General features: G+C 41.4%; 3 protein-coding genes across 6 annotated transcripts; 1 reads left to right on the top strand and 2 right to left on the bottom strand.

The window, feature by feature from the left end:
• Window positions 1–12,205: 12,205 nt before the first annotated feature.
• Window positions 12,206–24,764, bottom strand: LOC139759884 (uncharacterized). Of its 3 annotated transcripts, none has more exons than XM_071682428.1 (4): window positions 24,625–24,764; window positions 18,769–18,880; window positions 17,414–17,561; window positions 12,206–13,775 (listed from the first exon to the last, which is right to left on the bottom strand). In XM_071682428.1, exons 1-4 carry the CDS (start codon window positions 24,631–24,633, stop codon window positions 13,403–13,405), a joined length of 642 nt encoding a protein of 213 aa, XP_071538529.1. In that variant the 5' UTR covers window positions 24,634–24,764; the 3' UTR covers window positions 12,206–13,402. The 3 variants fall into 3 exon arrangements, with proteins under 3 accessions (XP_071538529.1, XP_071538527.1, XP_071538528.1); XM_071682426.1 differs by lacking the exon at window positions 24,625–24,764 and adding an exon at window positions 20,169–21,040; XM_071682427.1 differs by lacking the exon at window positions 24,625–24,764 and adding an exon at window positions 19,795–21,006.
• On the top strand, window positions 23,327–27,213 carry LOC139759883 (uncharacterized). Of its 2 annotated transcripts, none has more exons than XM_071682424.1 (3): window positions 23,327–23,809; window positions 24,642–24,756; window positions 26,107–27,213. In XM_071682424.1, exons 1-3 carry the CDS (start codon window positions 23,774–23,776, stop codon window positions 26,700–26,702), a joined length of 747 nt encoding a protein of 248 aa, XP_071538525.1. In that variant the 5' UTR covers window positions 23,327–23,773; the 3' UTR covers window positions 26,703–27,213. The 2 variants fall into 2 exon arrangements, with proteins under 2 accessions (XP_071538525.1, XP_071538526.1); XM_071682425.1 differs by having other exon boundaries at window positions 23,335–23,809; window positions 24,645–24,756.
• A 1,378-nt stretch (window positions 27,214–28,591) lies between these two features.
• LOC139759880 (uncharacterized) lies at window positions 28,592–61,778 on the bottom strand. The gene is given in 18 exon segments (XM_071682417.1): window positions 28,592–29,558; window positions 29,561–29,762; window positions 32,549–32,757; window positions 34,533–34,680; window positions 36,379–36,521; window positions 39,505–39,658; window positions 40,429–40,575; window positions 42,620–42,723; window positions 44,319–44,454; window positions 47,169–47,318; window positions 48,888–48,982; window positions 49,130–49,259; window positions 50,526–50,662; window positions 50,844–51,600; window positions 52,298–52,414; window positions 57,550–57,741; window positions 58,595–58,668; window positions 61,518–61,778. Coding segments are annotated over 18 exon segments (3,834 nt in total). The 5' UTR covers window positions 61,534–61,778; the 3' UTR covers window positions 28,592–28,635.
• Window positions 61,779–72,089: the final 10,311 nt, after the last annotated feature.

Genomic DNA, 72,089 nt, shown 5'->3' with positions numbered 1-72,089 from the left:
AAAAGGGGGTGACTGTATTGTTGACTGGTTGGTAAGGTTATTTAATGTATGTATGACTCATGGTGAGGTGCCTGAGGATTGGCGGAATGCATGCATAGTGCCATTGTACAAAGGCAAAGGGGATAAGAGTGAGTGCTCAAATTACAGAGGTATAAGTTTGTTGAGTATTCCTGGTAAATTATATGGGAGGGTATTGATTGAGAGGGTGAAGGCATGTACAGAGCATCAGATTGGGGAAGAGCAGTGTGGTTTCAGAAGTGGTAGAGGATGTGTGGATCAGGTGTTTGCTTTGAAGAATGTATGTGAGAAATACTTAGAAAAGCAAATGGATTTGTATGTAGCATTTATGGATCTGGAGAGGGCATATGATAGAGTTGATATAGATGCTGTGTGGAAGGTATTAAGAATATATGGTGTGGGAGGCAAGTTGTTAGAAGCACTGAAAAGTTTTTATCGAGGATGTAAGGCATGTGTATGTGTAGGAAGAGAGGAAAGTGATTGGTTCTCAGTGAATGTAGGTTTGCGGCAGGGATGTGTGATGTCTCCATGGTTGTTTAATTTTTTTTTGGATGGGGTTGTTAGAGGTGAATGCAAGAGTTTTGGAAAGAGGGGCAAGTATGAAGTCTGTTGTGGATGAGAGAGCTTGGGAAGTGAGTCAGTTGCTGTTCGCTGATGATACAGCACTGGTGGCTGATTCATGTGAGAAACTGCAGAAGCAGGTGACTGAGTTTGGTAAAGTGTGTGAAAGAAGAAAGTTAAGAGTAAATGTGAATAAGAGCAAGGTTACTAGGTACAGTAGGGTTGAGGGTCAAGTCAATTGGGAGGTAAGTTTGAATGGAGAAAAACTGGAGGAAGTAAAGTGTTTTAGATATCTGGGAGTGGATCTGGCAGCGGATGGAACCATGGAAGCGGAAGTGGATCATAGGGTGGGGGAAGGGGCGAAAATCCTGGGAGCCTTGAAGAATGTGTGGAAGTCGAGAACATTATCTCGGAAAGCAAAAATGGGTATGTTTGAAGGAATAGTGGTTCCAACAATGTTGTATGGTTGCGAGGCGTGGGCTATGGATAGAGTTGTGCGCAGGAGGGTGGATGTGCTGGAAATGAGATGTTTGAGGACAATGTGTGGTGTGAGGTGGTTTGATCGAGTAAGTAACGTAAGGGTAAGAGAGATGTGTGGAAATAAAAAGAGCGTGGTTGAGAGAGCAGAAGAGGGTGTTTTGAAATGGTTTGGGCACATGGAGAGAATGATTGAGGAAAGATTGACCAAAAGGATATATGTGTCGGAGGTGGAGGGAACGAGGAGAAGTGGGAGACCAAATTGGAGGTGGAAAGATGGAGTGAAAATGGAGTGTGATCGGGGCCTGAACATGCAGGAGGGTGAAAGGAGGGCAAGGAATAGAGTGAATTGGATCGATGTGGTATACCGGGGTTGACGTGCTGTCAATGGATTGAATCAGGGCATGTGAAGCGCCTGGGGTAAACCATGGAAAGCTGTGTAGGTATGTATATTTGCGTGTGTGGACGTGTATGTATATACATGTGTATGGGGGTGGGTTGGGCCATTTCTTTCGTCTGTTTCCTTGCGCTACCTCGCAAACGCGGGAGACAGCGACAAAGCAAAAATATATATATATATATATTATATATATATATATATATATATATATATATATATATATATATATATATATAGCCTGAGCCAGGTACCCATTTTATTGACCAACCCGTGAAGTACAACCTGGGATGAGTCATCTTAGATGACATGAGGTGGTAGTGTTGGATGAGGTCCAGATGATGGTTAAAAGACTTTGGTTGGCCTGTACATTAAGATACTCCTGTTGAGTTATGTAAGAGGGACTGATGATCATCATTTAAACTTTTTTTCAATGCTGATTTGTCGTAAATACAGAAGACCTGATGGGAGAGTCAGAGGTAGGTGTGGAAATAATGAAAATTGTGTATTATGTTTTTGAGTTCAGGTACATGGAGTATGTCACTGAATGAGGAGACAGTAGCTGGAAGATTTGAAGATGGCACTGATTTGTTCTTACCAGCTTAGTTTGTTATCCAGAATGACACAAAGAAGCTTCATAGACTGCACAAAGTGGAGAGTACAGGAGCCTAGTTAGATATTACGAGGTTGGACTTCGTTCACTGCTACAAGGAGAGAGGCAAGTAGTTGCTCATGTGCCATCAGCTTGCCTGAAATGGTATTAACAAGAGCATTTATTCACTCACCCATAGTTTAGAAATGCATCCATAAGCTAAGTGCCAGAATCATAAGTTAAATGAATTTCCCGAGATTCATATGTCAAGACTCTACTTTCTGCATATTTAAAAATCTTTGTAATGTCATTTGTGTATTTAAGAATCTTTGTAATGTTGTTTGTTCTTTAATGACTTGTTTTTCCTATTTTACTCTGCTCTCTTGAACAGACTTTGCTTGCCAGAATAATTGTTCAAGTGAACTGTAAGTTTCTCTTCTTCAGTCTGCTAATGTTAAGCACTGAAGTTGGAGGCTAGGGTGATTGCTTGTGTGTGCTTGCATGCTATACTGTATGAGTTTAATGACCATATATATATATATATATATATATATATATATATATATATATATATATATACATGTTTATTTACATATTCTGCTTGTTCCTAAAAAAAAGTTACTTGATGAAGAACTTACAACTGCAATGTTCACATTATTTCAGTAATTGTAATTTATCATTGTTACATGAAGAACTCCATATTTCTGGGTACAACATAGTGGAGTTAATAATTATTGTAACATGTTATGAATTCACCATTATTTTTTGGTCTGATGATTATGAAATGCAGTAGTTTCCCTAACAACTTCAGAGGACTTATATGAAGGCAAACTATTCTTAGAACTTAAGATACTTTACTCTTTTCCACCTTCAGGATGTGAAAAAAAGAGCAATGTATAAACTTGTATTGTACTCTACATTTTTCAGTGTACTTCTTCATGGTACACTGGAAGGATTGTTGGTCTTTTATGTAATGTTTGGAATGCCAAAGTATCCTTTAGATTTCTTTCATAGACTTGGAATATATATATACTGAGTTTTTCCACAATGATTTTTCTTTCAGATCAATATAAGTGTTAATATATGGTTTCATCAGGAAGTAATAAAATGTAAATGCTGATTTCTTTGATATGTGATAAAAGGAAATCAATAAAGGAAATGATCAAATCTTTGTCTTTTTTCCTATTTTCTGTTTTAACTTTTGGTAATATTTCCGATTATAAAGCAGGTTGGCAGACACTATTTTTTTTTTCTTTTAAACCAACTCATCACATGCCTTCCTTGTTGTGTAGTTATCTTTCTAGTATTAGTTGCTGTGGTAGAGAATTCACAGGATAAACACTGTCAGAAATTGCACTCATCAGTAATGCTGTAGTCATTCACTAAGCCATTATCTATCTTCTTGCTAAAAACATCATAGCAATCGTTGCTGCTGATGCTGTTCCCTGTCAAGCTAATGTCTGGTTTTAGTCATCTTCAGCTTAACTCTCATCTCATGGAGTAGGCAACCATATTCATAAGTTCAGCTATTAACTGGAGTTCTCAATGATTCTGCCAAAACAAGTATTCCAGCCTTCTGATAGGTATTCAGGTTGTGACTGAGTTTTGAAAGGAATGTACAAGTGGAAATCCAGCAAAGGAGGAGGGAAGAATATGAGATGTGTAAGCAGCATGTTAAGAGGCTGACAGAGGAAAACAAAGAAAGAGCAGAAGATGATTTTGGAGGAGAGTTGAGTGAAAAGTTTACGGAAAATAGGAAATTGTACTGAAAGGAATATATGGGCAGTATTATCTCTCCCCTATCCCCATACATTTTTTTTTTTCAAACTATTCGCCATTTCCCGCGTTAGCAAGGTAGCGTTAAGAACAGAGGACTGGACCTTTGAGGGAATATCGTCACCTGGCCCCCTTCTCTGTTCCTTCTTTTGGAAAATTAAAAAAAAACGAGAGGGGAGGATTTCCAGCCCCCCACTCCCTCCCCTTTAAGTCGCCTTCTACGACACACAGGGAATACGTGGGAAGTATTCTTTCTCCCCTATCCCCAGGAATAATCCCCATATATATTTTTTTTTTCTTGCTTTGTCGCTGTCTCCCGCGTTTGCGAGGTAGCGCAAGGAAACAGATGAAAGAAATGGCCCAACCCACCCCCATACACATGTATATACATACGTCCACACACGCAAATATACATACCTACACAGCTTTCCATGGTTTACCCCAGACGCTTCACATGCCCTGATTCAATCCACTGACAGCACATCAACCCCGGTATACCACATCGATCCAATTCACTCTATTCCTTGCCCTCCTTTCACCCTCCTGCATGTTCAGGCCCCGATCACACAAAATCTTTTTCACTCCATCTTTCCACCTCCAATTTGGTCTCCCACTTCTCCTCGTTCCCTCCACCTCCGACACATATATCCTCTTGGTCAATCTTTCCTCACTCATTCTCTCCATGTGCCCAAACCATTTCAAAACACCCTCTTCTGCTCTCTCGACCAGGCTCTTTTTATTTCCACACATCTCTCTTACCATTACGTTACTTACTCGATCGAACCACCTCACACCACACATTGTCCTCAAACATCTCATTTCCAGCACATCCATCCTCCTGCGCACAACTCTATCCATAGCCCACGCCTCGCAACCATACAACATTGTTGGAACCACTATTCCTTCAAACATACCCATTTTTGCTTTCCGAGATAATGTTCTCGACTTCCACACATTCTTCAAGGCTCCCAGGATTTTTGCCCCCTCACCCACCCTATGATCCACTTCCGCTTCCATGGTTCCATCCGCTGCCAGATCCACTCCCAGATATCTAAAACACTTTACTTCCTCCAGTTTTTCTCCATTCAGACTTACCTCCCAATTGACTTGACCCTCAAACCTACTGTACCTAATTACCTTGCTCTTATTCACATTTACTCTTAACTTTCTTCTTTCACACACTTTACCAAACTCAGTCACCAGCTTCTGCAGTTTCTCACATGAATCAGCCACCAGCGCTGTATCATCAGCGAACAACAACTGACTCACTTCCCAAGCTCTCTCATCCCCAACACACTTCATACTTGCCCCTCTTTCCAAAACTCTTGCATTCACCTCCCTAACAACCCCATCAATAAACAAATTAAACAACCATGGAGACATCACACACCCCTGCCACAAACCTACATTCACTGAGAACCAATCACTTTCCTCTCTTCCTACACGTACACATGCCTTACATCCTCGATCAAAACTTTTCACTGCTTCTAACAACTTGCCTCCCACACCATATATTCTTAATACCTTCCAAAAGAGCATCTCTATCAACTCTATCATATGCCTTCTCCAGATCCATAAATGCTACATACAAATCCATTTGCTTTTCTAAGTATTTCTCACATACATTCTTCAAAGCAAACACCTGATCCACACATCCTCTACCACTTCTGAAACCACACTGCTCTTCCCCAATCTGATGCTCTGTACATGCCTTCACCCTCTCAATCAATACCCTCCCATATAATTTACCAGGAATACTCAACAAACTTATACCTCTGTAATTTGAGCACTCACTCTTATCCCCTTTGCCTTTGTACAATGGCACTATGCACGCATTCCGCCAATCCTCAGGCACCTCACCATAAGTCATACATACATTAAATAACCTTACCAACCAGTCAATAATACAGTCACCCCTTTTTTTAATAAATTCCACTGCAATACCATCCAAACCTGCTGCCTTGCCGGCTTTCATCTTCCGCAAAGCTTTTACTACCTCTTCTCTGTTTACCAAATCATTTACCCTAACCCTCTCACTTTGCACACCACCTCGACCAAAACACCCTATATCTGCCACTCTATCATCAAACACATTCAACAAACCTTCAAAATACTCACTCCATCTCCTTCTCACATCACCACTACTTGTTATCACCTCCCCATTTGCACCCTTCACTGAAGTTCCCATTTGCTCCCTTGTCTTACGCACTTTATTTACCTCCTTCCAGAACATCTTTTTATTCTCCCTAAAATTTAATGATACTCTCTCACCCAAACTCTCATTTGCCTCTTTTTTCACCTCTTGCACCTTTCTCTGACCTCCTGTCTCTTTCTTTTATACGTCTCCCACTCAATTTCATTTTTTCCCTGCAAAAATCGTCCAAATGCCTCTCTCTTCTCTTTCACTAATACTCTTACTTCTTCATCCCACCACTCACTAGCCTTTCTAATAAACCCACCTCCCACTCTTCTCATGCCACAAGCATCTTTTGCGCAATCCATCACTGATTCCCTAAATACATCCCATTCCTCCCCCACTCCCCTTACTTCCATTTTTCTCACCATTTTCCATTCTGTACTCAGTCTCTCCTGGTACTTCCTCACACAAGTCTCCTTCCCAAGCTCACTTACTCTCACCACCCTCTTCACCCCAACATTCACTCTTCTTTTCTGAAAACCCATACAAATCTTCACCTTAGCCTCCACAAGATAATGATCAGACATCCCTCCAGTTGCACCTCTCAGCACATTAACATCCAAAAGTCTCTCTTTTGCGCGCCTGTCAATTAACACGTAACCCAATAACGCTCTCTGGCCATCTCTCCTACTTACATACGTATACTTGTGTATATCTCGCTTTTTAAACCAGGTATTCCCAATCACCAGTCCTTTTTCAGCACATAAATCTACAAGCTCTTCACCATTTCCATTTACAACACTGAACACCCCATGTATACCAATTATTCCCTCAACTGCCACATTACTCACCTTTGCATATATATATATTTATATTATATTTTGCTTTGTCACTGTCTCCCGCGTTAGCGAGGTTGTGCAAGGAAACAGACGAAAGAATAGCCCAACCCACCCACATACACATGTATATACATATACGTCCACACACGCAAATATACATACCTATACATCTCAATGTACACATATATATACACATACAGACATATACATACATACACATGTACATAATTCATACTTTCTGATCCCTGGGGATAGGGGAGAAAGAATACTTCCCACGCATTCCTCACGTGTCGTAGAAGGCGACTAAAGGGGACGGGAGCGGGGGGGCCAGAAACCCTCCCCTCCTTGTATTTTAACTTTCTAAAAGAGGAAACATATATATATATATATATATATATATATATATATATATTTTTTTTTTTTTATACTTTGTCGCTGTCTCCCGCGTTTGCGAGGTAGCGCAAGGAAACAGACGAAAGAAATGGCCCAACCCCCCCCCCCATACACATGTACATACACACGTCCACACACGCAAATATACATACCTACACAGCTTTCCATGGTTTACCCCAGACGCTTCACATGCCTTGATTCAATCCACTGACAGCACGTCAACCCCTGTATACCACATCGCTCCAATTCACTCTATTCCTTGCCCTCCTTTCACCCTCCTGCATGTTCAGGCCCCGATCACACAAAATCTTTTTCACTCCATCTTTCCACCTCCAATTTGGTCTCCCTCTTCTCCTCGTTCCCTCCACCTCCGACACATATATCCTCTTGGTCAATCTTTCCTCACTCATTCTCTCCATGTGCCCAAACCATTTCAAAACACCCTCTTCTGCTCTCTCAACCACGCTCTTTTTATTTCCACACATCTCTCTTACCCTTACGTTACTTGCTCGATCAAACCACCTCACACCACACATTGTCCTCAAACATCTCATTTCCAGCACATCCATCCTCCTGCGCACATCTCTATCCATAGCCCACGCCTCGCAACCATACAACATTGTTGGAACCACTATTCCTTCAAACATACCCATTTTTGCTTTCCGAGATAATGTTCTCGACTTCCACACATTCTTCAAGGCTCCCAAAATTTTCGCCCCCTCCCCCACCCTATGATCCACTTCCGCTTCCATGGTTCCATCCGCTGCCAGATCCACTCCCAGATATCTAAAACACTTCACTTCCTCCAGTTTTTCTCCATTCAAACTCACCTCCCAATTGACTTGACCCTCACCCCTACTGTACCTAATAACCTTGCTCTTATTCACATTTACTCTTAACTTTCTTCTTCCACACACTTTACCAAACTCAGTCACCAGCTTCTGCAGTTTCTCACATGAATCAGCCACCAGCGCTGTATCATCAGCGAACAACAACTGACTCACTTCCCAAGCTCTCTCATCCCCAACAGACTTCATATATATATATATATATATATTTTTTTTTTTTTTTCATACTATTCGCTATTTCCCGCGATAGCGAGGTAGCGTTAAGAACAGAGGACTGGGCCTTTGAGGGAATATCCTCACCTGGACCTCACCTGTATATATATATATATACATATATATATATATATATATATATATATATATATATATATATATATATATATATATATATATATATATATATATTCTTTCTTTTTCGTTCAAACTATTCGCCATTTCCCGCATTAGCGAGGTAGCGTTAAGAACAGAGGACTGGGCCTTTGAGGGACTACCGTCACCTGGCCCAATTCTCTGTTCCTTCTTTTGGAAAATTAAAAAAAAAAAAGAGAGGGGAGGATTTCCAGCCCCCCGCTCCCTCCCCTTTTAGTCGCCTTCTACGACACGCAGGGAATACGTGGGAAGTATTCTTGCTCCCCTATCCCCAGGGATATATATATATATATATATATATATATATATATATATATATATATATATATATATATATATATATATCTTTTTTTTTTTTCGCTGTCTCCCGCGTTTGTGAGGTAGCGCAAGGAAACAGACGAAAGAAATGGCCCAACCCACCCCCATACACATGTATATACATACGTCCACACATGCAAATATACATACCTACACAGCTTTCCATGGTTTACCCCAGATGCTTCACATGCTCTGATTCAATCCACTGACAGCACGTCAACCCTGGTATACCACATCGATCCAATTCACTCTATTCCTTGCCCTCCTTTCACCCTCCTGCATGTTCAGGCCCCGATCACACAAAACATAAAAACAAGGATATTATGTTTAGCAGGGTTGAGGGACAGGTTAGATGGGGACAAGTCTGAATGGAGAAAGATTGGGGGAAATGAAATGTTTCAGATACCTGGCAGTGGACACAGCAGGGAGTGGAACCACTGAAGTGGATATGAGGCATATGGTGGGGGAGGGGGCAAACGTTCTGCAAAAGTTGAATAACGTGTGGAAGGGCATAAATAGGTATATTTGAAAGAATAGTAGTTCCCACAATATTATAAAGATATGAGGCATGGGTTATAGATACGGCTGTGTGGAGGAGGGTGAATGTGATGGACATCAAATATTTCAGGAGAATAAGTGGTGTGAGGTGGTTTGATCAAGTAAGTAATGAAAGGGTAAGAGACATGTGGGAATAAAAAGAGTGGTTGAGAGAGCTGAAGAGGGTGCGCTGAAATGGTTTGGACATCTGGAGGAAATGAATGAGGAAAGGTTGACAAAGAATATATGCCTGAGAAGTTGACGAAACAAGGAGAATGGGAAGACCAAATTGGAGATGAAAGGATGGAGTGAAAAAGATTTTGAGTGATTGGGCCTGAACATGCTGGAGGGTGAAAGACATGCATGGGACAGAGTGAACTGGGATGGAGTGGTATACTGGGGTCCATGTGCTATCAATGGACTGAACCAGGGCATGTGAAGCATCCGGTGTTAACCATGGAAAGGTCTGTGGTTCATCTGTGACAGTATATTGCCTCCTGCATACCACAAATTCAATTTCACTCTTTTTCAAGCATCTCTTACATCCTTCTGCATGGTTAGACCCTAAAGGCTTTTTCACCATCCCTCCACATCCACCTTGGCTTCCAGAAGCTTTATCCTTGTCACGTATGTCACTTTGGTCTGTCTGTCATATGAGCAGGTCCATGGGGGTGTTATGGGCATGTGCCGAGTATCTTGGCCTTGTGTCCTGTAAAGTGCAGAGTTATTCTGGAGTTCAGGTGTAGGAAGGTTTTGATGCCAAGAGGCAGGGTTGCTCTGGAGCCAAAGAGGATTGTTTTGGGGCTGTAGAAGGTTAATCTGGAGAGGAGAGGAGGTGCAGGATTTGTCTGGGGCTGAAACAAATGTGGGTTTTGGAAATCAACTGGAGGACTGATGTTAAGGGAGACACTGCTGGATGGTAAGGCTGGATTAGTGGCTGCACAAAACACATTTGAAGTATCAATTTGAGCAGAGAATGGAGACAGTGCTGGATGGCAAGAGAAGTGATTGATGGAGGTTAATGTATATACTTATTTTGGTTGAAGATGATCAGAATCTTGTTAATTCCAGCCTCCAACACATCAAATATACTTTAGAGAGCCTAAATTTCCATATCTTGTGTTACGTCATGCAGAGAAGCTGAGTCAGACAGTTGAAATGATGATAGAGGAAATGGGGTGGTCGGTCTAAATATGGACCAACCAGCTCATTTGGCACATCCATGCCAAATGTACACTCTTTTCCTTTTGGCATCTATAGTACTACCAGGAATCAGTCATCATAGGTCTTGGGGTTGGGTCTGGCAAAGCTTGGATGAGTTCAAGCCTGTGTTGACTGGTGCATGAGTCATGCTGACTTGCACACTATGCATATTTCTCTAGTGCTAAGCAATACCTTGAAACATTAAACCAGTGCCTTAGCAACTGTAGCAGGATGGGGGAAGGAGTCATTCATCCTTTCCTGGGTGAACAGAATGAACAAATGAAGAGAAACCTCTCGGGTAGGGGGTCCATAGCACTCCAAACCTTCGCTAGCCTATGAATTAGAACATCATTATATTTAAATCTCCTGTTGGTGTGTTCTCCTGGTAGCTGCTGTTTGATCCTTCAGGGTCTTGTAACAAATGGTATCATGTGACAAGGCAGAGGGGGTATTTCTTAGTCCGCTGACCACTATGAATGTATTCCGAAGGCTGGGAAAGAATTCCATATTGGAGATGCTATTAATGATATCTTGAAAGCCCCACAATAATAATAATAATAATAATAATAATAATAATAATAATAATAATATAAAACTGCCTGATGAGGACCATCTTCATTTGTCTCAGAGCAGGGTCAAGATGATACACCTTGGTAACCGTGCTAAGCCAGCGAATTTAGGTGTCAACTAACAGGCTGCCATGGAATGTAGGCTTTGCATATTCCTTCCAAGGAGCAAATACAGGACCAATGACTGGAGGTTTCGAAAGTAGGGCACTATGTATAAATATGAGTGAATCCTGGCACTGCTGTTCCCCAAGGAGTGGTCCTTCTGATGAGGTGGATCAAGGGGTGTGGGATACCCAGAGGGAGCAACACTGATTCCTACAGCCAAAATAGGGCTTTATTGCTAGTTCAACGTCGAGCAGTCCACCCGAGACCCCATACCTGTCTGCGATAAGGACTGACTGATCATTTGTAAAGCCCTGACTCTGACTGACCTTTCTCAGATAAAATCATGTCTTTCTGGATACTTTCGCCTTTAGTGAAACTTGTGCATCGCTAAAACACTCTCTTCCGGTCGAGTCATTTTCCAAGACACGTTTGGTCGACCGACTTGAACCCTCGGCATTAGCATCCCTGGCACTGGCACTCAAGGTATGGGTATCACTGTCAACCCCCGATGATGGTAATAATTGCCCTGGCACCGTTGGTGCTGGCATCACTCATATCCGTGATACAGAAAGCAGCGGCAATGATACCGCCCCAACCCTCACACATACATGGCAAGCCCACTAACAACGTGAAAAATGACGTCAGTCATCCAAGGGTTACCCAGTTACCCTGAGGGTACATTACTGTCTCTCACTTACAAAATATGGCTAAGTCCAAAAGTGCCACGAACCCGTAATAGTTCCCAGGTAATCTAGGGGTACTCACACCTTCTCAGCTCAGTCACTTACCTTGTTATTAGGCTCCAAGACACGGAAAACAGGTTAAAACCGAGGTACTTCAGTCAGTCTTGTTTTTGTTTTGATTCCCGTTTTCTGTTGCCTGATAAATTCTTAATCACAATAATAATAATGATAACAATAATGATAATAAATTATACTATGATAATAATAATGATAATTTTTCCATGCATATTTCTCCTTCCCACGTGAATAAGGTAGCATAATTAACAAATGACTAAGTCCTGAAAGAAAGAATTCTTGTTTGATTTTATCAATAAAACAAGATATCTTTTTAAAAATATATATATTATACAAAATTTCATTCAAGATTCGGATACGAAATCTGAAAATTTATATCCTAATAATACGTTTTTTTTTTTTTTAAATATGGTCTCAGTGGCATTCATTCGTGAAAGAAAAATAAAATCTAATGTTAGTTTAATACTAATCTAATGTTAGTTTAATACTATCAAATAAGAGCTGCAGTGTTACTTAGGTTCATGATGTTTGTATACCCGTGCTACTAGCCACCCTACACCACTGCTGGTACTCACGCTTAAGTGCTGTCGAGTGATGTTCAGTGTAATCATTCTTACTGGATTATCCCAGTACCCCATTTCATAATAGAATTCTGGGGATAAGGCAAACCGTGGTCTATGATGCAAATGACTCTTGTAATTCGTAGAAATGATGCCATCTCCTGGTCAGTCATTATATGGCGACTCATTCATTCTGTGCATGCCGTCACCCTTTCAACACCATTCTTCCACACACACTTGACCCAGGTAACGCGGAAGAATTATGCCTCTGTACTTTGTTCACTTTCGCCTCTATGCGTTCCACCAGCCCTCATATACGTCTCCTTGAGCCATAAAAACGTTAAAGTCATTCCATTCTACCATTCCAGCCTCACTCCATATGTTGCCCGTCTCCACGCAAAAAATATGGGAGGCATGAGTTCGGTCCCAGCCGTGTTGGAGGGGACAAATACGAAAAGCTCATGAGGGAAGAGGCCCAAAATAATACCCATAGAACATCGTTGTCAGGAGAAAAAGATGGCTGAGGGGAGGAGATGCCAAAATTATTAAAACGACGGAAGGCCTTTGATTAAGAAATGGCTGAGGGGAGGTGATGCCAAAATTATTAAAACGGCGGAAGGCCTTTGATTGAGAGATGGCTGAGGGGAGGTGATGCCAAAATTATCAAAACGACGGAAGGCCTTTGATTACAAAGTGGCTAATGAGGAGGTGGACGAAGAACCAACCCGGTTGAATATGATGTCATACTAAGGCAAACAAAGCCCCTTGTTGATATGAAACACCTGCCGACAAGAAAAATAATTTCTCGAGCCACGGACGGTGATATGAACCACTACAAAGGAGTCAATGAAGTGGGTAGAGCTATGTAAAATATTAATACACTTCATTTTTTGTATCTTGACATCCAGTGTCTTAGGTGGGAGATGCAACTCAAAAACAAACCCGTCATTGATGAAATACAGATGGCAAATACATTTCAGATTTAAGTTTTCTGATTGAGATATCGTCCATGTTGGCAATTGCGGCTTCGTATGGTGGTGGATCAAGAATGTTCGAGAGGGAGACGGTATATCTGGTGGTGTTGTTCCTAAATTGTGGGTTAAAACCATCTCGAACATCTGCTAGATATCCATCTGAGGCGTACTGTATATCTATACCCTGAGTGGCTGGGACATGGCTAGTCTGGATTGGGTTGAGGGAACCTACTTCGATAGTCGTATTCACTGGCGAAGTGTTGAAAGCCGACGAAGAGTTGATGGACTGGTTTTCGATAGTAATATGTGGCAACTCCACCGTCTCAGTGTTATTATTCGACGAACTGAAAAGAAAAAATAATAAAACTAATCATATTAAGAATGTCTGATAAGTGTCAATGAGCTGTGCCAACGAACTTCATCAGGGGTACTGTACCTTACTACACAGTGTGAAAGTCTATCCATGTGCTGATAACCTCACGGCCACACCACAGGACCCTGAAACCACCTGAGCAACAATCGTGCAATAATACATACGCAGTTCCGACACTGCCCCACGTCAACACAGAATGCTTGCATCACCAACGAAATCTACTGTCTCCATCTTTAACTTAGGTTGAAATGAATTCAAACATACAATCTCCCGCAACTCCGAAGTGATAAGAGGTGGTGAAAGCCTTGCGTAAGATGAAACGTGGCAAGGTGGCTGGGTTGGATAGTGCTGTAATTACATTTAAGTAAGTGGGGAATGACCGTGTTCTTTATTGGTACGGATTTTGTGTATGTATGGATCCTGGCGAGGTGTCCGAGGACTGCCAGAGTGCATGTGATGATATCTGCTATAATTAACACAAGGGAATTTCTGTTTAAGCAGTCTGTTGGGTTCATTCATCTTTAAGGTATGGTTCTTGGTTCAATGAACACCAGTGCAAATGGTTCTAGTAGAATCTCACTCCTTACCAGCAGTTATCTTAAAACGTACCCTCTTTTCGTTTTTGTGGTCCTCGACTTGCGCACTGTAGAAGTATTTTGCGTTATTCATTTTTCCATCAATGGCTCTTTCCTCCTATTCTTTCTCTTGTTTCGTATGACGTTTTGGGCTTATGGTGTTATCCTTTAATTCATTTGATAGTTTTCCCTTTGCAAGGTGAACTGTGGCTATTCTGCTTTTGTTTGTAAAGGGATTGTCGCAATATAACTTATATCCCCCCCTCCCCACACCTTGACCCAGCCCCTGACGGAAATGCCATATGTCATCAGATTACTACAGGATATTTTGGACACTAGAACCAGCTTGCATTATCTTTGATGTCAACATTAGGCATACATAGTTCGGACAATTCTCCACGAATGAAGAAATATACCGAAATTGATAAAATCAGTGCTCAGTATGAGGAACGACCCAACCCCCGAGACTTCCCAATCTTAATAGGCTACTCACTCCCTACCAGTCTTGATATCATCATAGGAAATGGTAAAACCCACCACATCATCCAAGTGTAGACGAGGTGACCTAAATAGCAGTACTCCTATTCCTAGGAAAATCTTTGTACCAACCTCTTCTAGTCCTCATCATCGGAACACAACAGAGAACCAACCCACCAACAAACTGGGACCTCTTCACTGAGATCATAGATAAAAAAAATCTAAAGAAATGCACAGTGGTACAAAAGAGTTCACGAGGAAGGCCTCTGACAAAGTATAAACAGAGGGTCTACTGTAGAGACTTATACTGCTGGTCATGCCTGACGTCGTACTGTCCAAACGTCATCAACTCGGTGACGTTACCAGCTATCAACTGAGGTCCCACAGGGAAGTGTCTTTCTACCAACACTGTTCATTACTTCTGTACCTAACGTCCCTCATCCATGTTGGAAACACATGTATGTAAGGACATCTATACAGGTCGACGCCGCTGAAATAATAGTTTCAAACAACTCGGTCCTGGAACAAACACGCTTCCAGCAAAGTCGGAGATTTCCTGGGGTCAACAGATTCGAGAAAAGACTGGAAGGCGGAAATGAGCACCAACCACTTCACTATAATGGCGCTAGGAAGAATGAAGAAACCACACGACATTACCACAGAGCGAAGCACAATCACAAGACGTGGTAGCAGATCACATCAACGAAAGAAAAGCGGCCCTGACCAGGTTGTATAGATAGATTTTGACACCTTCCTGAGGAGCCAAAAACCACACCTGGTGAAAGCCATGATCACACATATCCTTACCTATTCCCCTACACCCACACATCTCGCCCCCAAAACTCACAGGCTGAGGTTACAGAGGATACAAAATGGGGTTCTACGATTCCTCACAAACAGGAAGGGGGTACCCTTACATAGAAAACACCGATGAACAACATGGACGACTAGAAAAGTCAATTCAATGGGCCCTATATATAAGGGAAACGGAGAGGAAAATATGGTAAAGGCGAGAAGACAACAGTGATGCAAACTGCTGACATATATATATATATATATATATATATATATATATATATGTGAGAAACTGCAGAAGCTGGTGACTGAGTTTGGTAAAGTGTGTGGAAGAAGAAAGTTGAGAGTAAATGTGAATAAGAGCAAGGTTATTAGGTACAGTAGGGGTGAGGGTCAAGTCAATTGGGAGGTGAGTTTGAATGGAGAAAAACTGGAGGAAGTGAAGTGTTTTAGATATCTGGGAGTGGATCTGTCAGCGGATGGAACCATGGAAGCGGAAGTGGATCATAGGGTGGGGGAGGGGGCGAAAATTTTGGGAGCCTTGAAAAATGTGTGGAAGTCGAGAACACTATCTCGGAAAGCAAAAATGGGTATGTTTGAGGGAATAGTGGTTCCAACAATGTTGTATGGTTGCGAGGCGTGGGCTATGGATAGAGTTGTGCGCAGGAGGATGGATGTGCTGGAAATGAGATGTTTGAGGACAATGTGTGGTGTGAGGTGGTTTGATCGAGTAAGTAACGTAAGGGTAAGAGAGATGTGTGGAAATAAAAAGAGCGTGGTTGAGAGAGCAGAAGAGGGTGTTTTGAAATGGTTTGGGCACATGGAGAGAATGAGTGAGGAGAGATTGACCAAGAGGATATATGTGTCGGAGGTGGTGGGAACGAGGAGAAGAGGGAGACCAAATTGGAGGTGGAAAGATGGAGTGAAAAAGATTTTGTGTGATCGGGGCCTGAACATGCAGGAGGGTGAAAGGAGGGCAAGAAATAGAGTGAATTGGAGTCATGTGGTATACAGGGGTTGACGTGCTGTCAGTGGATTGAAGCAAGGCATGTGAAGCGTCTGGGGTAAACCATGGAAAGCTGTGTAGGTATGTATATTTGCGTGTGTGGACGTGTGTATGTACATGTGTATGGGGGGGGGGGGGGGTTGGGCCATTTCTTTCGTCTGTTTCCTTGCGCTACCTCGCAAACGCGGGAGACAGCGACAAAGTATAAAAAAAAAAAAAAAAAAAAAAAATATATATATATATATATATATATATATATATATATATATATATATATATATATATATATATATATATATATATATTCCTAAGAGTCCACGGGGAAAATGGAACACGATAAGTTCCCAAGTGCACTTTCGTGTAATAATCACATCATCAGGACGAGCATGGACCATCCTTGGTTCCTAGGGAGTCTCATACCGCTACGGACACGCTCAGCCCTCCGTCGACGTACACAATAAGCAGCGATAAGCTTAACCTTTGCCTCCTTCCCTTCCCTTAACTGATTAGCTCTCTTTCCTTAACTGATAAGAAACAACAGCATTACATACACACACCTCCAAGTCTGTTGGAGTTACGTAAATAAGGCACCAAATATACGTCTCACATTTCCCACACACACACAGAGACATCACATACCCTACACCATACATCTATATCATACTCTTCAACTCTCTTCTAATTCAGAACTTCTCTCTATCCCCTGTCCGACCCATTTCCCTTCTCTCTAAACACCTTATAAAATGAAAAACTCACTTTGGGGTTGTGTGACGTCGAAGGAAGGACCTTCGCCAGGAAATTCTGTAGGCGGGTGGTCGGTCCTCTTCCCCATCGGAAAGTTCTTTAACAGGATTCATCTTGCACCTGCCCATTGCCGCACAGGTGGCCAGAAGCAGCATTACACCTGAAGAAGGCACAGACGATTCAGCACAATCACGTTACACAAATATACCCCGACCACATGAACCCTTGACATTATATGACGTGTTCCATGATGTATTCGAGGTCTCATAAAACCCACGCCTTTGGTGTGAGTCAGTTTAAATCCTACTGTGTTCTTGAGATGCTCTATTTAAAAAAGGATATCTTGAATCAGCAGAAGTTCAGAGTTTTGTGTTTCGAACCTTATACATGTGTTCTGCCTTAGTCTTCTGAGGGAGACTTTAAGATTCGAAATAAATTTCGTACTTCATTCTCCCAATCAGTCATATGAATTTCATTCATCTTTACAACACTCTCAATAACTTCATCGTCGCCCTCACCCTTGGAAAGTGCATCTTCACTACATACCCTTGAGACCACTTGCCTTAGACCTTTTCTGTAAAGGCCACCTTCATCTTCACCACACCCTACTCTCCACCACTCTCAATCGTCCGTCCTTTTCCAGCGCAGTTCCAGCAGGTGTTCACCACTTTCATTCTGTACAACACCGGCTATTCTTATACCCCCCGCCCATTTATACCATCGAGTGTCACTTGCATTCAAACTAACCTTGACTAATACTCGATCCTCTTGCATCAAAAGTGCTGACAAACTTACACAGGTGCTCCCAATCCAATCTCCCCTCTTCCTTAGTCCTCTCGTTTCAGTGTCTAAGCACCAGTGATCATCCGCCTCTCTTAATCCACTTTCATTTCTCCCACCATCGCTCTGGTTCAGCAGCAATGCTGCTACTCCTTTTCTTAGCTTTCGCCCTTACACTGGAACCTTTGACTTTAACCATAAGACATTCCCAAACCATTTTTCTTCTTTCCACTTCCCCTTTAGCCTTGTTTCATTAAGAGCCAGAGCATCCGATGTTCTCTCATCGAACATACTACCTAACTCTATTTCTCATCTTTCATCCACACACACACATTCAGACACCCTAGCCAGAGCCTTCAAGGGGGATGAACAACTCATACCTTGGCTCCCTCTGCTCCACCTTTTAGAAATCAAAACACAAAGAGGACAGGGTTTCTAGCACCCTTTACTCCCACCTGCATTTAATCGCCTTCTACAACACGTGGGGAAGAAGCCAGGTTAGGAGCGTTCATCTCGACGTGAATCAGATTCTTAGAAGTGGAACATCTGCTGAGAGAAGGAGGACACTCCCGACTCCTCTCACTCACCTCCTACAGAGAGCAGCACAAAACCGGTGGTTCCCAGACCCCTGATGAGCAGGGAGAGGCCGATGAGGAGGATAGCGGTGGAGCCCACGATCGTACAGCTGATGGCACACCACTGCAAGATATATAAACACCACACTGACCACAGTCGTCGTGTCGACCTCACCTCACCACACAACCACCTTCGAGCCCTTGTTTCACAGTGACACCATCAGCCCAACATTAGTTTTTTTTTGTTTTTGTTTTATGCTGTTATAAAACCTACGAGTTATTGTTTTGTTTTGGTCGTCTCCAAACCATAGGCTTTTGTTACAATGTCACCAGTCACAAGGCTTTTGTAAACATCGTTGGGAATCCCACAAGATTTTGTTACAGGTACCAGCCAACAGGCTTGTGTTACACTGTTTGGAATCCACAAGCTTTTGTTACACAGTCACCAGTCCACAGGGTTGTGTTACATTATCAAAACCCACAAGTTTTTGTTATACTGTCAGGAAGTCAGTGTCTCTCTTGGTATTTCTTCACTTGTCTCTCTCCTAAGCTCTCTTACGTTTATAACCCTCGTCATTTCCGATAACCTGTACAAAGCTTCACACTTGCCACCCATCACTAATGATTAGACATTTCACCAGCTGCCCCTCTCAACACATTCACATCCAAGAGTATCTCCTTTGCACGCCTATCAATTATAGGTAATCCAACTATGCTCGCTCACCATTTACCTTACTGACTCACGTGTGTGTGTGTGTGTATATATATATATATATATATATATATATATATATATATATATATATATATATATATATATATATATATAACTCGGATCCTCACCAGATGAACTACATCAGAGGCTAGCATGACCAAAGATTATGTAAAGATTATATAAAGATTACACAAAGATTATAAGTCACACTCAGTTAGCGTTGCTACGGTGTTCTCTACACTGTAAGGATAAGTTTGTCCAACACAATATCAAATATACTAAGATCAACAGGTTTACACTCCACTCGATATATCGGTACTCACATCTCTGCCGATGGCATCGGCGCTTGATTCCACGCTGGGCATATCAGGGCTTGGAACCCCGAAGTGTATTGGCAAGTGTGTTGTCTGTCTCTCTCCCTCCCCCAGCACGTCACAAGGTCTCACTCCAGTCTCACTATCTCTTTCCTTCCCGAGGGATAGATCATTCCCTGGATATCTCTCTCGGGGTACCTGGCCTCCTCCACCTGTACCCAGGCTTACAAGGAAACAGGGATGGGCAAGGCCACGCACCACTTGGTCCGCCACAGTCAATCAAATCTTGCGCTGATATGTTATCTTCTTCTATTCCCGCGGCACCAACATGTATCACTAACAACGTGCACACGGAGAGGATTGACACTCTCTCAAATACCTACCAATATATAATCTGTACGGGAGGAGGCCGAGCTGGGTGGCGCCTGGGGGGAAAGAAGACGTAAGCGGGACATTCATGAATTCGTTCGCCAGACGTGACTGCATGAAGCGGAGTGCCCGGGGACGTTCGCCACACTAACGCGAGCCAGGAAATGACGCAGCTTAACCACCGTACTTTCCAGCGTAGTCATGACGTCACTGTGCTATCACGTTCAACGGGTTATAGAGACTCGGTTCTGTGGTGGTGGAGGTCTGTGTGTGTGTGTGTGGGAGCGAAGGGGAAGTGCTTCGAGGTAACACACCCCTCTCTCAGGGAACTGAGGCATGACCGTTTTCAATAGCGAATGATGCGAGTTGTTTTTTAAATGAAAATAACGCTCATATAGACCCATAGACCCCCCTCTTAATATAACGAAAGACCATTTTCTATGAAAAGACTCTTGGTGTCAACCAGGACCTTTCCAAAGAGTCCTGCAGCCAAAGACTCCTTCGAAGTAATCATTCCTTTGACGAGACTTGTACTCCACAATAATACTAATGCTTGGTCGAGGGTGACTTTTCACATGAGGTGCAATCTCGAGCAGGAGGAATCCGGTAGCAATATTCTGAAGTGAGGAGAGACTATTAGAAGATAAGGAGATTAAAGAAAGAAAAACGCGATAAAAGGGTGCCTTATGGGGGAGCGTGCGTGAGTCGGCTCTCGTCCCATGGAGCAGACGTTACCCAGAAGCTGGCGATTTCAACAGTTTCCCCGAAAGACGAGAGGAGAAGTTGAGAAACTGGGTCTTGCATCATCGGTTTAATTAAATGGGAATTCACGGAACGTATACAAAGGAAGTGAGGGCTATGGAGGGAACAGCAACCACTTTGAGCTGTACTGTATACAATAAACTTATTCAATAATAATAATAATGATGACATATTATTCTAAACATTTTTTGTCTAAACGGAAAACAGAAATGTTTCAGTGACCCGCAAAATAACCAGTCTATTTTACGATCTAACCAAATCACCACCAATATTCTATAATTACGACTTTCTTCTCTCTACATATATAAAAAAGACAAATACATTTATTCCGTCGAACAAAATTTCGTTATTAACCAACTGTTTTACGCTATCATGTATCAGAGATTCATCATTGCTTAATAATGGTCGTCTGGTCTCATCATAAACTTACATACACGACAACTGTATTGAATTGGATTGAGAGTCTTACTTTTGCAAGTGATTTAGCGTAACGTCTCTTTTATTCAAAAAGCATTGAATTTCTCTATAAAGATACGATGTCTAATGACATTTCTTAATGTGTAAATCTAAAGACCCGATTTCACACGAGTTATCGAACTTCTAAACACGAGAATATGAAATTCACAGCATGAATCAAAACCTTCCATTTGTTTTTTGTTTTTTTTCAGACTTAGCAATTCAAGCGATTGGGTACAACTCGAACCACTGATCACATCTAATGTTACAGCTGTGAGCGTACCTGAGCAGCCTACGCTAACGTCAGTACCATGCATATATCTATCTCACCAGCCACAGCGGCAGGCCCAGAGAGGCATGAGAGGGCCAAACCAAGCCATATAACACACAATATCCACACACAAAAATAGGGTACAAAAAAAAAAAAGGATGTCAATAGGGGGATGGTCCAACCTGTCGATGTTTGCTACACCTTTGGGCAAAAAGGAACGAAGAGGAAGGTAACGGCAGCTTGTGGGAGGAGAGGTCGGCTCTGGTGATATACAATCCAACTTGAAGAGACAACGGAGGATGTGTTTGCCAACCAACCAAACAGTACGAGCATCAGCACAAAGGGGTTAGGTTGTGGCTTATGATCACGTGAGGCCCTGGAAGCCACTTTAATCCTCAGCAAACACCACAACGACTGCCGCTACGAGCGGTGGTCCTCAAAGGAGCTTCTGTAATCCGGCCATCTTAATCTTAAACCCAAATCCTTTAGAATTATGGAAAAAAAAAAAAAAGGTTGTATACGTCACATCACGTCACCGTATATATGTAACTTAGTGATAACAGCAGCACATCCGGGGGTTTCTAACGAAGGGTGAAAGTACGTACGGTGCGATGACGCAGATGACTGGGGATTGATAAAGGGTCGTCTGAGCCAATGGTGCAGTGTGGCGATGATAGGAGGAACGACATCCATTGGCCAGGGTTACCGCATGACCAGGAAGGTTGAAGTAGTGTGTGTGTGTGTGTGTGTGTGTGTGTGATCTCAACCCCCTCTTTCACTATTTGCCATCTTTACATAACTCTCTCTCTCTTTCTACATACCTACATATTGTGCCCAAGGATTCAATTTTTCCTACAAAATTTTACCCTCCTCTGTTATATCCTTTATGACCCATGCCTCTCTTTCACACCAAATCGCTGGGACAATTATTCGTTCAAACACACCTATTTTCGCCGTCCCAGATAATGACCTGTTTCCACACGTTTCTCAATGCTCCCAGGATCTTCACCACCCCCTCACCTCCCCGATGATTCATTTCCGCTTCAGAGGGTTCCAATTCGCTGCCATTTTGCCATTCTACATACAGTCTCTCCTGATATTTCTTCACTCACGCCCATTCATCAAGGTAATTTACTGGCACCATCCATTTCTCACTCATATTCTATCCAAAACCTCCATAATAAGACACCATTCCATCAGCTGCCCCTCTCAACACATTCACATCCAAAAGTCTGTTTTGTACACATGAATCAGTACGTAATACAATAATGCCCTTTGGTCGTCTTTCCTAACCACCCGTGTATACTTACTACATGTCCCTTTTTCGAAACCAGGTATTCCCACACACTCATCTGTTCCCCAAACACACTTGCATCTCATCTCCCCTCCTCCTCGTTGGTAAAGTGCATAAGCACCTCTTATCACCCGTATCTCGTCTCGCAGTCCACTTTCATTTTTGCTCACATCAGTCCTAAGTTCACTTCCTTACACCGTTAATCATTTCGATAACTCCAGCTTTAGCAGTAGTGGTGAAGCCATATATATATATATATATATATATATATATATATATATATATATATATATATATATATATATATATATATATATATATATATATATTGTATATTGTGTTATCGTGTTATCAGTCACATTAATCCGCCGTTCCTCCTACCAGGAAGGCTAACTGATAACAAAGAATCAATTCACCGAAACCTATCGCACTGACTTGTCCCTCCAAAGGAATAAGAATCGAACCTAAATTACGCTGGACTAGACTCTACATCTAAAGATATCATCGAGTTATATATCATCACTACACGTGTCTCAGTGTCAACTAACTGCGATGATTCGACCTCTTTAGAAAGAAAAACTCGCAGCACATCTCGTGATACGAAGTATTTCCTGCTTTGTGTTATCACTGCATGAGGCAACGCACTGTTGTGTGTGTGTGTGTGTGTGTGTGTGTGTGTGTGCTCTTGGTACGTCACTAGTAGCCAGACCATTCTGCAGCGCCACGCCAGACCAGATAGCATACTACGAGGATCCACGCCAAATTACAGAGGACATTCTGCACCCTCACGCCAAACCAGAACACACTCTACACATCGGGTTTTTTGGCTACCGAAAATGAGGACGAATAGGCAAACAACCAGTTTCTCGAACGTAAGTACCTTACATCCACTGCTGTAGCTGACGTGGGTAACCTTACATTCATTTCTGTAGTTGACGTGGGGTACCTTATATTCATTGGTGTAGTTGACGTGGGTACCTTACATCCATTGGTGTAGTTGACGTCGGTGGTCCCTTACATCTAACGTTGTAGTTGACGTGAGTAACCTTACAGCTAATGTGGCTGACATGAGTACCTTACATTCAACGTTGTAGTCGACGTGTTATAGTCTATGTTGTAACTGACTTGGGTACCTCACATCTAAATGTTGCAGCAGTGAGAGTACCTGAGCAGCCTACGTTAACGTAAGTACCATCTATTAGCAACATGTTCACATCGACAAACAAGCATGGTAAAGTAAAACATAGCAGAATCTGTTGCTGAACATGATGCGCAGTACCCTCTGTCATGACACGGCGCATCTCCCAAAACAGCAGGTGAAAGGCATCTGTGAAGACTCTGATGCTAGCCAAGAATACCGCCCCCAATGGGGGTAGAACAAATGCGACAGCTATGATTACAGAAAGCGCTTAGTAAATGAAGGAAATCAGAATCCCTGGCCTGCAGAACGATTGTTCCCGAGACTGCCTGACCGTCGATGTATGGCCTGCAGACGAGCGATCCATGCCCTGCAGGACGGTCGGTCCCTGGCCTGCAGGACGGTTGATCTCAAGCCCACAGGACGGTTGTTCCTTGGCCTGCAGGAAGGTCGACTTCAGGTGGAGGCAGATGCTTAGAGCCCGGACATGACCAAAATGATTTTCCCCAAGTGTTCACCGTCACCACTCGTATCTACACATCTGCTTACCTCATTCATTTCGACAGAAGTGTGTGCTGGGCATAGTACTGCTGGTGTCGCTCTCTGCTCTGACTGCCGGCGTAATGATATGGATGAACCAAGGCTTATCCTCTTGGGTCATAGTTCTCATCACCTGTGGAGGTGAGTACTCCAAGCTGCACAATCTCGTTCTTGTCATTTTGAGCGGTGTTTCCTTTCGCTTTGTAGTTCCCTTGCTTCGTAACTCCTTGTTCTGTATCTCCTTGGCTTTGTAGTTCCTTTGCTTTGTAATTCCTTTGCTCTGACGACGAGAAAAAAAAGAGTGAGGGAAATAGTGATGAGTGGAACCCATATCGAATGGAAGGGAAAGTTGAAAAGAATATATGGATGAAACAGGAGGTAAGCTTGATCTATACTGAGGAGATACAGCATACGAACGGAATACATCTCACTTAAAATGGACAAAATATGATCTACCGTAGGATTCCCTGGACTCTATCTCTCTTCCCTTCTCCCACTACCTTCCTCTCTCTCCCTCACACATACACAACACACGGGCCTCCATAGTGTAGTGGTTACCGTGACAGACCATCAGTCAGAATGGGCCTGCCCAAGGTCGGACCTGAATGGGTTTGAATCCTGGGGGTGAAAGTCAGCCTCCATCAAACCCAGGTGTTCATAATCCCCTTGGGGCGGCCTCCACCCAGCCCAGGCATTCATAAGCCCCTTGGGGTTGATCAGTAAATGGATACCTGACTAAGGCTGGTGTGTGTGTGTGTGTGTGTGTGTGTGTGTGTGTGTGTGTGTGTGTGTGTGTGTGTGTGTGTGTGTGTGTGTGTGTGTGTGTGCATTTCATAAATATATCAGTGAAGATATGATACATATAGCCAAGTTAAAGGATGGAGCAACATGAATGTAAAACTCTTTCTTTACAGCACACAAATAGTAATCACATGAAAAGAAAGGCCAAATTCACTCATCCATTCTTTAGCTGTCATATTTAAAGCACTGAACTACAGCTCCCTATCCACATCCAGGCCTCACAGACCTGTCCATGGTTTACCCTGGACACTTCACATGCACTGGTTCAGTCAATGACAGCACGCTGAACTAAGTATACCATATTGTTCCACTTCACTCTATCCTGTGCACGCCATTAACCCTCCTACATATTTAGGCCCAGATTGCTCAAAATCTTTGTCACTCCATCCTTCCATCTCCAATTTGGTCTCCCTGGGGCTCGGGGAAAAAGAGTGCTTCCCACATATTGCCTATGTGTTACTGAAGGTGACTAAAAGGGGTGGGAGTGGGGAGCTGGAAATCCTCCCCTCCAGTCTTACCTTTCCAAAAGAAGGAATAGAGACAAGGACAAAGAGAGGATTTGTCCCCCTTAAGGCTCAGTGATCTGTTCTTGACGCTACCTCAATAATGCAGAAAATGGTGAATGTGTATGAAAAAATTACATATCTATATGTATATATATTAATTCATCTCATCTTACCTTTTTTCCAGGTATCATTTTGCTCTTGATAATTGTTAGCATAATAGCCCAAGAGACCTCCTCCTTCTCCAGGGAACCATCATCTTCCCTCGCTGTCACACAAATTCAAGATGACCCTCCACCCACCTACCGCAATACTTGGAGACTTGAGTACATTGAAAAGATTCCAGCCAGTCTGAAGTTGAAATTGCAAAGCACCAGACCTAAGAGGCACACTTCAAAAAGAGATGTACGTGCTGTGTGGACTTCAACAGAGGTTGGGGTCCATGGTGGTATCCCCACAACTGAATATGTGTACACCAATAACGAAATGACAGAAGGCCATTCCTCAGTCAACATCTTCCTCCCAGATGGAAGACATTCTTCTGTCTTTCAATCTTGGGAAACTGGAAGCAGTGATACACCTGAAAGAACCAATACATTATCTCTGAATCTCCATAATGTCCAACCATTCTCCCTTGATGAAAGTAGTAGTGGAAGCATTTCTGTAATTCCTTCAAGAGCAGCAGCCACCATTCATCAGAGTTTTGACAATGGACTCCCAAGCTACGATGATGTGCAGGGGGAGTCAGTGTCTAGAACTAGTCTTCCAGTGCAGGGGCAGTGAGCATCCAGCACAAGTTTTCCAGTGCAGGAGCATTGAGTGTCCAGCATTGGTCTTTCAAAGCAGGGGCAGTGGATGTCCATCAACAGTCTTCGAGTGCAAGAATGGCGGGCATCCAATACCAGGACAGTGGGCATCAAGCACCAGTCTTCCACTGCAGAGGTGGTAAGCGTCTAATGCTAGTCTTCCAGTTTGGAAGTGATGATCATCCAGCACCAACCAGTCTTCCATTGCAGGGGCAGTGGGCATCCAGCACTAACTATTCTTCTAGTGCAGGAGTGGTGGGCATCCAGCACCAACCAGTCTTCCAGTGAAGGGCATCCAACACCATTCAGTCTTCTAGTGCAGGGGCAGTGAGATTTCAGTGCCAATCCTCAAGTTCTATGGTTTGACAATCACCATCAAGAATATGTTTCCATGGTTTGGTTGCCATCATCTGTCATCCGCTGTCCAAGACCAACTGTTATGTTATGAAAACGATGTAGTCTCTTGACTACAATGATAGCGTGTGAAATGTCTTTCAATCTCAAACCTAAAGTGAATTTCTCACATTTGGCTGTGCTGCTGTTGTTGCCATTATGAAAGTGGCATTTTCTCTTGAACACAACAGACAGGGAATGTCAGTGAGTAAACAGTTTTCATAGGTGTTACCTTACAGCATTGACTGTAGTCTGTTTTTGTTTACAAACAGTACAAAGGATTCTGCGGAGGACACCACAAATGATGTTTATGATTAAGTTTTCTGCCACCATCAATGGATTACTGCTTTGCAGAGAACTTATCCCAGTGCTAAAAGTTCAATATCTGCTGACGTTATCACTAAATAAGTACCCCAAAGTCTCTAATTCACTAATTAACATGTGACATACAAGCATGCATACTAGAGGTAAATAACATAAAGCATCTCTACATACCAATGTGATATCCTGTTAAAGTATTCTTGCACAAAAATGCAAACCCAGCATTAATCACTGGCCACTGTGAAAATGCAGACCCTGCAGTAGTCATTGTTACAGGGTTAAACACCACCCCACCAAACATACACCCATCTGAAACTACACTCTCTACACATATGTGCATTAGATTTTCTTGTCTATGTTCTGGATACAACTCATCTCTCAAACAATACAAACATCAATTAAATGTATTAAAGATCCATCATGCCTATGATGCAAAACCCAAACTAAAGACACTTATACATTTACTTCTCAATTGTTCTGCACTCATCCTAGAAACACACAGACACAGAACACTTTTTGACCTATGGTTCAACACATACACATGTGTAACTTGGAAATCTGCAGTATTGAAGCTGAACAAGATATTCCTGCATATGAATCCTTGGCTTAAAAGTATGCTCAGAAAAAATGTAAACCATGGTCTTAAATAAATATCATAATTGTGCATACCATATCGTAGTCTCACAATGAGATATGATTAGTAAAAGGCAAAATGTTTAAAGAGGTTTTCTGAGAAGCAGATGTGGAGTTTAGAGAAGAAATGAAATGGAGATAAAGTATTGTGAAAGCAACAATTGGAGAAAAAAAGGAAATCAAAATAAGATGACATACATATGCAAAGAGTGTGTTGATAAAAAGACAGTATGGGTACAACAATGTGTAATAAGCAACAGAATATAAGGAGGACCAAAAACAAGACAGGTGAAAAGAGTGAGGGATCAGCTTTGTGCGAGAGTTATCTCAACTGAGGAATCTGTAAAGATGAATGTGTGAAAGTGAACTTACTGCAAAGCAGAGGTAGCCTAATATTTGGGGAAAAATAGTGGGGTCCACCTATACCAGACTATTCCATTACTCGGGGAAAAAATGCAAAGGTTCTTCTATACTAGATTATTCCCTTAATGTTTTATGGCATAAAAGTTTGTCAAACTGTTTTAGTTTTCCTATATCTTTTATTTAAAAGTTACTGTAAGACATTAACAATCAGTACTATGTGGATCTGTTAAAAGGACAACATTTTCAACGATCTGTTCATTGCTCAGTACATGACAATCAAGTGGCTTTGCTGTAGCATTGGACACTGGGACACTGTTAGAATTTGACTCATAGACACATACTTGTTCAGCCAGTGCTGGACTAGATCCAAGCCTTAAGTGGTCATCTTTACCGATTCCATTCCTGATATGAACAAGATCATCACTAACAAACTGCCGTTCCTGGTTTCTGCCTACAGCCATCTGGCAATTTTTGTTTGAGTTTATATGATCTGTTTTTTCACTAACACAGGCCGCTGATGGAGTTTCAAGTAATACATCTGATGATAATCTACATACTTCAGAAGATAATGAACTATTTGTTTCAGATAAAACACCAGAACTACATAAATTTTGTGGAACATTTGATGATGATATGGTTTCAGAGTGACTTGGTACTAAATAAGTACTACTTAAAGACTGCTGATTTGTAGACAGACAAATATTTGATATTCTCTGAGGTATGAAAACTGTGGAGTGATTATTAGTTTCTGAGTGTGATATGGGCTCAGGCTGCACATCTAGATCTGAGGTAATTACTGGGACCACATTGTGCACTAATTCAGTCCTAAATTCAGAACTCAGCCCATGTTTGAAATCTTCAGTAACTCCTGCTTCTAATCTTCCTTTCACTGTTATTTCCATCCCCTTTGAAGCTGATCCCAAACTCTGCTCTGCATCTATTACACTAGTAGGTCCAGAGAATATTCGTTCCTGAGTCCGTAATCCATCTTCAGTTGTAGATAAAATTTTCAACTTTGGTTCTCCTCCCACATGTGGCACAAATTCATTTTGAAGGTCATGCCTGGTTCCATTAGTGATTTCTTCGTCTCTAGAGTATGTGTGCAAACCCTCATTATGGACTGCTCTTTCTCTGCTGAAAATTTGGAATGTTCCTCTTGCTGTTTGTCTTCATGTGAAAGGTCAGGCTGTAAAAGTGTGTGAGACAGGAGGTGTGCCTTTAGGTCATCAGTTGAGACACAATGGGTCCCACAGTACTGACACTTTACAGCACCTCGAGGCATATGGCTACGTTCATGTCTAGTCAAATTCACCTTCTGATGAAATTTCTGTAAGAGATGAATGAAAAATTCAGACTGAATATCAAAGAGCATGCATCATTAATTCAAAACGAACCATAAATTCTTTTAATGCAATAATTCTGAATATTATTCATCTATAAGAATTTTAGTTTCAACAACACATTTTGCAGCATAACCTCCTAAACCCAGACAAATTGGGAAGCATGGGTGTTGGATTTAGGAAGCATTCCTGGTATTTGGAAAAAAACCTAAAACCTTTTTCCTTTCAAAACTGGACTACACGCTCCCAAATCCACACTATGTGCTTTTGGTTTGGGACAAATTCCAGGTTTGGGAAGAAAGATCATGCGCCAATAATTGCAACACTGAATCACGATTCAGAGCCCACAACCTGGAAGTGTCTTTCTTTTCTTTTATAACCCAAATCAAACCCATTCATTGGCAGGCCTTCAAAATGCCTCAGTTTTGGAGAATCCAGCATTCAGAACATGCAGGTTTGGAATGATACACTGTAGTAGTAAATTTGATGGCCATACGAATGAGCATACTACATATCACAGGTTTATAGGTTTGCCTGTTGAAGTGGTAAAGTCTACTCTAATAAAAAAAGAAGAGTATAAACAGAATGACTATATGAATGCAGACATGGGGGATGGATTTAATGAGACAGATCTTGAGTGAGAACAGGAACGACAATGAGGAATGAGACATAAAGTTCTGATAATGGCATAGTTGTAAGTCTATTGCTGGGAAATGGGCACCCTTGGTAATTTACCTGTCTGCATGCCTAGAGACCCCCAGCTCTATAAATCTAATTTCAACAAAAGATGCATGCTCATATGCACTGATCTAGGTTATGCTAAATGGCAATAGATTGAAAGATAACAGCCTGAGAGATTTTTCTGTGACGTGAAACTGAAAATACTAAAGCTTCTCTTTCACCCAGAAATTACAGTGGACCATACCATCAGACACCAAGCTTACTAGCAAATATTTCATTACTTAAAAAGAGTTCATTATTATTATATTTTTTTCATACATATTCGCCATTTCCCATGCCAGTGAGGTAGCATTAAGAACAGAGGACTGAGCCTTAGAGGGAATACCCTCACTAGGCCCCCTTCTCTGTTTCTTCTTTGGAAAATCAAAAATGAGAGGGGTGGATTTTCAGTGCCCCTCTCCCTCCCCTTTTAGTCGCCTTTTATGACACACAGGGAACAAGTGGGAAGTATTCTTTCTCCCCTATCCCCATGGATAATTATTATCATTATTATTATTATTATTATTATTATTATTATTATTATTATTATAATCATTATTATTATCACTACTAATATTATCTTTATTATCATTATTACTAGTATTATTATCATTATCGTCATCATTACTACCATTACAATTATTACTATTATTATTATTATTATTATTATTATTACTGCATAACCCCAGGATCCCTTCTCTAAGGGCTGCTGCAGCTTCAAGGCTTCAGTAGCAGAGAAAGGATCTGGAGTGAGAAGATATTCGAAAAGATTGTGTATGCATGTTTCTCATGTGACAATATTAAGTCTAACTGAAAGTGACTTTTCACTCAGTGTAACCACAAGCAAGCAGAGTGAAAAGAGTTTTCCTATGAATGCTCAGATGCTAAAAGTTAAGCTGAATTGATATGATTAATGACCTAGAGTTGTGGCTAACTGCCCTTTACTGAGACTCACAATGCCTCAACTATCTAAATTGTCACTAAACATTATATAAACTTTTGTCTGAAAAGATAACCTTATGTCAAGAGCTTTTGTAACCGATCAAAGTTTTCAACAAGATCAGGCCATGAATGAAACAAATAAAAAGGCTAAATAAAAAAAAATATAAAATTCAAAGAAAAGCCTTTGAGTTTTAAAGGCAATGGGTTGGAATTATCAAGAATGAATTATCAAGAATGACATGAAATTAAAGTGCTCCAAAGCCATACAGTAATTATGCAACAGTGGTTTGCAGAATTCAGGTGATCAATGTAACATTCACTATAGTAAAAGCCCTTCTGGTAATGAAAAGCTTAATTGAACTCAAAAATGGGCAAATAGCATATCAAACTTATAGTCTAACATATCCACTGATAATACAAAGTGGCCTCATTGGTCAGACACTCAATAAACATTGCTGTATGTACTGTACAGGGTAAACATGCATTTACTGACCTGTGCATACATTTATGTTACAAAATCCAGAACGCAGCAAAACACTGTTAAATGGTCTTCATAACCAGAAACTGTAAAATACTTACCTCAGCAGTTGTTGGTGACACACAAGTGCATTACCTGTCATACAGTACTGTAATGCTTGTGGGACTAGAGGTATTGGTGGAGGTGGCTATGGTATTGTGAAGTTAAAGGCGATTGTGGAAGTAGCATAAAATTCCACTTACACTATACTATGTATTACACTTGCACTAACACTCATATACAGATTTATATGTACAGTATGCCACATCTTTATAGATGGCACTACAACATTAACTGTTTGCCAAAATTGTTAACATCTACAGAGCATCGTGCTTTGCAACTGTACAAGAAAAGTTGTACAATGCTTATGTTAACTACTAAAAATATGTTTGGAGAGAGAGAGCAGTTCCATGAACCCACACAGTTTTAAAAATAACATTGTCATATAAATACATAATTTGTGTGGTATGTTGGCTGATGATTTAATATCAATAAGACAAGAAATTATAGAATACATGTATATCATCCTTCTTATAAAATGTGCATGCGTTATTCAAAATGATTAGAACTTTATGGTAAAACAGGTACACTTACCTTATTACAATATTTGCAGGTAAATCTCTTTATGCCTAAGTGAAGAAGAGAATGCACTTCCAGGGATTTGCGCGTTTTAAACAACTTCTTGCAAGTTGGACAAGGAAATGAAGGAGGAGCATGAACTGACTGGTGTTCACGAAGTAAATCCTTCCGATGAAACAGTTTACCACATATCTCACAATTCAATTCTCGAGCAGCCAACCCACCTGATGGATCACATTAACAGAATAACTGTAAATAAGTATGATGCTGAATGTGCTTGATGATAAGGGCGACAGATGTAAGGTATCTGGGTAGAAGAGGTATGCAAACTTAGAAAGTTATAGCAAGCAGTTTGGTGAAAATAGAAGAGGTGGTGAGGCCTCAAGTACAATGAAATGCAGGAAGGCAGCTGGAGCTGAGAGTATTGTGGTTGAGTTTCTTAAGAAAAGGGGTGACTGTTGTTTTTTGGTTAGTTAAGATCTTTATAGTATGTATGGATCACATTGAGGTGACTGAGGATCGGTAAAATGCATGTGTTATGCCAATGGCATGGGGTCAAAGGTTAGTGTTTGATTTACAAAGGCACTGTACCAGGAGAACCAAGGAATTTATGTGGAGTGACCACAGAAACATCCAAAAGATTCAAGTAAAAGTTAAAGGCAATACCTGATGAGTCCCGAACAGACAATTATGTTGGCGGAGGAGTATTGCTTCCCCTGCTTCAGTGAGGTAGCACTAGGAAAACGAACAAAAAAAAATGCCTCATTTGTTCATACTCATTCTCTAGCTGTCATATGTAATGCACCAAAACCACAGCTCCCTATCCACATCCAGGCTCCACAGACCTCTCCGTGGTTTACCCCAGACATTTCACATGCCCTGGTTCAGTCCACTGACAGTACGTCGACCACGGTATACCACATCGTTGCAATTCACTATTCCTGGCACACAAGCAAAACATGAGTGAAGGGTTGTTTGGGCGAGGGATACAATACCCAACATTAAACCTGCCATCATGGCAAAATTTGACTGAAGGTACTTGCAGGCAGGTAGGTAAGTTTCTATCTTCAATGGTGGGGAGTTTAAAGGTTCTAGCCTTACCCTGTAACTTAGTTCTCTTGATTCTGGTACCATCTTTGTCACCCTCTTCTGCCATACCACATCCCTCATACACCCTTTCATTTCTATCTCCATTCCACCTAGTCACACCACATACTCTTCTCAAATAATTCATTTCTACAACCTGGATTCTTGACCTCTGTGACTCATTCCTTGTCCATGTTTTGGCTGCATAAGTCAGGGTACCTCATAAAATAAGCATTCCAGTTTCCTCACAGTGCATTTGTGTATTTTTGTTTTATATCTTTTTAGCAAATTTCCAGGTATTAAACTTGTCTCAATAATTCCATATCTTCCTGGGCTGCTTTGAGTTTAAAACAGTGCTCTTTATGACTTCTATCTGTTGCGAAGCATGTATAATCATAAATCTCTATCATTCTTGACTGCAGAATTCCAGTTCTTTTAATCTTTACAGTTTCTTTTAATCTTTCATGTATGACTGGGGTCATACATGCAGATAATGATCATGCTTCTAAATATGTGAAAACTTCCTCCTTTCCATAAAATTACAACGAACTCTGTCATTCCTTTTCCTCTGAGATAACTACTACAAGATAATTTTTATAACAATAAATAAGGAGCTTAACTGTTATAGAAAAAGTATGTAGGCACAAGACTTCAATTTCTGAGGTGACGGCATGGTGTGTAGTAGTATTGAAAAACTGGTCTATCTTGAAATGATTTAATGAATCAAGAGCAACTTGTGAAGACTGCCTGCCATCATTCCCTATAGAGAGGGAGATAAATACTTTCGAGACTGCAAGTTTCCATGATACAGACCAGAATCTTGTAGTAAATGTGGATTTGCAAGTTCACTGAAACCTGTAATGCATTCATGTGAAACACAGCAAATATAAAAGAATAGAAAAAAGTTAATTACCATGAGCTGCTCGCATGTGAGTGTTAAGGCTGTGCTTTGTAGCCAATGGTGCACTGCAAACATTACAAGTAAAGCTGCCTGTTTCTTTATTCTTTGGATTTTCTTTAAATTCTGCCTCAAAGCTGCACACATGACGGTCTAAGCTTTCCTGTAGAAAATGTATTACCAATTACATTCACATTAGTTAGGACTACCTTGTTACTTGCTCCAATTAAAGACATTCAATAAACAATAAGGGTCAATTACTATCTGACTGGGGCTTATAAACATCTCATAAATTACAGAGTTTTCAAGATCATCACAATTCTTGCAATATGGCTTTTAACATCATCAAAAAGTTGAAATCTAATGTGTTTCATATGACACAAAACAGAAGCTAAAGTTGCCCTAAATGTGAAAACAATGCTGCATTTAAAGACAAATAATAACTTCATTTATTTGGAAAAAGTAACTGAAAAAAAGGAACATTTGGTACTTTTATAACAGCTGATTTATGGAATATGGGGATTCAAAGTTAGGTTATACATTATGGTGTTAAAAGTTCTATTTCTTTTTATTATACAGAATCGCTGTTTCCCACGTCAGTGAGGTAGCACCAGGAAACAGACGAAGAATGGTACATTCACTCATATACTCATAATGCCCACATACGCACATATACATACACATACATACACATATGCGGACATTACACACATGCCCATGTATATATTCATACTTGCTTGCCTTTATCCATTCCCTTTGCTACCTTGCCCTACCTCCCTACAGGAAAACAGCATCACTATCCCCTGCTTACTGAAATGAGTGGAGGAACAACACAGCCATTAACATTGACTGCAGTAGCCTCATATATTATGTATATCCACACTGTGGGAACTTTAAAAAAATAATGAAACCTGTTTTATTCTTTGTTCATGTCATACAAAAGATTTAATTTCTCTAAAACACACACTAGATAAGATAAGATGGTAGATCTGTACTCATGCGTGACAAGGCTCCCAGATGAATATTTTTTCAGGAAAGTCAAGGCCATTGCTATGGTTGACTGCCAGCCAAATGATGCAATATGTATGCACTTACTTTACCATCATATTGTTCTCGTTTCCTTACACCCATATGTATAAGCAATTTCTATACACAAAAATGATATTTGTCCCACTGCAAATGATTGTTTTAGTATTCACTATATGTACATATATTTTTTACATTGGAGTCTACAGTCATGGACACAAGTCCACATCAAGGTGAGGCTTAAACTGAAATATAGAGTGCTTAATGAAAAGGAAAGAGAAGAGACAAGAAAAAGTATCAATATATCTGGGACACATCCAATTATCAAAACAAAATACATGATGATTCCTTAATACAAGGGATTCCAAAAGTGTGTCATATGCATTATCCATCAAGCACATTAACAATTTTATCAAAGGAACACAGCAGCTTCAATACTGGACTAGATAGGGCAATGGCCAGATGATGAACACTAGATTTTGACCTATGAGAAAGGGTAGACATTACAGTAATGAAGCAGGGTGGGTTATGAACTTCCTAAAGCTTGGCAGGGTCATCATTACTTTCTTTAAGCTAATGAAAAGCTGTCCAGATATTCCAGTTCAAATATGTTTCCATTAATATTGGAAGTGACCATTTTAACATACACAACCATCAACTGAAGAGGAAAATTTCTCTCTATTATTCCAACAGTCACATTTCCAACTGACCGAATCCTGTCAACCAACAATATATATTAATGCATAAAAACTAGAATAAATTCTTTTAACAGATCAATCATATTCACAACCTCCAATGATGATTATGTATCATTAACAATAATATACACAATTACCTTCCTGTAATATGATCGTCTACATGATGAGCATGTGTGGGGTGGAGGACCATGTACTGAATAGTGACGCTTCAGTGCCTGCATCGAACGAAACACACCACTACACTGATCACAATGTTGTTCAACTTCACACACATGAACCTCTGAAAGAGGGTATGATTAAATCAAATATCTAGGTGTGATTTCAAACATTATATATACAATGACAGCAATACAAGCATTCTGTACGAGAAAAGTATTTCTACAGGGCAATCAAATCACTACTTTATTGTGACAAGATGCAGGTTAATTGCCTGGATATTGGTTGGATAAGTGAAAGCTATGTGGTGAACCAACACTTCACTGGTTAAGCTGCAATCCTCTGACCTTAGTAGCCATCTTTCTTTCTGACTCACTTACACGAAGACTACTGGCATTCACTCCATAAACATACAATCCCTCCTTATCACACATATTACCTAGCAACACTTGACTCACAAAGCTTAGTAACTTTAGATTTGTCTGTGGTGTGAGCTATGCACTAGCCATACCTTTCAGCAAAATAATAAGGGCAATAGAGAAAAATAGCAGGCGAAAAACATCAGACAAGAGTATAAGGTAGAAGTAGTAAGTAGGAATATTAGCTGGGAGCACTGGGTAGGAGCAGTTGGTTGGAGCATTAGGTAGATGCATTAGGTAGAAGCTGGTGGGGACATTAGGTAGGAAACATTAAAAATGTACTAGATTTGCCCTCTGTCAGTGGCCCATGAAGAGTGAAGCACTATAGGATAAGCAGCACTGGAGTTAATTGGTTATGGAGACTTTTGCCATGGCCACCCCTTAGAGGGAGTTTCTGAGGGGAATAGGTATCAGAGATAAAGACATAAAAAAACAGAGTAGAATAATGCCTCAGTCCCTGTAGAAGCCTCTATTTCACTCATTCTTCAATCTTCCAAAGTGGGCAAATTTAGACCACTAGCCTTTCCCTGTAACCCAGCTTTCTTAATTCTGTTTCCATCTTTGTTGCTCCCATCTGGACCTCCTCAATTAGCTCTCTGTGCTTCTTAGTTATGGTGACCAAACCTGAAAAGTATATTCCAGTTTTGACTTTATGTAGTAAGTGAACAGCTGTCTGGATATTTCTTTATCCATGAAGCTGAATGCAATTAATCTGGCAGCAGATTAGGAATGTTGCTGACTCCCTCTCTCACACACAGATTCTTGCTGCCTACTTCTTTCAAGTTTTGGTGTACAGCATGTGGTCTGCCATGTGAGAGGCCCAGATTGTAAATGACCATATGTAAGGAAGAATGTGTGTGTGAGAAAGACTAAGAAACAGAAGAATTTACATGTGGCATTTATGGGTTGAAGAAAGCATATGGCAGGGTTGATAAAGATAATCTGCAAGTGTTACGTATATATGGTGCAGGTGGAAAGCTTAGTATTACATAAAGATGAGGAGTTTTCATAGAGAGTGTAAGGCATATGTGCTCTCTCATATCTAGCTTTCTTTCTGGCTGATCTATCTCTATAGCTGTTTATGGATCAAACTCTCCCCTCTTTCTCCATCAACAACAGTGCCCCTCACGATTCTTTCCAGTTCCCTACACTTCTTTCTCCTTTTTATCAATGATTCCCTCTTTTCCACAAATAATGACTCAACAATGCATTCCTCTACATCTTTCAACTCTGATTCTTCTTCCCTCACTTGATCTGCATCTCGTTTTGAGACTACTTGCTTAATAAACTCAGACTTGGACAAAACATTTCAATAGAGCAGACAAAATCTGGTTAAGTTTAATGCCTCCAAGACCCAGTTTCTGCCCATCTCTATCAAAAACTCCTAACAGCTTTCCTCCCTCCTTTAATGGTTCACTAATTCCACCTCTTGACTTGATGAACATACTTGGTATTACTGTAACTTCTGCTCTTTCTTGGAAACTCCACATAATGGGGAAAGCTCAGTCTGCTTCTGAGAAACTGGGAGTCCTGTTCAGATGTTGAAATTTCTTTTCTTTGGAACAGTTACTCTGTTTATATGAAAGACTGATCCATCCTTGTATGGGGTACTGCTCTCACATCTGGAATGTTTCTAGCTCTGCATCCTCACTTGACCTGCTTACCTTACACTGCAATATTGGTTCACTTTCCCTCTTCTACAGGTATGACTTTGGTTTTTAGTTGGGGTGTGTCTGAACGCAGAAAACCTTAAAGTGGGGTGTTTTAGATGTCTGGGAGTTAACATGGTAGTGAACAGAACCAAGGGAGCAGAGGTATATCATAGATTGGGTGAAGGGTGAAGGTTTTAGGAGCATTGAATATGTGGAAAGAGTGGTCACTTCCTGTTAAGGTGAAAATGGCTATGTCTGACAATACAGTAGTCTCAACGATGTTGTATAAATGTGAGGCAAGGGCTATAGATAAGCATTTATAAAGGAGGGTGCATGTGCTGGAAAGTAAAAGTCTGAGAACAATATGTGGTACGAGGGGGTTTCAACGAGTAAGTACTGATAGGGTAAGAGCTTGATAAGAAAAAAAGATTATGGCTGAAAGAAATAAAGATGGTGTGCTGCAATGGTGGAAATCTAGAGAGAATGAGTGAGGAGAGGCTGACAAAGGATGTGTTTCAAAAGTAGAGGGGACAAGGAGAACAGGGAGATCATACTGAGATGGAAGAATGGAGTAAAAGATTAAGATTTAGTACTTGTGGCCTGAGCATGCTTGGCATGCAGTGGATTGGAGTGATATGGTTTACAGGACTCCTCTGACAACTATAAGTCACACTCTCACCTTTGCTCCTCACATTAACCATACATACAACACAACAAACCATTTCAATATACCCCAAGACCCTTTATGCACTTGATGCAACAACCACAGCAGTGATAACAAGCACTTACTAAATTGCCTTGCACTCTCTGCAAAAAGCTGCACACACAACATCACTATATTCTCTGACCAATGATCCTGACCATTGGAAGTGGCTGGATTTCTGAGTGCTGTAAGAGCCTCATAAGGATAGTAGGGACTCCTGGGGCAAGAATTAAGTATACATAAATGAATATATATACCTTGCTAATGTAAGAAATGGCGATCAAATATGAAAAAATATGTAAAATAAACAAGCTATGAATTTTCACTACCTACCATACCCAACACGTGTTCGGAACCGGTGATTACAGCAGGAACAGTGGAAGGGATGTGTGTGGGTGTGATAATGGGCACGAAAGGCAGATGCATCAGTAAATTCCTTGCCACAATCTTCACATGAAACATGTCCGACAGATGCGACTTGACGACTCTGGCAGAAGGGGCAATAATGCTAAGAAATATCATATGGTGTTAAATCTAGTGTGAAGGAAATAAAATCACATTTAGCGACAGCAAGAGAAAAATAATCAGGAGTGTAAATTCAAGTGGAGAGAACTTGAAGGAAGTGGAGTAAGTATCTTAGATACCTGGGAATAAATGTGGTAGCAAATACAATCAGGCACATTGAGGAATGTGTGGAAATAGAGGTCACTGTCTTTAAGGGCAAAAATAGGTATAACTGATGACAGTAGTTCTGATGGTGCTGTATGGAAGTGATGTGTGGATCTCAGATAAGAATTTAAAGAAGAGGGTGGATGTGTGGGAGATGAAATGTCTGAGGACAATATGTGGTGTGTGGAGGTTTAACTGAATTAGAAAAAAAGAGGGTAAGAAAGAGATGTCAGAAGCAAAGTATATATGAGAGAGCTGAAGAGGGTGTGTTGAAATGGTTTGGATGTTTGGAGAGAACGAGGGAAGAGAGGATAGCCAAGAAGGTATGTATGTCAGAAGTGGAGGGAGCAGGGAAAAGGAGGAAACCAAGGAGGTGAAAGGATATGGAGAAAGATGCTTTGAATGTTCATACTCAGTTTCTTTTAATAAAACTGAAAGTTGCTTTTTTGCTTGTAATATACAACTGAGACATAATGCGTCATCACTTAGTATAAATCTCAAGAAAGAAAGCCTGTTTTGCTCAGATATGATAATGAATCATAATCTTTGGGAAAGAAACTATGCTAAGAAAATGGTACATATACTAACCTGCCTGCAGAGTGGAACATGGTGTGCCAGGCTGGTGCTGTTACTGTATGGTTTGCTACAGAGGTCACACTGGTATTGTCTGCTGTGGCTAGCTATATGACGCTCCAACAGTCTCTCGCTTATAAAGTCCTTGCCACATATATTACACTAGAGCATCAAAAGAAATGTGTTATGACTAGATCCCAGAAGAATTGGGATTTCTGCAAAACATCAGTATCGAATATATCTTTGTCTTTCAACATTGCTTGGAACGCAGATATACATGCCTATGAATGAAGTAACAGATAACAAAGCCCCAAAGATATCAAAAAAACAAACTACCAGTGTACTTGACATGAAGTAAAGCCACATGTCAAAATCATTATTCACCTGCCTCTTGAATTCATTTCATATATCTTATAAATAGTGAAAAGACTGGTATGAGGGAATATTCGTGTAGTTATGATGCCATAATATAAAAGGCAATAATATATTTCCCACTATAACACCTTGTGTCAACAGCAATTATTACATATGTTATTGTTGTTACTGATACTGTAGAGGTTTGGGTTGGAGGGGGGAGGGGGGTCTCACATTGTTGCATAAAACTGAGCACCAAGCATGTTCAGGAAGGAATTTCTGCATTATCTTCTTCAAACCCTTTTAATATGAATGAAAATGTTCAGCTGAGTGGATTTATTCCTTTTTAGCTCTAAAAAAGCATGGAGAAATGTTGATCTATAAGTAAAGTCAGACATTTTGATGCTGAAACCACAACAATTGGGAGTGTTCTATGGAGTTAGAAACATATTTGTTTTGTTTTGTCCCATTTCACCAATAATTTGTGATGCCCATGATTTGGGCATGTTTCCTCCATGCAATATCAATCATTTAAAAAAGAAAACAATATCTTTCCTGTCCATTCGACATCCTCCCAAACCAAAACATTGATCACACTGGTACTGTCTGCTGTGACTAGCTATATGACACTCCAACAGTCTCCTACTTATTGAGTCCTTGCCACGTACATTACAATAAAACAACAAAAGAAATGTGTCATAACCATTTTTTGGGATGCTTCCTTTACCAAGGATAATATCAAATTTGTTCATGTAAGTGAAGAAACCAAAGAGATTGTTAATACTGAAATCCATTTTTAGTACTATATAAAGACTAAAGAATGTTGAGGGTGGCTCAGTGCTTGGCACATGGTCAATCAGTAGGAATGCTAACAAAATGATAAAAAAATATGATTCAGTTAAGCTCACTTTAAGTCAAAACTGTATGAAGTAGCCCACTTGAAGAACCCACATGTCCACTCAACATGATATGGTCAAAACCCACTAATGAACCAGAAGATGCAATACCATCCTCTCCTCATGCCAACCCATAGTGCTCTACACATGCTGTACACTAAAGGTTATACTGGTGAACATCACTCATATATATATTTTCTCACTAGTTTTATATGCCTTAGATGTGAACTATTTTGGGTTTCATTTTGTCTGAAAAGTCAAAGTTGGGAATACTGGAGGGGGTCAGGGATGTAATCCACTTCTGCTATGGAAACCTGTCCAACTTAAGTGATTCCACTGGGTGATTTTTCTGGATATGGATTCTCCATTCACACTGAGGTCAGTATCCATCAAAAATTTCTATTGTTATCAACTACATATCAGTTACATGCAGTAGATCGGTTCATAGAGCTGTGTCCACTCAAAAACATCCTCAACATATGTCTATGGTGATAAATTGAAATGAACTTTCACACTTATATGGGGGCATCCTACTTTTCCACTTTAAACATTACACTGATTTGTAATAATAGACCAAAATTTCCAATTGTATGTCCACTTTCTTCCACTGCATCCAATGACAGATCATTCTTTTAGCAGTTAACATTACTGGGATATCAAATAATGCATCATCTAAAGTACTTGGGTAAGAAATGACAGTTGTTGCAACCTTAGTTTGTTCATAATAATCAGAGAACAGCAATAAAACAGTCTCATCAACAAAATACCTTCCTTTAATTTGCTCAAAGAGTTTATCAATAACATAAGCATGGAAACCTTCAGCATACAGATTTAAACTTTAAATTTTGGAATAAAATGTAGCAATGAAAAAGCTGTGCATATATATGCTTTACATCATTCACAAGAATTGCTTAAACAGGATGTGAGACCAGTGTGAAATGTATTCAATCCTTTACCTGAAAGAATAAGCTGACTTTGACAGAAGGGCAGGTCTTCACATGACGTTCCAGGGAAACCATGTTGGAGAAGGAACGACTGCATCGTGTGCATTTCTTGTTTTCTGGAAATATTTTTTCTCTGACAATACAGGAACAGTGGTTTAAAAACTATTTTTAAAATCTGGTTACCTAGTAGCAAATGTGAACAAAATTACAAGAATGAGGTGAAGCATAGGGATAAGACAGGATGGTTTGAGAGTAAGTCTGTATGAGAAGGACCTGGAAGAAGTGGACTACTTTAAGTAACTGGCAGCAGGGATTGAAGTAAGTCATGGGGTGGGGGAACAGGGATTAAGGTCATGGTTGCACTAATCAGCATGTGGAAGGAAAGCTCAGTGTCCTTTACAGCAAAGATGGCAGTCTGAAGATAAAGTAGTCCAGAGAACGTTGTATAGAAGCAAGTCTTGGGCTCTGAATGCAAAACAATGGAAGATGGTGGATGTGTTAGAAATGAAATGTTGTGAGGAGAATATGCAGTGTGAGATGGGTTGACTGTGTGCAGAATGACATTGAAAGAAAAGTATGGAAGCACACACAGTTTGATTGAGAGATCTAACTACAGTGTGCTGAATTGGCTTTGATATATGGAGTGTATGGGTGAAGAAAGATTGACTAAGGGGATCTGAGAGTCTGATGATCAAGGGGATCTAAGGGTCAGAATTACAAGGAGAAAAGGGAAGGGGGAGACCCAGATGGAAGGATAGAGTGAAAGAAGCTTTGGGGCCAAGGGGTATTAACACTGAGTAAGGTATGAATCATAAATGAGACTGTGTGGTGGGGTAGCGACAGGAACAGATGAAGGCAAGCAAGTATGAATATGTACATGTGTATATGTCTATCTGTATGTATATGTGCATGTATGGGCATTTATGTCCCCTTCTATGACACGCAGGGAATGCATGGGAAGTATTCTTGCTCCCCTATCCCCAGGGATAATATATATATATATATATATATGAGTGGATGGGCCATTCTTGGTCTGTTTTGTGCTGCTATCTTGCTGATGCGAGAAACAGCGATTAAGTATAATATACATAAAACGAACAGTAGGCTTCACAACTTAAAATGTCCTTTCCCTAACTGATACCACACACATTTTCAGAATGTCCTTCAATGACAGAGCAGTCTACCTACCTTTTACTTATCTCTGTTCAGCCTGCAGTTCTTTGATCCCTGGTAAATAAGATACACATTAAAATTTCTGATCCATTTCCACTCTTTGCCTCTCAATACAACCACATGGTACAATCATATTTCATATATATTTGGATATCTGCATACACTCCTATCAGTAGATAAAATGAAATATTGCATCACTGAAGACCTTCCTGTCGCAATGTAACCCATCTTACCCTGTTTCTGGATGCAGCACAGCCTTAAAGCTTCAAGAGCCCCATTACAAGGTTCTGGCACTGCATAACAAACTATGTACACAGTAACAAAGCTAATATCTGATTATGCCTTCTTTTCAAAGTGTAGTAAAACTTTCGGAGATGTCAACTAACAAAACTTTCTGATAGGAAAGTAAACAGCCAGATATAAGTATAATACAGTAACTCCTTACCGATTCAGTCTGGTTACTGGCATTAATTTCAGGCTGCTAACTTCAATGGGCAACAAACTAACACAATAAAGGAATTTTTAGTTTTGAATATACCCTTGTGTTTGAGGTAATGATGCTCCAAGAGGTCTGGATTAAGAAAAGATCGGCCACACAGTAAGCATTTTAGGCTCTTCTGTTGGCCTCCTTCAGGGCACGTATGTTTCTGTAAACTTTCCTTGCGAGCAAATACCTGTCAAAAATGAAAAATCTCTGTCTAATGATACTGCATGTGCTATTCTCTAAATTCAAAGCATAATGACATAGAGAATCTCCCCTAGATACTCTGTTCTAAACATAACATCAACTTCAATATCATACTTCTGTGGATGCTTTAAGTATCATATTCTATTACTTAACTTTCACGATGTATTCATCCTATCAAGTATTACTAATACATAATTTACCTTAAGTTTCAATCCTTCATTAGAAAGCAAACTGAAAATCTGAATACTGATTTACTGGCATGAGAAAATTTTTTTCCTCTGAAATGCTTTTGATCTTGATTAATCAACATCATGACATGATGGCAAGATAAATTTGATGGAGTATGAGTCTGAAGAGGGATAACCTGAAAGAAGTGGACTGCTTTGGGTATCTGGAAGTGGACATGACAGAGAATTACTCTATGGGAAGTGAACATGCAGAGAATTACTCTATGGGAACTGAAGTCAGTCAATGGGTGGGAAAGGAGACAAAGGTTAAGAGTACATAAAGGAGTATGACGAAGGAGGGTTCACTGTCTGTTCAGGTAAAGATGAGTACGCTTGAATTTATAATAGTTTCAAAGGTGTTACATGGATCTGGATCTTAGAAACTAAGTGTAAAAGAATGAAAGAGGATGCTGTGTTGCAAATTAAATACCCAAAGAAAATTTGTGATGTGAAGAGATTTTATGCAGTATGAAATAAAGGTGTAAGAGTGAGATATGCATGGGACAGAGCAAGCTGGAGTAATAAGGTATGGGGGGGTACGTTATCAATGGAATGAACAATAGCCTGTATAGAGTTAAGTGGAAACCAAAGAATTAGTCTATGGGACTTGGCTGTGCATTATTCATGAGAGCTAGAGAGCAGATGAGGCTGTTGCTGGGTCTGTTCCTACCTCACTGAAGAGGGAAATGGTGAACAAGTATGAAAATATACATAAATCATTATCATTATTACTATATATGACCCAAAGAACATATGACATACATCCTCATGTTCAGAATGAGTGTCTCTGATGTTGTAATCACCTATACTGTATAGGGAGGGAGTTTTACACTCAAGAGGCCTCTTTTCTTGAACATTCTCTATCATACAACCTAAATCTCCATATGTTGTCTGCATTAACCATGTCTAGTTATTTCATTTCATTCATCTACTTCTCATACTTTAAAAGTACTTCCTCTTTTATCAAGTTTCTCACCTAATTTCATGAATGTCCTGTGGTTGTTCTATCCTTACCTCAGTGAATTGTCTAAGGTCATCAATCAAAAGGCTGTGATTAGATTATCCCTCATTGTTCTCTTTTCCAAGGTAGGCAAATCTATGTCCTCTAGCCTTTCCTTGAGACTCAATTTTGGTACCATCTTGTTACTCTCCTCTGGACCTTCTATAATAGCTTTTTGTGCTTTTTTGGTGCAGTGACCAAACCTGAGAAGTATATTCTAGTTTTGGCCTTATGTATGATGTGTACAGCTTGCTGAATAATTCCTTATCCATGAACTTCAATGCTATTCTTACATTTGCGAGCAAACAGCTGATCTCTTAACTATTCTCATAAGATAGGACTCTGGGGGCAGGTTTCTCTTTTTTATGTTAGCTGAGATGAGATGGCACAGGCAAATAAATGCCCTAATCCAGGTTTTGTCATTAATGTACTGAAATGGTTTGGTCACATGGAAAGAATGAGTGAGGAAAGATTGACAAAGAGGATGTATGTGTCAGAGGTGGAGGGAACGAGAAGCAGGAGACCAAATTGGAGGTGGAAGGATAGAGTGAAAAAGAATCTAAGCGATTGGGACCTGAACATGCAGGAGGGTGAAAGGTGTGCTGGGAATAGAGTGAATTGGAACCATGTGGTATACCGGGGTCGAAGTGCTGTCAATGGATTGAAACAGGGCATGTGAAACGTTTGGGGTAAACCATGGAAAGTTTTGTGGGGCCTGGATGTGGAAAGGGAGCTGTGGTTTCAGTGCATTGCACATGACAGCTAGAGACTGAGTGTGAACAAATGTGGCCATTGTCGTCTTTTCCAAGCGCTACCTCACGCTAGCGAGCTAGCATCAAGAACAGATGATTGAGACTTAAAGGAAAAAATGAAAGTAAAACCTCTCATCATAATGTTCTAGTTCACGGCAACTGAACTCCATTGTGCCAGTGATTATTAGCCTGTTCTTCAATTTAAAACCATAACTTTTCCTTGTTTTGAAAACATGTACTGGCACATCCTATCCAGAGGAAGTCCTGTCCTGTAGCTTTGACTTCTACAATTTTGAGTCTTTGAATCCCTTCTCAACTGCCATTCCCTTACACATCTTGAGTCTCTGTCCTCTCTCTGAACATCAATATAGCTTTTGCAATACAAGATCCACATGTGATATCCCTTCTTTTCTTACTAATGAATGGTAATCAAATGTGAAAGCCTATGGAGAATTCTATGTCATAGCCCTTGATATGTCAAAAGTGTTTGTGGTATGGTATGTGGGTCTCACCTTCAAGCTTCCCTCTTTAGGCTTTCCCTCCTTATTTTGTTCCCTCTAGCTTATCTACCTTTGTACACATATGTTTGAAAAGCTACTTAATGTAATCAAAATTGAAAAGACAGGGGACCCTGAGTGCATAAACAGTCCCCACACTATATAAAAAGGTAATTCCACTTCAAAAATGAAAATATTTCAACAGTATTACAGATATTAGTGACCTTCAGACAATACTGGCAAGTGAAGTCACCAGTATGCTTTCGAAGATGCCGTAACAGGTACTGAGCCTTGTGGAAATGCTTGGTACATATCTGGCACTCATGGGGACCTTCCACATGCTTAGTTGGGAGAGCTGATATTCTCTTCAATCCCTGTAAAACTCAAGAAATTAATCCTCAATTAACTGTTATTAATTGATGAGCAGAAATACATAACAACACACAAGAGACAGTAATGCGCAACCATGTATATGAGTGTAGGGTCACTATAGTAAATGGAAAAGACCTAGAGTTCATCATTTGTTCATAAATTTGGTAAGAACAAATTAAAGAGCATTACATATTACCAGTAATACCCACCTGGTTATCAGGTGGGTTAGTGACAGCTGCAAAGTGAGCCAGCATTTGAGTAATTGTCAAGTTGCATTCCTCTGACCCAGGTAGCTGCCTAATCTTACTGCCTTTCCTACATATGGACTACTGGCATTCTGTCCACAAACATACAATCTCTCCTTGTCAGACACAACACTTGACAACACTTAACTCATACAGCTCTTTCTTCGTAACTGTAGATTTTCCTGTGGTGAGCGCTATGTGCTACCCCTACCTTTTGGCAAAATGGTAGGAGCAATAGACAGAAGTAAGTAGGAACATTTAGGTAGGGGCATTAGGTAGAAATATTAGTTAGGAATGTTAGGCAGGAGCACTAAGTAGAGGTAGTCAGTAGGAACATTTTGCAGGAGCCTCTGCAAACACTGCACTAGCTTTGCCCTCTGCCAGTGGCCTATTAAGGTGAGACACTAAAGGCTGAGTAGCAGCACTGGAGTTCACCAGTTATGGAGACTCTATTACTGTGGCCACCCCTCTTGAGGGGAGTTCCAGAAGGGAACAGGAATCAAAGATATTGACTGATTGATCGATATAGTTTATAATATCATATACCAAAAACACGATGAATGTATTTTACTGTGATATAATCACTTGCCTCATCTCACCTACATGAACTGCAAATGTTCTACTGCACCATCCACATTTCCATTATCTTTCGGACTTTCAGCCATATTTTTTAGCACATAGGATACACTTTTTTTCCTATAAAATGCATTTGTCTAATACACTGAAGGTCTGGGATATATTGACTAAAGGACTGGTAATACCCTGAATTCCAAGTGCCATCATATACAGGATCTCATAACCTCTGTGCTTAATAAACCAGTATTTTGCAAATGATCAAACGATTTTGAACCATATATTTCAGACCATTTAATACTCTAGCTGATAAAGAGGATGAAACAGTAAATTGCCTCCAACACCAGTACTAAAGGAACCAGGCTCCTCTCCTCCTGCACTAATATCTGAGGAACTGTGCTCCTCACTTAAAGTGCTATCATATGGCTTACTGGATCTGACACCCTCTATATCTAATAAACCAGAACCTTATAAATGATCTCAAATATTTAAGTTATTTTACACGGACAGGCAGATACAGATGGGTCATGATAGGGCACAATTCAGTACAACAACAATAAGGTGTTGTTGTCTATCAAAAGTTCAGCTAGCCAGGTGCTGTGAAGTGCAGAAGCTGCACATGCCATGCTGTCCACTGCATCAGTTCTCTGCTAGCATTCAAAGAGTAAGGATGTATTATATGCCACCTGCATATTTCTATAATTCTGTCCACTTGAACCAGGCATCAACATGCCTAAGCATCCAGGAACATACCTCTTTATTTTTCTTTCCTCCTGGATCATCTATGGCATCTTCATCTTCACTTAGAACTTCATGTTTCACCAATACCTCAGATTCACCTCGGCAATCTAAAAAGCATGATAAAAAGACATCATGCAACTCCTGTTATTGAGAGGTAATACATGTAAAGTGTGCCACCATTCTAATATATGTGATAATACTATAAACAAACAAAATCTGTGGTTTTAAGTGGCATTAAGCCACTGAAAACCTACCTGATTCTGACTGAAAATTCATTTGTTGATGTGCTGCTTGCTGGTGGCGATGAAGATGAACTGAGCTGGAAAATGATCCACCGCACTCTTTGCACACATGACATCGACCAACAATCCACAAGAGGTGAGCCTAAGGTTCATAAATAACTAAAAGTGAATGGGAACTGATAATGATACATGGCAGAAAGGTATACGGAAGAAAGACAATGAAAACAGATGAATTATAGTGATTATGGGAGAAAGGGTACCAATTTTCTGGGTAATAATTATGAGGCAGTAAATCTATCAAGGAATCTGAGCCTCCCTGCCCTATGCCAGCCAACAGTATTGGGACTGGGGACATTAGTTCTGGAAATGAATTCCTGCAAAAGGCATAAGACTGTATGATCTACCTAATGTAAAATGAGTGTGAGGTTTAAAGAATAGATGGAAATAATGACAAATTATAAAATCAATTGTGTACAATATCTTGCAGTATAGAACAATAGACCTTACCAACTAAGATGAAATAAGAAAGGATAAGAGGGCATCAAATCAAGAAGTGAAGGCACAGATAAAAATTGATGAAAAGTTAGCATTAGGTAGGAAATCACAAATGGCAGAAAGGAAATTTTCAATATGATTTTTCATTTTATTTACTTATTTATTTTGCTTTGTCGCTGTCTCCCGCGTTTGCGAGGTAGCGCAAGGAAACAGACGAAAGAAATGGCCCAACCCACCCCCATGCACAATGTATACACACACACGTCCACACACGCAAATATACATACCTATACATCTCAATGTACACATATATATACATACACAGACACATACATATATACCCATGCACACAATTCACACTGTCTGCCCCCATTCACTCCCATTGCCACCTTGCCACACATGGAATACCTTCCCCCTCCCCCCTCATGTGTGCGAGGTAGCACTAGGAGAAGACAACAAAGGCCCCATTCTTTCACACTCAGTCTCTAGCTGCCAAGCAATAATGCCCGAAACCACATCTCCCTTTCCACATCCAGGGCCCACACAACTTTCCATGGTTTACCCCAGACGCTTCACATGCCCTGATTCAATCCACTGACAGCACATCAACCCCGGCAAACCACATCGATCCAATTCACTCTATTTTTCATTTATGTTCTATATATATGTTTTTACTCCCATTCAAAATTTATTCTAAAAACATTAAGTTTCTTTATTTCATTATAATCATTATAATCATCTACACTGTTACTCCATTTCCTTGCATCTTGCCACCCTGTCCCTCTCTCTCATCTATGAATTTCCCACACCTATGTTTTTTTTCTTTCATTACCATATTCTCTTCATACATCCATATCACCTATGCACTATGAAATCTAGGATAATGTAAAGTACATGAAAAATAAATACATACTTTTAAATGAGTAGCAAATGGAAGAAGTTTTGTAAAGTTATCCCCACAGTATTTACAAGACCATGGACGAGGCTCACGAGCTCCTAGTGCACGTGCAGGAAGTTGTTTCACCACATCGGAACCTGCTACACAGATTTCTGCCAAGAAAAGACCTTTGACTTTTCTGAAAACCCATATTTATGGAAAGATTTTCTTTACAAAAGATGTTTATAATCAAGAAGATATCACATCAATTAGATTCAGCATAAGAGAACAAATAAAGTAACAACTACTTCTGAATGAATACATAATACATATTCAATGAAAAAATTGTTATACCTGACTTTGGTTCTCTCAACTTGTAAGACTTCCTCTTAGGGGTAGCTGATGGAAATGGCAAGTCCTTTCTGTTACTACCCTGAGTGGATTCTTCACATGTATCATTTCCATTTGAACAAATTTCAGACTGAAGGTCATCATTAGCATAGTGTTCACTGTGAGACAAATCATAATTTTCTGAAGCTGCAGTTATAGTAAATGTCACGATGCATTCTGGTTCCCTCAGGGCTTCTCTGCTATTTACTAACTGTATACTCTCTGCTGTATTTGTCCCAGACTGTGAAACATATCCAATCATGTCTCGACTTGAAAATTGATCCTTTTTCACTTTCTGACTATTATCTTCATGTGTATATCCACAGGCACTTGATGACTGAATTGGTGTTCCTTGTACAATTTCATCTGAATGACATTTATCTATCATGACATGACCACTTGTGGTGGCTGGATGTCCAAAAAACTGATTGCCACTTTCACCTTCCCCGGAATTATGAGTGAAGGTGACTTGACCTCTTCCTACCACAATCCGTGAGAGTGAGTGGGATATATGAAGATGGGCTCCAGATGGAAAAGTTGGCAGTGACTGTTTAAGGGGATTCCTGTGTGCGTCTATTGGTGTACTAACCAAAGTCTGACTCAAGCCAAGTGCTTTCAACTCTTCTTTAACCTTCTGTTGATAGAATGGAGCATACCACACACGCAGTTCTGATCCTTCTTGAATTTCCTCAGCTGCTATATAATATATCAAATCATCTACCTGTAACAAATGCCTAATAAACAAAAAGAAGAAAAAATATCTAATTCTATACATAATAACAATAGTTACATGCAATAATTTACATAAAAATTCTTCGAATCTCTTAAATGCTTTTTGCTGGTTTAAAGTGGAAAATTTTCATAAGTTGGTTTTCCTGTGATAAATACAGTGGTCATTTCAGCTCTATACTATACATTATTTGCCTTTGGTCTTAACTTTATTCAGCATAGCAGATTCATTAGCAATATTAATACTTTTGTATTTCTTCAGCTGCTAAATGATACAAATAATCCTCTAAATGTCATACATAAAATGGCATCACAATACACAATAATAACCATAATCTTAAAACATTTAATAACAAACAAAAATAATAATTATCCATGGAATGGAAAAAACTGATCTAGTAGCAATGTCCTATCAGCACACCATCCCAGAGAACTGTGCGCTCCAAATGGCTTTAAGTAAGTGGTTTGATGACGTCATTCCAATGGGAGTCGCTGACTAGTCAAGGGTGGTAGTGAGTGAGTTGCTATGAACACTGATGAGTGATTGATGAAGGGTGAAGAAGATCATTGCTTCCCCACAGGAAATACAAAGGGTTGGAATGTCCTTCTATTAGACACCTTCTTATTTCAGCACATTCAAACTTTACAATGATAATATGTCTGGCAGGAAATATATGCAAATTACTCACTTGGCATGCAAGCAGATTTCTATTGGAGGGAGATCCAACTGGGACAAGGCTAAGCCAGTTGCATAGCCATTTCCTTGACTGATCCAAATATGTATGGCTTCCACCTGCATGACATATCTAAAATTCAAATAATCATTAATCATAATACTAAAGAAAAATTCATTTCAAAAACATCTTTAGCTTAATTTTTGATACAAAAAAGGGCTTCTCCTACACCACAAGACAGCATCAGCAAGAGATGAACTACAGACACATTTACACACATCCTATCTCTAGCCATACAATGTACCAAAACAAAGTCTACTTTCACAGATTCATCATGATTGACATTGACCTCCTCATATTCAGTAGTTCAGCTAATGAACAGCTGAGACATTTGCAGACCTAAAACTATATGAATGAAGCAGGTTCATGTCCCAGGACTGGGACATTCGCAAACAACTTATGAGAGAAGTGGCTAAAATAACATCTGCAGAATAAAGAAAGAGAATTCCTACCTATGCACCTACGACAAAATTTTGCCAAAAGGCAAGGTTAGTGCACATTGCTCAATGCATAGTTTACTTGATGAATAATGATGTTTCCCTTTGTTGCCATGCTCATTACATAATAATCATTTCCAGGTTCAACTAAAATTAACTCCAACAACATATTGTCTTCTGAATGCTTCATATGCCCTACTTCAGTCCATGATGAACCCATGTTTACATGCTCTTTCCTGTGTGGCAGGGTAGAGATAGAAATGGATGAAGGTAAGCAAGTATGAATATGTACATGTGTATGTATGATGTCTCTGTATGTGTGTATATATGCATGTACATGTTAATATGTACATGCATGTATATGTGTGTGTATGGACATTTATGCATACATATTTATTTATCTATCATACTTAATCGCCATCTCCCACGTCAGTGAGGAAGCGCGAGGGAACAGATGAGGAATGGTCAGCCCACCCACATACACATGTGTACACATAAACATCCCTAGACGCACATATACATACATATACATTTTAATGTATACATACATATACATACACAGACATATACATATATACACATTTACACTTGCTGCCTTCATCCATTCCTGTCACCAACCTGCCACACATGAAACAGCACACCCCCCTCCAGCGAGGCAACGCCAGGAAAAGACAAAAAAAGGCCACATTCGTTCCCACTCAGTCTCTAGCAGTCATGTGTAATACACTGAAACCACAGCTCCTTTTCCACATCCAGGCCCCACAGACCTTTCCATGGTTTACCCCAGACACTTCACATGCCCTGGTTCAAACCACTGACAACATGTTGACCACAGTATACCACAATAGTGCCAATACACTCTATTCCTTGCATGCCTTTGACCCTCCAGTATGTTCAGGCCCTGATCGCTCAAAGTCTTTTTCACTCTATCCTTCCACCTCCAATTTGGTCTCCCACTTCTCCTCCTTTCCTCCACCTCTAACACATATATCCTCTTTGTTAATCTTTCCTCACACATTCTCTCCATATGTCTAAACCATTTCAACACATCTTCAGCTCTCTCAATCACACTATTTCATTTCCACACATTTTCCTTACCCTTTCATTACTTAATCCCTCTCAGGCTCAGTTCTCTGTTCTTAATGCTACCTTGCTAATGTGGAAAATGGCGAATATGTATGAATATACTGCTATTCACCATTTCCCGAGTTAGTGAGGTAGCGTTAAGGACAGAGGACTGAGCCTTTGAGGGAAATCCTCACTTGTTCCCCTTCTCTGTTCCTCCCTTTGGAAAATTAAAAACGAGAGGGGAGGATTTCCAGCTCCCCACTCCCTACTCTTTTGGTTGCCTTCTATGACATGCAGGGAATACATGGGAAGTATTCTTTCTCCCCTATCCCCAGGGATAATATCTATCTATATATATATATATATATATATCCATGGGGATAGGGGAGAAAGAATACTTCCCACGTATTCCCTGCATGTCGTAGAAGGTGACTAAAAGGGAAGGGAGAGGGGGGGCTGGAAATCCTCCCCTCTCGTTTTTTTTTTTAATTTTCCAAAAGAAGGAACAGAGGGGGCCAGGTGAGGATATTCCAAAAAAGGCCCAGTCCTCTGTTCTTAACGCTACCTCGCTAATGCGGGAAATGGCGAATAGTTTAAAAGAAAGAAAGAAAGAAAGAAAGAGGATATATATATATATATATATATATTTTCTTTTTTTCTTTCTTTTAAACTATTCGCCATTTCCCGCGTTAGCGAGGTAGCATTAAGAACAGAGGACTGGGCCTTTGAGGGAATACCCTCACCTGGCCCAATTCTCTGTTCCTTCTTTTGGAAAATTAAAAAAAAAAAAAAAACGAGAGGGGAGGATTTCCAGCCCCCCGCTCCCTCCCCTTTTAGTCGCCTTCTACGACACGCAGGGAATACGTGGGAAGTATTCTTAATCCCCTATCCCCAGGGATATTTATTAAGAAAGGGGGTGACTGTATTGTTGACTGGTTGGTAAGGTTATTTAATGTATGTATGACTCATGGTGAGGTGCCTGAGGATTGGCGGAATGCGTGCATAGTGCCATTGTACAAAGGCAAAGGGGATAAGAGTGAGTGCTCAAATTACAGAGGTATAAGTTTGTTGAGTATTCCTGGTAAATTATATGGGAGGGTATTGATTGAGAGGGTGAAGGCATGTACAGAGCATCAGATTGGGGAAGAGCAGTGCGGTTTCAGAAGTGGTAGAGGATGTGTGGATCAGGTGTTTGCTTTGAAGAATGTATGTGAGAAATACTTAGAAAAGCAAATGGATTTGTATGTAGCATTTATGGATCTGGAGAAGGCATATGATAGAGTTGATAGAGATGCTCTGTGGAAGGTATTAAGAATATATGGTGTGGGAGGCAAGTTGTTAGAAGCAGTGAAAAGTTTTTATCGAGGATGTAAGGCATGTGTACGTGTAGGAAGAGAGGAAAGTGATTGGTTCTCAGTGAATGTAGGTTTGCGGCAGGGGTGTGTGATGTCTCCATGGTTGTTTAATTTGTTTATGGATGGGGTTGTAAGGGAGGTAAATGCAAGAGTCCTGGAAAGAGGGGCAAGTATGAAGTCTGTTGGGGATGAGAGAGCTTGGGAAGTGAGTCAGTTGTTGTTCGCTGATGATACAGCGCTGTTGGCTGATTCATGTGAGAAACTGCAGAAGCTGGTGACTGAGTTTGGTAAAGTGTGTGGAAGAAGAAAGTTAAGAGTAAATGTGAATAAGAGCAAGGTTATTAGGTACAGTAGGGGTGAGGGTCAAGTCAATTGGGAGGTGAGTTTGAATGGAGAAAAACTGGAGGAAGTGAAGTGTTTTAGATATCTGGGAGTGGATCTGTCAGCGGATGGAACCATGGAAGCGGAAGTGGATCATAGGGTGGGGGAGGGGGCGAAAATTTTGGGAGCCTTGAAAAATGTGTGGAAGTCGAGAACATTATCTCGGAAAGCAAAAATGGGTATGTTTGAGGGAATAGTGGTTCCAACAATGTTGTATGGTTGCGAGGCGTGGGCTATGGATAGAGATGTGCGCAGGAGGATGGATGTGCTGGAAATGAGATGTTTGAGGACAATGTGTGGTGTGAGGTGGTTTGATCGAGTAAGTAACTTAAGGGTAAGAGAGATGTGTGGAAATAAAAAGAGCGTGGTTGAGAGAGCAGAAGAGGGTGTTTTGAAATGGCTTGGGCACATGGAGAGAATGAGTGAGGAAAGATTGACCAAGAGGATATATGTGTCGGAGGTGGAGGGAACGAGGAGAAGAGGGAGACCAAATTGGAGGTGGAAAGATGGAGTGAAAAAGATTTTGTGTGATCGGGGCCTGAACATGCAGGAGGGTGAAAGGAGGGCAAGGAATAGAGTGAATTGGAGCGATGTGGTATACAGGGGTTGACGTGCTGTCAGTGGATTGAATCAAGGCATGTGAAGCGTCTGGGGTAAACCATGGAAGGCTGTGTAGGTATGTATATTTTGCGTGTGTGGACGTATGTACATGTGTATGGGGGGGGGGGTTGGGCCATTTCTTTCGTCTGTTTCCTTGCGCTACCTCGCAAACGCGGGAGACAGCGACAGAGTATGAAAAAAAAAAAAAAAAATATATATATTATCCCTGGGGATAGGGGAGAAAGAATACTTCCCACGTATTCCCTGCGTGTCGTAGAAGGCGACTAAAAGGGGAGGGAGCGGGGGGCTGGAAATCCTCCCCTCTCAATTTTTTTTAATTTTCCAAAAGAAGGAACAGAGAAGGGGGCCAGGTGAGGATATTCCCTCAGTGGCCCAGTTCTCTGTTCTTAACGCTACCTCGCTAACGCGGGAAATGGCGAAGTTAAAAAAAAAAAAAAAAAAAAAAAAAAAATATATATATATATATATATATTTTTTTTTTTTTTTTTTTTTTTTTTTTTTATACTTTGTCGCTGTCTCCCGCGTTTGCGAGGTAGCGCAAGGAAACAGACGAAAGAAATGGCCCAACCCCCCCCCCATACACATGTACATACACACGTCCACACACGCAAATATACATACCTACACAGCTTTCCATGGTTTACCCCAGACGCTTCACATGCCTTGATTCAATCCACTGACAGCACGTCAAACCCTGTATACCACATCGCTCCAATTCACTCTATTCCTTGCCCTCCTTTCACCCTCCTGCATGTTCAGGCCCCGATCACACAAAATCTTTTTCACTCCATCTTTCCACCTCCAATTTGGTCTCCCTCTTCTCCTCGTTCCCTCCACCTCCGACACATATATCCTCTTGGTCAATCTTTCCTCACTCATTCTCTCCATGTGCCCAAACCATTTCAAAACACCCTCTTCTGCTCTCTCAACCACGCTCTTTTTATTTCCACACATCTCTCTTACCCTTACGTTACTTACTCGATCAAACCACCTCACACCACACATTGTCCTCAAACATCTCATTTCCAGCACATCCATCCTCCTGCGCACAACTCTATCCATAGCCCACGCCTCGCAACCATACAACATTGTTGGAACCACTATTCCTTCAAACATACCCATATATATATATATATATATATATATATATATATATATATATATATATATATATATATATATACTTGTAATGAGCTAATAATTGGGTTTGCATATTCTACATCTTTTAGCAAGTCTGTTCCAACTAGGGACCCGAGTGAACCTCATGGCATTACTGGGAGACTTCTTGTAGAGAAAAAATATATCCAATATATATGTGAAATAACTCTTTAATTTGATTACAAACCTTCAGTGGGAAGTCTGTGGTAGGGCTGAGATGTGGTTTATGTGGAGCAATGAAGGGCCCCAACCTGGTAAATTTAGGAAGACTCTGGTTAATAACCACCAACTGTATCCCATCAGGACCATCCTCAACTTTAATCCACGATGGGAGAGACTGATAAGCCAGCTGAGGTTCAGGGTGCTCCATTAGCTTAGCCTGATACAAAGAAAATTATGAAATAATTCTAATGATCCACTTATTGTATAAACACCAAGCAATTCCTTATAGTGAAATTAGGAGCATTGTGATACTCCCTGAGGTTCCCCTTTCATTGTACAATATTATACACACTGATGTTGGAAACTTAAACCAACTCAATAGGCATTTGCCTGAAAGTCTTTTGAGCACTGCTCTGCCTCACATTGGAAATTACAAATATGACATAAAGGTCAACATTTCATTTACCCATGGCAATAGGAGACAAGTTCATATCAAACAGGCATAAAGATCAAGTCAAGTAGAGTAAAATAATGCAAAGAAAGTCACCCTTGATGAAAATGTATCATTATCAATGGATTATAACAGTGCAGCATTGTAAGATGTGTGCAAAGGAACTACTCTGTTGTTAGAATTTAATTTGTAGAATTGAGGCCTCCAATCCCAACCTTGCAGGCCAGCAAAATGGTAGGAAAAGTCATTTCCGTATGGCAAACTAACTTCCTTACTACCTTCTTAAGGAACTACAATATGAGTAAAACTAATCCTTGGCTCTTTGTCTCATGGACAAATAGGTCCTATTCCTTGTTACACATCACATACAACAGTAAAAAAAACCTATGCAAACAAATTATGCTTTTATTTAGATGGTACTAGATATATCAAAGTAACTGACTTCTCTGTACTTTCAGCCAACTAAGAAGTTTGTGCTCCCAGAGTACATTAATGAATCTTTGGAAAACTAAAGAAAAGTATAACTCACCACACAATCATAACTACATACTGCAAAGGACTGCTTAAACATTAATGAATGGCCATACAAAACTGATATAAAGTAGGCAGGTCTACTCACAGAGCTGTCTAGCTGAGACAGCATAGGACAGCTGCATGCTGAGTGGTCATCTCCACAAAGGTCACACACACCATCTGCAACAAGTCAAACATGATGAAAGAATGTCCCTAGTTGGAGGTTGAGACTGAAGTTCTGAAAAACAATGTTCTTAGATCTGAACTGATTCTGATCTTTGTAAAACACATATTGGATGGTATCTAGTCCATTAATAAGCATCTTACAGGTAACAAGACACACAGAAGCACAACACTCAATGAGACAGAAATTTTACAGGGCAATATTAGTAAATTCAGAAAAGGCTTCTCATGTTCAATGAAAGTAGAGTCATATAAAACTAAATACCACATAGGGAGAATAAAGTATTTATACATATACATATATATGGAAATTTTTCTTGGTAATTACAAAAGACTTGTCTGTCTCTTCATGGAATATGTAGTGTAAGACTGGTCCCCTCAACCAATGGATCATAAAAATCAACTAATTTTCATAACTTCACAACTAAATATGAGAAACATAACTGATATGTCACTTTATATGTAATTAGAAATGAAGAGTCATATGGCAATATCATATCTGAGAAATAATGCAAATAAAACTCAGTTCTTGCCATGCACAAGCAAAAGGCGGTGGCTTACATTTAATAAAGTAATTTTTTCTGAAATTAAGCTACCAGACAACAATTTTTTTCATGGTTGTTAACTGTTTTCCAGAGTAAGCAAGGTAGTGCAATGAACAAACAAAGATAGGGTCTCATTCACTCACATCCACTCTCTAGCAGTCACGTATAATGTAACTAAATCAAGGCCCCCTATCTACAACCATTCTCCACATACCTTTCTGTGGTTTCCCCAGACTGCTTCATATGCCTCTGTACAATCCACATTGCTCCAATTTACTTGATTGCATACATGCCTTGTGCCCTTGAGCATATTCAAGCCCCAAGCACTCAAAACCCTCTTTATTTCATCCATCCATCCATCCATTCAGTCTCCTCTTCTCAGCTTTCAAATATTCTTTCTCCACCCAGTTTTGCCATTCAAATTCTCTCTCTTAATTTTTCTTTGCCCACAAAAGAAATACCAACATGGTGTATGATAAGTGTCTAGTTTAGCTCAGCAACACTAAAATCTTGTTCTGCAAGCTAGTGTTTAAGAGACTACAATGACAGTTTTGAAGCATGATACACATTATTAAATTTCATTAAATGACATCTAATATGGCAAAATTAGTGAGCTATATCATGGACAATGCAGGGTTAGGTATGACACAAGCAGAGTATCTACAGAACTGACAAACACCGAACTAACCTCATTTATTTGCCAAAATACAAAGTAGAAACATACAAACATTAAATAAGTCTGCTGCTGGGAATTATAAAACCTGTCATGCTTGTTGAAATTTCAGCAGCATTTGTCAAGCACCCAGTTCCACAAAAGCATTGAACATAATGACTTATCTTGACTGCCAAAGAAATCAGGTAAGGTTTACATTAGTTCTGCTGATTTTCTACACATGTATTAACTACTTTCACAGTAATCCCACATTCCACCTGATACACATAATGCTCCCTACAGTTACCTAATCTAATATCAATCGGTGCAACATAATTCTTCAAATCATGCTCTGTAACTATTACTGTAGTCTTTAAACACCAGACAAGCAATGCAAAACAAAATTATGCAATATCCAAAACTAAAAGCAATGTGGAGCTAAACATATTCCATAAATAATATTAAATTGGTCTACTGGTGGTGGTCAAATGAAACAGGTACTTGTGTGGAGATTGGCTTGCAGGACATATGGACACTCAGTCTGTTCTCTGTTTCTTGACATCCATCAGCAGTTAACTTAATGCTCAATCATGAGTCTGCCTGGGAGGCTAGGTAAGGCCTTCACAGGTTCCAGTGAACTTATAGTATTCACTGTGCTTTTACATCAACTAACATCACATTTTCTCTGTTATTCATAACCCATGCTACTACCATCCACCCTTTATTCTTCTTTTAACACAGAATGAACTAGAGTATAATGCTCTGGATCATGCTCGCAACTTTCAGTGAATTCTCCAAACAATACATTTGCACCCAATATCCAAATCATGGCAAAACTAGCAATTCATCATGTAGTTAGGTTACATTAATCTTAGGCATGCTTATCTTACATTACTCCTATGTTAGGTTCGGATTGCATAGTATTCTTTAAGCATTTTACAAAATTCATGAAACTATTTCCCTCTACTTCAGAGCCCTGCTCACTTTGTGAAGAACTCCAGATTCTTCTTGCTGTATTTTAATGTCATCATCACATGAAGAAATGAATTATGTACCGTGATTTAAGTCTCTTGATACCAATTCTGAGTACCTTCAACCAAAATAAGGATACTGACTAGGTATGTTACCATTAAGCAAGTTGGTGGGGTTATTATGGGTTGTTTATATTCTACATGTGCATTACCTAATTCTACACATATGAACCACACATATTCCCTGATTTGAATAAACGTTACCACCTTACACTATATCCTTCCACAAAATATGAAGTTCCAAATCATGCTTCCTAATCATTTCTGTAATCAAAACAACCTATATAAGGCAGGGTAAACATAGGTATCCATTTCCCTAAACTTCCCTACTCCCGTTTTAATGCGGAGAAAAAGTAATCAATTACCAATACAATTATGCAAGCAATAACTTCTACACGACAAACACATACTGTAAACTAACTCTGAACAATCCACAAACCCAATTTTTTCCTCCGAGTTATCACTGTAGCCACTGCTTAGACGCAGTCCTTTTAAAAGTCTCTTCTCCGTACACTTAAAAATGCTCTTGAAGCTTGGAAGCTTGGTAACTTGCTTCAGCTTTAAATATAACTTTAAAACACGAAGCTGGTAACAATTCTTAACATAGAAACAACTTACTCTGAAATTCCGTCATCGTTGATCAACAACTTGGCAGCATTAATCAGACTTCATTATGAAGAACTCCACCCAAAAAGAGAGTACTAAGATCTGCAGCAGCTATGATCAAGTTTCTCCCTTTTTAGAAGTGTGGTTGTTCGGCTCTTCTCACTTTTAATTACTTTAATAATCCTTGTTCTGTGTTCTCTTGCTGGTGGTTGAGACTTGGCGACAGAAGGGTTTGTTGTCATTCCGTCAGCTGAGCGTTCGAACGGGGCTTGTTCGAATCTCTGGATCTCTGGTTTGGTCCAGGTGCAACGACGAGTCTGTGGTCTGTTTCCACTAAAATGGTTGTTCATTGGTATAAGTGAACTTGAAACCGACAGTTGTGTGGTCTTTTTCAAAGACACTAATGGTCTTTGGTCTGGTTCACTTAAAGCGACGAGTCTATGATCTGGTTCGGTTTAATCGACGTGTCTCTGATCCTACTTAAGATGAAATCGAAGTTTTGGATTATGAAGTTTCGGCTGGTTTGACGAGGGTGTGTTATAGTCTCTGGTTTGGGTCTGCTAAATTGCCATATCTATGATCTAATTCAGCTGTACCGATGAGTATGATTGTGGTCAGGGTCTCGTATGCCGCTGGGTCTGTGGTCTGGTTCAGCTGAAATGACGTGATCTGGGTCAATTGTGGTATGGACCAACGGCTCTCTGATAAAGTTACTTTTAATCAACGAGTCTGGGTCGTGTATCCTGGGTCAGGCTTAATAGACCAACGGGTTATGGTGGGTCTACTGACCCGAGTAATCTGTTGTGAGATCAACTTGACCAACGGGTATTTGGCCTGGATCAATCAGTCTACCGTACTTGGTTCCATACTGACTTCTGTTTTCTGTTGCAGAGGGTTAGCAGGTCATGTGCCTTTTTGTTTTATTCCTTCGGCGTTGAAGAATTATTTCTTTTAGTTTGGATAACTCTCTCCTCCACCAACAACAGTTTTGACAGCAATACTTAACATGCCTACTTTGGTCCGTTCATATCCAAACTGCGTGGTTACATTGTGATTATCTATGCTTGTAATAATACCTCTCATTTTCCTTGCAAGTTCTAGTCCATATTTTTGTTGCAGTATGGTATGCGAGCTTTCATGCTTTGCTAAAGAATAGCTTTTATTTGATCTTGTAGAAAACGAATTCATTTTCCAACCTGAGGTACTTGCATCTTTTGCCGAAGGTTGTATGTTCGTCTACACAGTTTGCAAATTCGACTCCTGAAACATTCATGATCCTCTTACTTGATCTGACCCCAAGTGGTTTAGTTTCCTTTTCTTGAGCAAAGTTATTTTCCAAAAGGTCCGTACTTCAGCCATTGTCAAACACCGTCTTCGAAAAAGTATTCCACAATTGCTGGCGTCTACCACATACAATGTGCCATATAACCCTGTCAGGAAATTGATGAAATAGGCAAAAATTTGATATCTAGTGAGACTCTTCTTTGCTTTATGTTTGGATTGGGCAGTGAGTGGTGGGATGATGAAGTGACGTTGCTGGTGAAAGAGAAGAGAGAGGTTTATGGGCGGAAATTATGCGGGAAGGAGTGCAAGATATAGGGAGACGTATAAGAGAAAGCGGCAGGAGGTCAAGGAGAAGGTGCACAGGCTGAGGAAGACGGCATGTGAGAGTTGTGGACCAGTAGGTCGTCTGTTATCTGTCCTTCCCATACATCTCATCCACCCATCCAAGTCCCAACCACACACCCAAGGTCCATTCACTGACTCACTCACCCAGGGCTCGCCTACTCAGTGAATCTATTCTTCCAGGACCCAACCACCCATCACTGACCCACCTAGCCAATCAAATTTCACTCAACCTTCTAGGACACACTCACCCACAGATCCAGAGTCACCCATCCACCTAACCTCATAAGGGTCATTTAAGGCTCACCAATCCAATCATTACTTCTCACTTACCGATGGCCCCCTCACTCACATGGTCCAGTCGCTCATCCAAGGGATATACACTCCACTTACTGCCCAACTGCCCACCTCAGGGCTCATCCACCCACCCAGATTTTAACCATCTAACCAGGGTTAATCCATTCACCCATCAAACAACACACCCACCCACTCAGGTCCTACCTAAGCTCACCCACCTACTGAGGCCTACTCATCCACTCAGGGCCCACTCACCAACCCACCCAGGGGCCCAAACATCCAAGGTCCACCCACATATCCAGGGTCCACCCATACGTCTAAGGCCCACCCATTCTTCCCTCGCAAAGCATACTTAGCCCTGCTCATAAGTTCCACCCACACTCCATCCTAAAGGTTCCTCTATCTTCCACCGTAAGGCTAACCTACCTTACCCTAACAAGCTCCACTTACCATCCATCCACGCTCCCCACACAAAACCTAGCCACCCTTTGCCCACAAAGTTGAGTAACCTCCACCCACAAAGCCTGGTAAACCTCCACCCACAAAACCTGGCTACCCTCTTCCCACAAAGCTTAGTCATCCTTCACCCACAAAGCTTAGTAATCCTTCACCCACAAAGCTTAGTAATCCTTCACCCACAAAGCTTAGTAATCCTTCACCCACAAAGCTTAGTAATCCTTCACCCACAAAGCTTAGTAATCCTTCACCCACAAAGCTTAGTAATCCTTCACCCACAAAGCTTAGTAATCCTTCACCCTCAAAGCTTAGTAATCCTTCACCCACAAAGCTTAGTAATCCTTCACCTACAAAGCTTAGTAATCCTTCACCTACAAAGCTTAGTAATCCTTCACCTACAAAGCTTAGTAATCCTTCACCCACAAAGCTTAGTAATCCTTCACCCACAAAGCTTAGTAATCCTTCACCCACAAAGCTTAGTAATCCTTCACCCACAAAGCTTAGTAATCCTTCACCCACAAAGCTTAGTAATCCTTCACCCACAAAGCTTAGTAATCCTTCACCCACAAAGCTTAGTAATCCTTCACCCACAAAGCTTAGTAATCCTTCACCCACAAAGCTTAGTAATCCTTCACCCACAAAGCTTAGTAATCCTTCACCCACAAAGCTTAGTCATCCTTCACCCACAAAGCTTAGTAATCCTTCACCCACAAAGCTTAGTAATCCTTCACCTACAAAGCTTAGTAATCCTTCACCCACAAAGCTTAGTAATCCTTCACCCTCTAAGCTTAGTAATCCTTCACCCTCAAAGCTTAGTCATCCTTCACCCACAAAGCTTAGTAATCCTTCACCCACAAAGCTTAGTAATCCTTCACCCACAAAGCTTAGTCATCCTTCACCCACAAAGCTTAGTAATCCTTCACCCACAAAGCTTAGTAATCCTTCACCCACAAAGCTTAGTAATCCTTCACCCACAAAGCTTAGTAATCCTTCACCCACAAAGCTTAGTAATCTTTCACCCACAAAGCTTAGTCACCCATAGGCGCCCTGTAATAACAACAGAACAGTATCGGATGGCAACGGCAACATTCTCGGCTGATAATCTCATTTAAAGTTGCTACAGTAAATTCTATAAGGGCGAGCTATTACCGGGGCAAAGTTAGCGGCACAGAGGTGGCGACCGTCGCAATATTGCATTCGCGACGTGCCTCCTGCCCCAGATCAAAGCCGCATCGCCAATTAAACTTATCTAGGCATTTGATGGGCCGAATTCCTATTGATCACGATAATGTAATGACCACAGCCTCGACAAACAGTGCACGGGGACACCACTTACAGGTTAGGCTCGTGTAGGAGAGGGAGTGGTCACTATATGCAGGAGGTCGTTAAGGCTGTTACCATGTTTCATAGCGGGGTTGGGAGTCGTTTTTGTCCTCCGGTGGTCGTTATGGTGAGCAGTCGTTGTCAAGGATTATAATGAGTGGTCTTTATGTTGGTGGTCTCGTTAATTCTTGGTTGTCGTTCGGATGGTGGTCGTTATGGTTTGGTCCTTATGGTGACAGGTCGTTAGAGTGGCTGGTCATTATGGCGACAGGTTATTGTGGTCGTCGTTCATTACAGTCGCTAGTCATTATGGGGAAAACTGAAGAGAAATACAAGCAGCAACAGACACCTGGATCTTTTTGAAGCTTTGACGGCGGAAGAAATCTGAGGCACCGAAAATGAGAGTACAAGAAAGTGAGCGAACACACGACTGAAGGAAACAATGGCTTGCTATATGTATCTAACAGTGTGGGACCTGATGGTCCTTGGGCTATCTTGCCAACAAACACCTCCGTGTCACCCCCAGCTTTGGGAGTGCAGGGCGTCACCCCAAGAAAGGGTAAGGGGAGTGGAAAGTCACCCCAGCATGGGACAGGGAGAGTTGGGTGTCATCCTATTAGGGAACGGAGGCGGAAGCGTCACGCAAGCAGGGAGTAAGGAGGGTCGAGCGTCTCCCTAGCAGGGGACAGATTGCGACGGGCGTCACCCCAGCAGGGAGCCGGGCGTCAGTTGGCGCAGAGGGCAAGCTTCATCCCACCAGAGGTGCCGAACGCCAGACATCTTAAGAAAGGACGGACGTCACCCCCAGCTGTGGGTGTGCGTCACCCCAGCAGTGGTGGCGGAGGCCAGGATTCACCCCAGCGTTGGAAGACGAGGCGTTTCCCAAGCGAGGGGTGCCGGGGACCCCACGCTTCACCCCCAGCGGGGAGGGAGTAGGGTGGTTCATAAGACAGAGGGGCAGGGCAGGGCAAGAGGACCCCTGTCAAAGGGCAGCTGGCCTCTTCCTCCCTCAGGCACGTCGGGATATTTGGACCTCCGGGACTTCACAGGCTCACTTGAACCACTTCTCGTACGGTTCAAGATATGATACATTCATGCTGGAAGTCTCGCGTCTAGAGGAGGGGCGAGGACAGCACCATCTCGCTGCCGCGGCATCAAAGGCTCGCCTCTCCTCCTGAGGAGAGTAAGAATATTTGTCTCTTGCGAGCAGCACAGTGTCAATTTTAAAGTCGGAAACTGGCTGGAATTGCGCAGTACGACATACACACGGGCTGCATATTACGTCAGACATCCCCTAAAGCGATAGCTTTTGTGGTTTTCACTCATGAAATTTCAAAGGGACGCTTGAATTAAGTGACGTTCGTCGCTCAGCAGATAAACTATGGGAAAAAATATGTTCTCAGCTCTGACGTAATGTCAACATTGAGGTCGTAGAGGTAGCCTGGCGGGAGGCATCACTGTGGCCAGTGTGAGGGGGAAGCAGCGGCACCACTGTAATCAGTGTGAAAGAAGCAGGGCATCAGCGCTGTGGCTAGTATGACAGAAGTTACAGCAACACTGTAGCCAGGTTGAAATAAACAGCTGCACCACTGTAGCCAGGGTGAGCGAAGTATGAGGCTAAGGCTGAGGTTGGAGAAGGGGGGAGGAGTCAAGCTATCAGGAAGGGGATCACCATTATAATCGTCTATCCTGGTACCATCCTGGCACACTCGTTTGTAGCATTGGCTACACCAAGTCGCAGGGAGGGAGGAGCCACGAGCCACCACACACAACACAGGGATGACTTACAACCCAATACAGGAAGGAGATACAACCAGCAGTGCAGAGCGGATCGGTCACCTGAAGGGCAGAGCCGCTGCGGTACTCTGAAGGCAATTAATCAAGTCATTTGTAGGGAATTACGCTTACCAACTTGGGAACTAATCGGTCAGCGGTCAAACTAGCTGGCGTTCATCACAGTGGTCACAGCCAAGCGAGAGCCAGTAGTCAGGCTTTAGTGAAAGAAATACGGTCACATTGGATTTCAAATACATCATGTTGTCGTGTACCAATGCACAGTTATTTTCAATGGTTTGGCGCTCTCCAGAGCATTGTCTTGTACAAATTACTGTCGTTTCACAAAGCTTTAGTCGTATACAGTGTCGTTGTGTAAGTATTTGGTGTTAAGTGTGCTGTTGTGAATAGTGTTTTCGTCGGGTGATGTCGTTTTGTGAAGGGTGACAGCAAAGGCCTTTCAGGAAAAAAAAAAACCACTCTCGCTTGGGTCTCCTCACAAGTCTGGCGCGTGAGGGCGAGGCTAGTCTCCTTAGCGGTGCACACAAAAGGTTCAGAGAGAGAGAGAGAGAGAGAGAGAGAGAGAGAGTACCTTACCTTCCTACTTACGAAGATTTTTTTTTTTGGCCTAACGAGCAACGCTCGCCCCTTCTCTCGCATATTTTTTTGGGGGTTGGGTAACGCTCCTGATCTCAACCGCCGCCACTCCTCCCACACACAACATCTTTGGTGTATAATGCTATTCTCCCTTCGGCAGCTCTTCCTTCACCGGAAGGCATTGCCTTCAACCTATTTTTGAAGATTTATCAGTGCTCCATCGCTTATTTTGTCGAATGCTCTTGCAAAATATAGAAAGGAGAAAAGGTCCATTCTCTCTCTCTCCCCTCTCAATTCATATTCTATATACGTCATTTCATTGAGTAATCACTCGTGTCTGTGTATGTTTTCGTGGTACAAATCCATGCTAGCCTTCATCCAACGTTGTTAAAATGTTCCAATATGTGTACTACAATTACTCTCTCAAATATTGTAATAACATGCAATGTTAGGCTGACTAGTTTCTATATCTTTATTACAGCTATTGCAGCCACTTTCTGTTACAGCTATTGATCATTACAGTTAAGTTAAATCAAGGGTCGTGTGTGAGCCATTCAGTCCAATACAGGTTATACACAAACCATGATGATATGCATTCTTGTCGCAGTCCAACCTTCACCTGAAACCACTCATCCTCCTCTATTCTTACTCGCACGCAGTCCTTACACTTTGATGAGAACTCATCAACGCTTCTAATAGCTTTCTCCCTAAACCATATATATTCATAAGACCTTCCTCAAGGCATCTCTGTCAACCCTATCATATACTTTCCCCAGATCCATAAATGCCGCTTACAAATCCTTCTCTTCTTCTCAGTATCTTTCATACAAACACATGATCCACACATCCTTAACCATTCTTAAAACCAAGTTGTTTCTCCCAAGTCTAATGCTCTGTATATGTCTTAACCAACTCAGTCAGTACACTCCCACACAACTTACCAGGTACACCCAGTAAACTCTGATGTGCGAACACCACTGTGCCTCTCTTGTTTGTACACAGTGGCACTATAGTTGTATTCCACCAATCCTCAGGCATCTCACCACGATCTATAAATCCACTGAAAATCCTAACCAATAAACAACGCAGTCATCCTCTTTCTTAAGAATTTCAACAGTTCCTCATTTCAAACCAGGTTATTCCAGTAACCTGTCCTTTTTCAGCCCACAGCATCACAAGCTTTTCGCCATTCCCATCCACTTAGCAGGGTGCCCCATGTTTCCCCAATCATACCCTCAAATGCCACATTGTTTACTCTCGCATTTAAGTCACCCATCAATAATACTCGATCACTTTCGTCAGAATTACTGACACGCTCACTCAGGCATGGCAGAGAGCACGGGAACACGGCTGAGGAATGAGAAACAAGGCTAACTGAGGATAGGGTACAGGGAGCAGCGGCGACCGGGGAGGTAACACTCTCTTAACGAATACATAGACTCGTATCTCTGTATCTGATCCAGTCCTCTCTGAAAAAGGCTTCTATGCAAGCCGGAATGGTAGAGGAATGGTATATGACCCCTCACTAGTAACGATGAAGGTTTATAATCCTGGGAGCTGGCATGGTAGGAGCATCCTTCAGTCCATGAAGAGGGCAGGGTAATTGAGGTGAGCGAAAGACAGTCATAAGAGGCAATTAGAGGAGATGGTTAAGAAGGCTGCGTAGTTAAAGGAGGAGGTTACCTGGGGTGGTTGGGGGCGGGGGACAGAGGACGGTTCTCTTTTTTCCTCTCTCATTATTAAGATTTAAGTGGGACCAAGTGTCAATATGGCGGGCGCTTGACCTGCCACAACTGACCCTTAAACCCCTTGAGGATAACCGTAGGGCCTTTGAGTAAGACCCCGTTGTGACCCCTTGAGAATCCGAGTATGAACTCTGGCTATGATGGCCCGTCTAACGTGACCTTTATGTGCGAAGTCAAAGGCCGTACCGTCGTGGTCTAATGGCCGTACCGTCGTGACCCATGGATGTACCGTCGTGACCCATGGATGTACCGTCGTGATCTATAGCCGTACCGTCGTGGTCCATGGCAAGGGGGGGGGGGGGGGCAGTTGAAGGAGGGTCTGGTGACGGGTGAGAATAGGGCATATTATTAGGAAGGGGTTAGATGGTGAGGGGGGAAAATAACAGCTTGGGGTGAGGGGCCACGGGGCGGGTGAGGGTGGGGCGGGGTTTGGTTAGTGGTTGGGGGAGGGGGGTGGGTTAAGCGGAGCCAAGGACAATGAGGGGTGACCGGGTTGGCCAGGGATGGGGAGAGGAGGAGGGGTTGTCTGGGAGGGAGGGAGTTGGAGGGGATGGGGGAGGGGCGGAACAGATATGGTGGGGTGGGGAAGGGTGGGCCAGAGATGGGGGTGGGTGAGGGGCGGTCCAGAGATGGGGGTGGGGAGGAGGGGCGGGCCGAGAATGGTCCGCCTGACAAGGTGTCTCGCTCCCCATCACATGAAAGACTCCGGCCCAGCTGGAGAAAAATTAAAAAGTGCTGAGCATCTGGGGAGCGGCCTCTGCTTGCCCTCCCCAAGCCTGTGCTTGCCCTCCCATCCCCTTCCTTGCCTCTGCTTGCACCTCTTCTCCTGCTTTAACTCTGCTTGACCTTCCTTTCCGCTTCTTGCTACTCTTTACCCTTCCCTGCTCGTGCTTGCCCCTGCTTATCTCTCATGATTCTGCTTGTCCTCACCTGTGACTGCTTTCATTCCCTTTTTCCTCCGCAGCCGCGGCTGCCCATCCCAGCCTGTGCTTGCTACTGCTTGTCAATATACCTTATTGTTTCATTACATAAGTATATTTTGCTTATATAATGGTAGTACCATATATCATATAGTCAAATTTGCTCTCATATATATGTCTGTGTGCTGGACTTTGCTTGCATGTATTGGCTTCAATTTTCTTCTGAAATTGTTTGCCTGCTGGTTTGTGGGTCTTGTTGCTCGATCCTGTGTCCATCTTTCTTTCTTCTTTCATGGCCACTTTACCTAGTGTTGCAATAAGGTCCAGGACCAGGCAATGTTGAGGGACAGGATGGTAGAGAAGGTGTGGGAGGGACTAGGGACATGATGGTAGACAAGGCGAGGGAGAGGGTAGGAGTGAGGTGAGGAGGTTGTGGTAGAGAAGGCTCGGAGTGAGGTGAGGGAAGATGTCTGTAAGGTAGAGAAGGCTAGGAGGCTAAGAGTGAGGTGAGGGTGTGTGTCTGTGTGGTGAAGAAGGCTAGGAGTGAGGTGAGGGAGGGTGTGTCTGCGTGGTACACAAGGCTCGGAGTGAGGTGAGGGTGTGTGTGTCTGTGTGGTAGAGAAGGCTAAGAGTGAGGTGAAGGAGGGTGTGTCTGTGTGGTAGAGAAGGCTAGGAGTGAGGTGAGGGAGGGTGTGTCTGTGTGGTAGAGAAGGCTAGGAGTGAGGTGAGGGAGGGTGTGTCTGTGTGGTAGAGAAGGCTAGGAGTGAGGTGAGGGAGGGTGTGTCTGTGTGGTAGAGAAGGCTAGGAGTGAGGTGAGGGAGGGTGTGTCTGTGTGGTAGAGAAGGCTAGGAGTGAGGTGACGTGTGGGTAGAGGGGGCAGGGAAGGATGGGGATGTGTGGTGGTAGCAGCCAGGAGACAGTCGGGTTCAGGTCTGGTGGTGCCGGAGGTTGGCGGCGTCCGTCCCCGAGAGCAGAGTCATGTCGGGCCCCAGCAAGCCAACTAATGTCTCCGTTTCCTGCGTGTGGTACATATGTCATGCGGGGCCTCGTGGAAACCTTTCACACCACACTCGTAAATTGATCAACAGGAAAAAATGGCTTCCGTTCTTCCCTACCCTACCCTACCCTACCCGCTACCTCAACTCCCCCATTTTTTCTATTAATCCTCTATGGAGATGGGGCTTCGTTATATATATATATATATATATATATATATATATATATATATATATATATATATATATATACTGCATTCCATTCGTTGTGACGTGTTTCGTATCTACTGTTCTTTCGTTGTAACTGCATTACCCAACTGCCTCTACAAAGCGGAAGGACTTATATATAAAGAATCTAAATGGAAACACAGTAATGGACAAAAGTCGACATGAAACCTTACCAAATGGATTCGTTTTTTTCCCCTCCAGTTGGAAAAGACATCAGCGATAGAGAAGGGGAAAAAAAACTGGAGAGAAAAAAGAATGAACTGGATTTTTATATCTTATCAGTTTAATACCATTTGTTTCCAGCGCCTTTTGGCAAGACTCCTAAAATCTCTGTGTCAGACGGAACAAACGATATCATATCTCCCACAGACACACACAGACACACACACACACACACACACACACACACACACACGGGATGTTCGGGCGAGCGCTAACCCCCCGTGTGGGGAAACTTGGTAATTATCAATTCTAAAGTTGATCAAAATCACGAGGTGAACAAGAGGGAGAGCCATAGCCTTCCTGATGGTGTCACTTTCCTCTGCTGTGAGGTAAAGTAGAACTTTTGTCATCATGTGTGGCGATTCATGTTCGCACGACCACCCCCCACTCCTCTCTCCCTTA

The sequence above is a fragment of the Panulirus ornatus genome, chromosome 34 (assembly GCF_036320965.1).
Source record: "Panulirus ornatus isolate Po-2019 chromosome 34, ASM3632096v1, whole genome shotgun sequence".
NCBI classification, from domain to species: Eukaryota; Metazoa; Arthropoda; class Malacostraca; order Decapoda; family Palinuridae; genus Panulirus; species Panulirus ornatus.
The sequence above is the reverse complement of the archived record's forward strand: the minus strand, read 5'-3'. Positions and strand labels throughout refer to the sequence as shown.

Bases quoted from the DNA above. Each gene is read 5' to 3' on its own strand.
- LOC139759884 (XM_071682426.1), bottom strand. From the start codon at position 20,240: ATGTCCCGCTTACGTCTTCTTTCCCCCCAGGCGCCACCCAGCTCGGCC. The intron at 18,881-20,168 runs GTAGGTATTTGA...TATATCTTGCAG, and splicing joins CCCGTACAGATTATATATTG to TGGTGTGCCATCAGCTGTAC. The intron at 17,562-18,768 runs GTGAGTGAGAGG...TGCCTTCTTCAG, and splicing joins TGTGCTGCTCTCTGTAGGAG to GTGTAATGCTGCTTCTGGCC.
- LOC139759883 (XM_071682424.1), top strand. From the start codon at position 23,774: ATGAGGACGAATAGGCAAACAACCAGTTTCTCGAAC. The intron at 23,810-24,641 runs GTAAGTACCTTA...TCATTTCGACAG, and splicing joins AAACAACCAGTTTCTCGAAC to AAGTGTGTGCTGGGCATAGT. The intron at 24,757-26,106 runs GTGAGTACTCCA...CCTTTTTTCCAG, and splicing joins AGTTCTCATCACCTGTGGAG to GTATCATTTTGCTCTTGATA.